Below are 72,089 nucleotides of genomic sequence, written 5' to 3'. Positions count from 1 at the left end.
TGTGTACCCTCGTCCTCCTCAGACCGTAGTCTGGATCTGACTGGAGATCACTCCAGCCAGCTCGACCTGGAGACCTTTCCTCGTTGGTCCCCAGCCAGGAACTCCCTAACTTCCTCCCCAACCCACCAGTTTTACCCTAATGTGAGGAGTGGCCTAGTAGATAGAACCTTTGCTCCCCCTGGTGGACTGGAGTGTGAAGTGTGTGTGTGTGGCTGTGATACCTGGACAGAAGATCTCCTTTATTGCCTTCAGACGTAACATCACTCCCCCTGGTGGAAGAATAACATTACTGCAACGAACCAGGACTCTGGGGCGCTGCACAAAAAGTTGGGCATTAGATTTGTATAAATCCGATTCACTTTGCTGGAACCGTATGGCGCTGTTTTTTGGGAGCGGCGAAAATCCGTAGCGTCAAAAATTCACCAAAAACTCACTGTAGGAACTTCTAGGTTTTGAAAAACACGTGGTAGAAAAAAATAAAGTGGTTAAAGACAATAACCAAAGACTGTGTCTGAAACCTATGGAGTTGGATGGATTTTTTTCTACATGAATGTTCTAATAAAAGAGAATTTTTAAAGATCCTTTTGATGGATTTTTGCTTCTCCTCTGATCTTGCGGTATTGTATGTCTCTGTAAAATTGGACTGCTTTATTGTTCAGGTGAGCTGACCATTCTCTTTTGTTTCTGGCTAACAAATAAAATAAGTGCACGTTGTTTCTTTGAAGTGGATCCTGATGGAATCTGCTTCACACAAGGCACTGACCAATCAAAACTCAGCAAAAAGTGATTCAGAATAAAAAGTTCCAAAATTCTTCATAAGTCAAATTCCCCAAAAAGGAGTATCTAATTTAGCCAACCATACCCTCCTTGAGTGTTGGACTGGGCTGCCAAGGGCCCTCCAGTAACTAACTCCAGGGCCCCATTTTTTAGTTCCAATCATAAATGTATTTAATAATGATCTCGGTAGATTGTTAAATAAATAAGATGTTGCCTTTGTCTTTACATAGTCATTCAAGACATTGTGCCAAGTACTGCTCATATAAGAGGGTTGTGGCACCCTATTGTACAGGGGCCCACCGGAGGATTCTCCTGTTCTCCTGACGGTCAGTCCAAGCCAGCCTTCCTCACGATTATACCTTCTACAGATGGTTCTCTACTTTCGCTGGTATGTGCTACTTTGAATATTTTTTTTTCCCATGGCGCTTTGTTCCGAAAATATATCAATCCCCCATATTTTGATTTTTAAGAGAAGTAAACATTTGCAGCAAATTAGAAAGCATTTTTCTTTTGCTTTTATCGAGCATTTTGCCCCTAATACCGTCTGAGCGTTCTTCCAGGAGATCTTCAACAGAAGGAACATCGGAGAGCAGACGGGCTGGCATTCTCCTAGATGAATGAATACAGGCACTTTATTGCAAAGCGCCGTCTAATAAGACTATTTTCGTAAATGACGGTTGTTTGAGGAGTATGCAGGGGAACGACGCTCAGAAAATTACCCTGGTGGTTGGATCCTGTTGACAATTGTGTTCCTAACAAATGTCAGGGTGATCAAAACAAAGGACAAGCGGCGGAGATATTGGAAATTAAAGAAAAATTATTGTAAACAAGTTGCTCCGACGTGAAAAGAACAGTCGGGAAAATAGATGCCGAGATACCGACAAACACTGGTAAAAGAAATCAGATTACTTACAGATATTTCTAAGTTCATGGTGGAAAAACTTTCCTTCTCTCTGCAGGTTTGTTATCAGCTTACGTAGATTATTTTTTAAAAAGACCAAATTTTTTTTTTAAAAATGGTTAGAAAAATTCTGCATGTTGGATTTTTTTGTAGTCCAGAAGAGTCTGGCAGGGGCTATCTCATGGAGAACGTGGGACCTCGGGATCGGTCACGTTGAATTTTTGATGACCGATCCTTTTGTTCTTAGGTCAGAGGAGTCTGGCAGCGGCTCTCTCATAGAGAACGTAGGACCTCGAGATCGGTCATGCTGGATTTTTGATGACCGCTCCTTGTATTCTTAGGTCAGAGGAGTCTGGCAGCGGCTCTTTCATAGAGAACGTAGGACCTCGGGATCGGTCATGTTGGATTTTGATGACCAATCCTTGCTTTCTTAGGTTAGAGGAGTCCGGCAGCTGCTCTCTCATAGAGAACGTAGGACCAGCACAGAACGTGGAAGTGGTGAAAATACCACGGACAAATCTTTCTCTAGTAATGTTGATTTGGCAGACTTGTAAGGAAGTCAGCAATATATTATGGCTTTTTTTTTTTTTTTTTTTTTTTATCCACAACATGCAGAATACATGTTTTGTAAGTTAAAAAAAATCCTTTGTTAATTTGTCATTTTGTTTTTTTATTGAAAAATGATAATTTTTTTAATTAAATATGTTGGATATATGTCAAATTCAACTATATACCATACCTGTCCGCTGTTATCTTCCTTGCAGGAATCCATATCTGGGGCATACACAGTTTACAACCTGGACGGTGCAAAGATGCGACTGTCCCAGCTGGTAAATACTGGGAAATGAGGAGATGCTACTGGCGCCTGCACATTCAGTTACTAGTGTTGACGTCATTGAAGCCTCAACTGCGTTGAAATATGGACCGTGGGAAAATCTCCCAAAATTTTGATGCTTCGAGGTCAGTATGTGTGACCGAGATGATCCAGAGGTGTCACACTCTCCTTAAAAAACACAATGATTAATGGTCTAAGTTATTTTATGATAGCCAAACATTGACGTAACAAATACATACTTGAACACGTAATATTTGGCATTCACAAAATAAAGACATTATAATGAGCTATTAGTTATTTGCCATGGGAAACAATTAGCCTTTGATAAGGGCATGTATCAGTTACCCACATCAAATATAAGCTCGCAACCCACATCAAGGGTCCTCATTGTCTTGCGAGTCCCTAACCAAATTATACAAAAAATTTCAAAAATAATAAATTAAAATATACCATAACCTTGGTTAATGAATATATATGTCATGGTAACATTAGTTGGGCACCTCCATTTGCCATGGCACACTACCCTCTGGTGTCAAAAAATAATCTGCAAAAATATTCCTGACTACAAGGCCAGACTGCGCAACTCGGGGAGCATGCTGCGGGTCCTCTGGTAATGGCACATTAAACACCCTCACATCCTCAACATCCTCCAAGTATGCTTCTTGTTTTCTGCAAAAATTATGCAAAATTACGGCAGCCTTTAGGACTGCTTGGGCATTGTTTGGATGCATCTGAATTTGTGTCTCAAAGATAAGCCATTTAGAAGTCAAGTTCCCAAAAGCACACTCAACCAATCTACGGGCTTTCATCAGACGAAGATTAAAAACGCGCCTACGGGTGTCCAAACCTCAACATGGAAGTGGTCGCAGAACATGCCTTGATACCGCAAAACCCTCATGAGCAACCATCATAAATGGTGTAGGTGGGCCCGAGGCTCCTGGAAGCACACATGGATGAGGAATATGTAAATTTGTCCCAGGAAGATCTCAAGATGCCAGCATTAGAGGCACTCCCATATGCCCCAATGTCAACAATTACAAAACAGTAATTGCTGTCAGCTACAGCCAGCAGCACTAGCGAAAAATATTTCTTGTAATTAAAGTACGGCGAGCCAGAGTTTGGCGGCTTCTTTACACAAATCTGTTTACCACTCAGGGCACCAATGCAATTTTGGAATTCTGTGGCTTCCTTGAAACCCTGGGCAATCCTCAGCCAGTCTTGAGTGGTTGGCTGAGGCATGAGGCGTCTCTTCAGCTTGTCCCAAATAAGATCACAGGTTGAGCGTACAATCCCGGATATAGTTGATGTTCCAAGGAGGAACTCAAAATGGAGTGAAGATTATATGAATTGCCCGTAGCCAGGAATCTGCTAACCAAACCATAGTTTAGGTGTAAAATCATCAACACAAAGTACATAATATGCTGGAAAATGAACAAATACAGCACCTAGGAAACTAATATATGTCTCCGAAAAGAACAACCACACCCATGAAGGAAGCACACAGGTGTAAAGGTACCTTCACACTAAACGACGCTGCAGCGATCCAGACAACGATCCGGATCGCTGCAGCGTCGCTGTTTGGTCGCTGGAGAGCTGTCACACAGACAGCTCTCCAGCGACCAACGATGCCGGTAACACGGGTAAACATCGGGTTACTAAGCGCAGGGCCGCGCTTAGTAACCCGATGTTTACCCTGGTTACCATCCTAAAAGTAAAAAAAACAAACGCTTCATACTTACCTTCCGCTGTCTGTCCTCGGCGCTCTGCTTCTCTGTACTGGCTGTGAACACAGCGGCCGGAAAGCAGAGCGGTGACGTCACCGCTCTGCTTTCCGGCCGCTGTGCTCACAGTGAGTGCAGGAAAGCAGAGCGCCGGGGACAGACAGCGGAAGGTAAGTATGAAGCGTTTGGTTTTTTTACTTTTAGGATGGTAACCAGGGTTAACATCGGGTTACTAAGCACGGCCCTGCGCTTAGTAACCTGATGTTTACCCTGGTTACCAGCAAAGACATCGCTGAATTGGTGTCACACACGCCGATTCAGCGATGTCAGCGGGAGAGCCAGCGACCAAATAAAGTTCTGGCCTTCTAGCCCCGACCAACGACATCACAGCAGGGGCCTGATCGCTGCTGCGTGTCAAACTGAACGATATCGCGAGCCAGGACGGTGCAACGTCACGGATCGCTAGCGATATCGTTTAGTGTGAAGGTACCTTTAGTTATAATCTACATCTCACAATTTGTGCAGGTTAGGAGTTTGTGTGAGGGGCCTACTGTTTTTGGGTATGTATTAGAAAACATAAAGTTTATGTAGGCCTTTGGTTAAAGGACTATGGTAATCAAAGACATGTATGGCATAAAAAAATAATGTTCTCAGCTTAGCGTAGTGAAATCAAACCTTACACTCTAAAAATTCTTATTGCACAATTTTTTTTTTGTTTTAAAAATTTACCTCATGGTTACTAGGAAACGCTCCTCAGGAGAAATGCTTAGTAGCATAGAGGTGTCTTCTCTGAGAAGATAAGGACGCAAATACTCAAGTGTGTTGTCAAATCCGCTAATGGAGGGACGACAAAAAGCTAAAAACTTCAACGGGTATTTGCGAAGTTCATGATACAATTTGTCAAAATGACCATAACTCCCACGTTGCAAAAGTATAGGGTGAACCCATAGCCTTTTTTTCCACCGTTGCTCCTCAACAAGCATATGTTTCCGAACCCCAAAGCGACGTGACACAAGCCATGCCAACCACAACAACGCCTCATTTGATATAGACATATTTGTGAGGGCAAAGGAGTCAGAAAACACAACCCTAAGATTATATGACATTGGACTACCCTTTTTTGGTCCGCCTATAATCCCTAATCAGTAATGGCTCACACATTTGAAATTTCTAAAGGTACCTTCACAATGAACAACTTAACAACGATATCGCTAGCGATCCGTGACGTTGCAGCGTCCTGGATAGCGATATCGTTGTGTTTGACACGCAGCAGCGATCAGGATCCTGCTGTGACATCGTTGGTCGGAGCAGAAAGGCCAGAACTTTATTTCGTCGCTGGATCTCCCGCAGACATCGCTGAATCGGCGTGTGTGACGCCCATTCAGCGATGTCTTCACTGGTAACCAGGGTACACATCGGGTTACTAAGCGCAGGGCCGCGCTTAGTAACCCGATATTTACCCTGGTTACCAGTGTAAATGTAAAAAAAACCAAACACTACATACTTACATTCCGATGTCTGTCGCGTCCCCCGGCGTTCTGCTTCCCTGCACTGTGTAAGCGCCGGCCAGCCGTAAAGCAGATTACAGCGGTGTCATCACCGCTGTGCTTTACGGCCGGCGCTTACACAGTGCAGGGAAGCAGAACGCCGGGGGACGCGACAGACACCGGAATGTAAGTATGTAGTGTTTGTTTTTTTTTTACATTTACACTGGTAACCAGGGTAAATATCGGGTTACTAAGCGCGGCCCTGCACTTAGTAACCCAATGTTTATCCTGGTTAGCCGGGGACTTCGGCATCGTTGGTCGCTGGAGAGCTGTCTGTGTGACAGCTCTCCAGCGACCACACAGCGACGCTGCAGCGATCGGCATCATTGTCTAGATCGCTGCAGCGTCGCTAAATGTGACGGTACCTTAACTCTTTAATTAACTCATTAACCCTTCTCTAGGACATATAAATCTTTGATTGTGCTACGTTTACACACGGACAGCACACGGATGCAAAACACGGACATCACATGGATCCCACACGGATGTACCACATGAGCACACGGACACACGGACATGGATAACTCCGGTAGTACCATGTTCTCTGCTACAGGAATTATCTGGACGTGTGAAACCACCCTAAGGTACATATATAACAGGATGGAGCACATACACCAGGATGGGGGACATATATACCAGGGTGGGACCCAAGAAAAGGGACAAAAATACCAGGATGGGGGAACATATATACCAGGATGGGAAGCAGGATAAGGGACAAATATACCAGGATGGAGGAACATATATACCAGGATGGGGGAACATGTATACCAGGATGGGGGACAAACATACCAGGATGGGGGACATATATGCCAGGATGGGAGCCAAGAAAAGGGACAAATATACCAGGATGGGGGACATATATACCAGGATGGGAACTAGGATAAGGGACAAATATACCAGGATGGGGGACATATATACCAGGATGGAGGACATATATACCAGGATGGGGGACATATATACCTGTATGGGACCCAAGAAAAGGGACAAATATACCAGGATGGAGGACATATATACCAGGATGGGGGACATGTATACCAGGATGGAAACCAGGATAAGGGACAAATATTTCGGGGATGGAGGACATATATACCAGGATGGGACCCAAGAAAAGGGACAAATAAACCAGGATGGGGGAACATATATACCAGGATGGGAACCAGGATAAGGGACAAATATACCAGGATGGGGGAACATATATACCAGGATGGGGGACATACAGTATATACCAGGTTGGGGGACACATATACCAGGATGGGGAAACATATATACCAGGATGGGGGACATATATACCAGGTTGGGGGACACATACCAGGATGGGGAAACATATATACCAGGATGAGGGACATATATACCAGGATGGGGGACATATATACCAGGATGGGGGAACATGTATACCAGGATGGGGGACAAACATACCAGGATTGGGGACATTTATGCCAGGATGGGAGCCAAGAAAGCGGGCCAAATATACCAGGATAAGGGACAAATGTACCAGGATGAGGGACATATATACCAGGATGGGGGACATATATACCAGGATGGGGGAACATATATACCAGGATGGGGGAACATATATACCAGGATGGGGGACAAATATACCAGGATGGGGAACAAATATGCCAGGATGGGACCAAAGAAAAGGGACAAATATACCAGGATGGGGGACAAATATACTAGGATGGGGGAACATATATACCAGGATGGGGGACATATATACCGGGATGGGGGACATATGTACCAGGATGGGGGACATATATACCAGGATGGGGGACATATATACCAGGATGGGGAACATATATGCCAGGGTGGGACCAAAGAAAAGGGACAAATATACCAGGATGGAGAACATATATACCAGGATGGGAACCAGGATGGGGGATAAATATACCAGGATGGAGAACATATATACCAGGATGGGAATCAGGTTAAAGGACAGATATACCAGGATGGGGCCCAGGATAAAGGACATATACACCAGGATTGAGGATATATATACCAGGATGCGACCCAAGATAATTGACATATATACCAGGATGGAGGGCATATATACTGTATATACTAGATGGTGGCTCAATTCTAACGTATCGGGTATTCTAGAATATGTAGGTAGTATATAGCACAGGCTACGTACTATATTGCATAGTGACGTAGTATATAACACAACCGACGTAGTATATAACAGAGCTATGTAGTTTGTAACACAGTGTACGTAGTATATAGCAGAGCTATGTAGTATATAACATAGCCACGTAGTGTATTGCACAGCTACGTAGTGTATTGCACAGGCACGTAGTATATTGGTCAGCTACGTAGAATATAGCAGAGCCACGTAGTATATAACATAGCCACGTCGTATATTGTAGTATATTGCACTGCCACGTAGTAAATAACAGAGCCACATAGTATATTGCACAGTTGACGTAGTATATAACAGAACCGACACAGCCACATAGTATATTGCACAGCCACGTTGTATATTGGACAGTCACGTTGTATATTGCACAGTCACGTTGTATATTGCCCAGCTACATAGTATATAGCACAGAGATGTAATATATAACAGAGCCCACGCAGTATGTAACACAGCCCACGTCGTATATAGCAATGTGGGCACTATATGCGTGGTTAAAAAAGCCTTAAAATAAAAAATAAACATATACTCACCTTCTGAAGGCCCCTTGAAGTCCTGGCGCCTGTGTGCGGTGCACGCGGCAGCTTCATGTCCCAGGGTTGGTATGAGCGCAGGACCCGTGATGACGTCGCGGTGACATGACCGTGACGTCATGGAAGGTCCTTCTCGCATAGCATCCTTGGCCCCGGAACCTGCCGCTTGCACTGCCGAGGAGAGGACGCGACGGCAGAGGGTGAGAATAACATTTTTTTGTACTTTTTTTAAAATTATTTTTAACATTAGATCTTTTTATTATTGATGCGGCATACGCAGCATCAATAGTAAAAAGTTGGTCACACAGGGTTAATAGCTGCGTTAATGGAGTCTGTTACCCGCGGTCACATAACTCTGGCATTAACCCTGTGTGAGTGCTCAGTGCTGACTGGAGAGCAGTAAAGCAGCGGCCATATTGCCGCCGGACTGTGGCCGTCGCTGATTGGTCGTGGCAAAGGTCGTGGGCGTTTTGCCACGACCAATCAGCGACTTGGATTTCCATGACAGACAGAGGCCGCGACCAATGAATATCCGTGACAGACCGAAAGACAGACAGACGGAAGTGACCCTTAGACAATTATATAGTAGATACCAGGATGGGGTGAGGGCCCGGTCCTAATCTTGCCCATTGGACTCTATTTACACTACTGGTTCCCCCCAACAAAAATCTGATGTATGAAGCCACAGTATAGCGTCCATTTTTCACGGATACATTACCATTCTGTAACATAGTAAACTGTAAATGGTCCTGTAAATGATTTATAGAACAGATTGCACACAGATGACAAGTGAGAAAAAATGTTTTCCGAGATTTTTGGATCAAACTCTAAACGACTTTTTAGACGCTCGCGCGAACCAACCCTTAGGTTGTTAATTCTCTGGCATTTATTTGCTTTCTTCTCAGAACATTTTTATAAAATCTACTTTTCCACTTATAATAACAGCGCTACCACTTTAATGACACTAGCACGTAACCTCAGATCAGGCGCTGGCGGCCATAAATCATCTGCCTAAAATATCTCGCTGTGAAGTTTGTAATAACTTTTACCCTAGTAGTCCCTTCTGCCAAGTAGGTGAAGGGTGGCGACCAGCAGCGACCTAGAAAAGAACACGAACACATTACAAAACATATTGAACATAGAAATCTTCATGCATCTTCATTAGTGAACTTTAAGAGGTTAAAATGTAAAGGCTTTATATGCAGAGCCTTTAACCCCTTCATAACCGAGTCATTTTTCATCTCTTTTCTTTTGTTTTCCCATTTTTTGTATGGGTTGAGTGGCAATTTTTTACGGCATTCATTATGCAGGAAAAATGACCTGGTGATATGATTCCTCAAATCGGTTACTCTCCATTAACTGGCGCGCTGCCATCTGTCATATAAAATTCCTTTAAAATGGTGGCACTGAATTTAAGACTATTGGGGGTTCCACCATTGGCCGTAAATAGTCCAGCGCAGACTGTTGGGGGTCCCATAGCTGGCCGTAAGTAGTCCAGCGCAGACTGTTGGGGGTCCCACTGCTGGCTGTAAGTAGTCCAGGAATGACTGTTGGGGGTCCCACTGCTGGCTGTAAGTAGTCCAGCGCCGACTGTTGGGGGCCCCATAGCTGGCCGTAAATAGACCAGCATGGACTGTTGGGGGTCCCACCGCTCACTGTAAATGGACCAGCGCTGACTGTTGGGGGCCCCACTGCTGGCTGTAAATAGACCAGCGCTGACTGTTGGGGGTCCCATCGCTGGCTGTAAATAGACCAGCGCTGACTGTTGGGGTTCCCTTTGCTGGCATTAAATAGACCAGAACTGACTGTTGGGGTCCCATCGCTGGCCGTAAATAGACAAGCGCTGACTGCTGGGGGCCCCACTGCTGGCTGTAAGTAGTCCAGCGCTGACTTTTGGGGGTCCCACAGCTGGCCATAAATAGACAAGCATGGACTGTTGGGGGTTCCATTGCTGGCCATAAATAGACCAACGCTGACTTCGGGGTCCCATCACTGGCTGTAAATAGACCAGCGATGACTGTTGGGGGTCCCATCGCTGGCTGTAAATAGACCAGCGCTGACCGTTGGGGGTCCAATCGCTGGCCGTAAATAGACCCGCACTGACTGTTGTGGGCCCCATAGCTGGCCGTAAATAGACCAGCACTGACTGTTGTGGGTCCCATAGCTGGCAGTAAATAGACCAGCGCTGACTGTTGGGGGTCCCACCTCTCACCGTAAATAGACCAGCGCTGGCTGTTGGGGGTCCCATTGCTCACCGTGAATAGACCAGCACTGACTGTTGGGGGTCCCACCTTTGGCTGTAAATAGACCAGCGCTGACTGTTGGGGGTCCCTCTGCTGGCTGTAAATAGACCAGTGCTGACTGTTGGGGGTCCCACCACTCACGGTAAATAGACCAGTGCTGACTGTTGGGGGTCCCACCGTTGGCTGTAAATAGACCAGCGCTGACTGTTGGGGGTCCCACCACTCACAGTAAATAGACCAGCGCTGACTGTTGGGGGTCCCACCGCACACCGTAAATTGACCAGTGCTGACTGTTGGGGGTCCCACCGCTCACCGTAAATTGACCAGTGCTGACTGTTGGGGATCCCACCGCTCACTGTAAATAGACCAGAACTGACTGTTGGGGGTCCCACTGCTGGCTGTAAGTAGTCCAGCGCTGACTTTTGGGGGTCCCACAGCTGGCCATAAATAGACAAGCATGGACTGTTGGGGGTTCCATTGCTGGCCATAAATAGACCAACGCTGACTTCGGGGTCCCATCACTGGCTGTAAATAGACCAGCGATGACTGTTGGGGGTCCCATCGCTGGCTGTAAATAGACCAGCGCTGACCGTTGGGGGTCCAATCGCTGGCCGTAAATAGACCCGCGCTGACTGTTGGGAGTTCCATCGCTGGCCGTAAATAGACCAGAACTGACTGTTGTGGGTCCCATAGCTGGCAGTAAATAGACCAGCGCTGACTGTTGGGGGTCCCACTGCTCACCGTAAATAGACCAGCGCTGACTGTTGGGGGTCCCACCTCTCACCGTAAATAGACCAGCGCTGGCTGTTGGGGGTCCCATTGCTCACCGTGAATAGACCAGCACTGACTGTTGGGGGTCCCACCGCTCACCGTAAATAGACCAGCGCTTACTGTTGGGGGTCCCACCTTTGGCTGTAAATAGACCAGCGCTGACTGTTGGGGGTCCCTCTGCTGGCTGTAAATAGACCAGCGCTGACTGTTGGGGGTCCCACCACTCACGGTAAATAGACCAGTGCTGACTGTTGGGGGTCCCACCGTTGGCTGTAAATAGACCAGCGCTGACTGTTGGGGGTCCCACCACTCACAGTAAATAGACCAGCGCTGACTGTTGGGGGTCCCACCGCACACCGTAAATTGACCAGTGCTGACTGTTGGGGGTCCCACCGCTCACCGTAAATTGACCAGTGCTGACTGTTGGGGATCCCACCGCTCACTGTAAATAGACCAGAACTGACTGTTGGGGGTCCCATCGCTGGCCGTAAATAGACAAGCGCTGACTGTTGGGGGTCCCACTGCTGGCTGTAAGTAGTCCAGCGCTGACTGTTGGGGGTCCCACCGTTGGCTATAAATAGTGCAGCCCTGTGTTGGGCCTTCTCTGGCAGTCCCATAGACAATGAATGGAGCAGAGATCGAGCATGTGCACCTCAGATCCATTCATCACGATCCATTCCCTGGTTCTTTTCCATCATTCGTATCCTGTGGCCCTCAGCGCTCAGATATTCATTACCCATCGTATGTCTATTAAAGTAAACAGGATCTGCTGCAGCCATATTTATTCTCCATTATTAATCACTGACAAGTATATGAAGCTTCTTTTAATATGCCTCTATGAGCGGGATTTTTCATCAGGACAGGATCACTTCTGCTTTTTTTATTTGCTTTTGCAAAATACTAGACTATAAAGAGATCTGTGCCGGATTATCAGAATGTCTGGATTACTAGAGGCGGTGAAGCATGGCTTTCAGAGGATTTGACATTGATGGCAGCCATTTTTCTTTCTGTGGCACTAAGACCAGTCTGGTACGGAGACCGGACGTCGCCGTGTCAGGTACTGAGGTTGGAGCGCGCCAGTGAGTGACGCTAGTTCTGCTTATTGGAGGCAGATTACTTTATTTATAATTATTTCTATTTTCACATGTAATTTAATGCCGGGGCCTAGTAATGACCAGCGAGCGGCAACCAATCAGAAGGCTGCTTTTATTTTGCAAGATGTCCTGCAACCAATCAGAACTCTGCTTTTATTTTCCAACCTGCCCTGGTTTTATGCAAGCTGAAATCTGATTGGTTGCTAAGGGTATCTCCTTTATAGTTCACGGCCACTATTCAAAACTAGATAAATAAAACCAAAACAACTTCTTCCTGTCATATCACAGACGCGCCCGACTCCAGGATATCGGACGGGGTTAGCAGTGTTTGTTATTTTGCAAACATACGCCTAAATATGTAATGCCACATTCAACATGGCTGACTTCTTCAGCCGCAGACTTACGCCACACCTCTTCTTTCATTGGCTGCCGCCGGTGGGTACACTGTGACGTCAGTACTGGAAGCCGGAAGGACCATAGTGCACGTTTACGGCTGCGGGGATGTTCCCCGGGGCTTGGCCTCACATCATGCGATTGGCACACGTCCTGAAGCCGGAGAGGTTGCAGCGTGTGGCGGGTGTTGCCAGCTGTCTGACTGCAGGAGGCTGCGGGAGAGGGAAGGTGCTGTGCCATCAGTTGCCCTTAGTTCCCGTACCTATCTCCTTTCAGCAGGTCAGCTCAATGCCTGCAAGCATGGAGGACGTCCTGAGCAAGTGTGTGCCCCCTCTGCCACCCTATGAGACCAAAGAGAAAAGCCCCCCACCGCCTGAGCTGCAGAGCTTGCACTTCATGCATTACTACAGTTCCCTGGAGAAGGGGCAGAGGGTGGCACTGCTGGGGCAACTGGCCGCAGACTATGGGGTGGACCATACCCAGGTGGCAGAACTCAGCAGCAAGCTGGTGCAAGCCCAGCAGAAGCGGGATCTGGGCACCGTCATGCAGGTGGAGGACCGGCTGCGCTACTACCTCACCCCCCAGTACAAGGTGCTGTTCAGCCACGTCAGCAAGATGGAGGGAGGCATGAAGTTTCTGGTGGACCTAAGATCGGACATAGTGGAGGGGGTCAGCGCCAAGGTGGCCGATGCCCCCCATCTTAGGGTGAGCTGTAATCTGTTTGCCCTGTGTGTTTTTATTTACAGATGGTGGCGTCAGGATGGGATGACATCACAGAGTGGCGTCGGGATTGGATGACATCTCAGAGTGGCGTCAGGATGGGATGACATCACACTGCGGCGTCAGGATGGGATGACATCACAGAGCAACGTTGGGATAGGATGACATCACGCTGCGGCGTCGGGATGGGATAACATTACAGAGCAACGTTGGGATGGGATGACATCACACTGCGACGTCAGGATGCGATGACATCACACTGCGATGTCAGGATGTGATGACATCACACTGCGATGTCAGGATGGGATGACATCACACTGCAGCGTCAGGATAGGATGACATCACACTGCAACGTCAGGATGGGATGACATCACACTGCGATGTCAGGATGCGATGACATCACACTGCGATGTCAGGATGGGATGACATCACACTGCGACGTCAGGATGCAATGACATCACACTACGACGTCAGGATGCGATGATATCACACTGCGACGTCAGGTTGGGATGACATCACACTGCAGCGTCAGGATGGGATGACATCACACTGCAGCGTCAGGATAGGATGACATCACACTGCAACGTCAGGATGGGATGACATCACACTGCGATGTCAGGATGCGATGACATCACACTGCGATGTCAGGATGGGATGACATCACACTGCGACGTCAGGATGCAATGACATCACACTGCGACGTCAGGATGCGATGATATCACACTGCGACGTCAGGTTGGGATGACATCACACTGCAGCGTCAGGATGGGATGACATCACAGAGCGGCGTCAGGATGGGATGACATCACACTGCGACGTCAGGATGGGATGACATCACACTGCGATGTCAGGATGCGATGACATCACACTGCGACGTCAGGATGGGATGATATCACACTGCGACGTCAGGATGGGATGACATCACACTGCAGCGTCAGGATGGGATGACATCACACTGCGGCGTCAGGACGGGATGACATCACAGCGGCATCATGATGGGATGACATCACACTGCGATGTCAGGATGCGATGACATCACACTGCGGCGTCAGGATGGGATGACATCACAGGGGCGTCAGGATGGGTTGACATCTCACTGCGACGTCAGGATGGGATGACGTCACACTGCGACGTCAGGATGGGATGACATCACACTGCGATGTCAGGATGCGATGACATCACACTGCGACGTCAGGATGGGATGATATCACACTGCGACGTCAGGATGGGATGACATCACACTGCAGCGTCAGGATGGGATGACATCACACTGCAGCGTCAGGATGGGATGACATCACACTGCGGCGTCAGGACGGGATGACATCACAGCGGCATCATGATGGGATGACATCACACTGCGGTGTCAGGATGGGATGACATCACACTGCGGCGTCAGGATGGGATGACATCACAGGGGCGTCAGGATGGGTTGACATCTCACTGCGACGTCAGGATGGGATGACATCACACTGCGACGTCAGGATGCGATGACCTCACACTGCGACGTCAGGATGGGATGACATCACACTGCGACGTCAGGATGGGATGACATCACACTGCGACTTCAGGATGGGATGACATCACACTGCGACGTCAGGATGCGATGATATCACACTGCGACGTCAGGTTGGGATGACATCACAGAGCGGCGTCAGGATGGGATGACATCACACTGCGACGTCAGGATGGGATGACATCACACTGCGACGTCAGGATGCGATGATATCACACTGCGACGTCAGGATGGGATGACATCACACTGCAGCGTCAGGATGGGATGACATCACACTGCAGCGTCAGGATGGGATGACATCACACTGCAGCGTCAGGATGGGATGACATCACACTGCGGCGTCAGGACGGGATGACATCACAGCGGCATCATGATGGGATGACATCACACTGCGGTGTCAGGATGGGATGACATCACACTGCGGCGTCAGGATGGGATGACATCACAGGGGCGTCAGGATGGGTTGACATCTCACTGCGACGTCAGGATGGGATGACATCACACTGCGACGTCAGGATGCGATGACCTCACACTGCGACGTCAGGATGGGATGACCTCACACTGCGACGTCAGGATGGGATGACATCACACTGCGACGTCAGGATGGGATGACATCACACTGCGACGTCAGGATGGGATGACATCACACTGTGACTTCAGGATGGGATGACATCACACTGCGACGTCAGGATGCGATGACATCACACTGCGACGTCAGGATGGGATGACATCACACTGCAGCGTCAGGATGGGATGACATCACACTGCAGCGTCAGGATGGGATGACATCACAGAGCGACGTCAGGATGGGATGACATCACACTGCGGCGTCAGGATGGGATGACATCACACTGCGATGTCAGGATGCGATGACATCACACTGCGATGTCAGGATGGGATGACATCACACTGCGACGTCAGGATGCAATGACATCACACTGCGACGTCAGGATGCGATGATATCACACTGCGACGTCAGGTTGGGATGACATCACACTGCAGCGTCAGGATGGGATGACATCACAGAGCGGCGTCAGGATGGGATGACATCACACTGCGACGTCAGGATGGGATGACATCACACTGCGATGTCAGGATGCGATGACATCACACTGCGACGTCAGGATGGGATGATATCACACTGCGACGTCAGGATGGGATGACATCACACTGCAGCGTCAGGATGGGATGACATCACACTGCGGCGTCAGGACGGGATGACATCACAGCGGCATCATGATGGGATGACATCACACTGCGGTGTCAGGATGGGATGACATCACACTGCGGCGTCAGGATGGGATGACATCACAGGGGCGTCAGGATGGGTTGACATCTCACTGCGACGTCAGGATGGGATGACATCACACTGCGACGTCAGGATGGGATGACATCACACTGCGATGTCAGGATGCGATGACATCACACTGCGACGTCAGGATGGGATGATATCACACTGCGACGTCAGGATGGGATGACATCACACTGCAGCGTCAGGATGGGATGACATCACACTGCAGCGTCAGGATGGGATGACATCACACTGCGGCGTCAGGACGGGATGACATCACAGCGGCATCATGATGGGATGACATCACACTGCGGTGTCAGGATGGGATGACATCACACTGCGGCGTCAGGATGGGATGACATCACAGGGGCGTCAGGATGGGTTGACATCTCACTGCGACGTCAGGATGGGATGACATCACACTGCGACGTCAGGATGCGATGACCTCACACTGCGACGTCAGGATGGGATGACATCACACTGCGACGTCAGGATGGGATGACATCACACTGCGACTTCAGGATGGGATGACATCACACTGCGACGTCAGGATGCGATGATATCACACTGCGACGTCAGGTTGGGATGACATCACAGAGCGGCGTCAGGATGGGATGACATCACACTGCGACGTCAGGATGGGATGACATCACACTGCGACGTCAGGATGCGATGATATCACACTGCGACGTCAGGATGGGATGACATCACACTGCAGCGTCAGGATGGGATGACATCACACTGCAGCGTCAGGATGGGATGACATCACACTGCAGCGTCAGGATGGGATGACATCACACTGCGGCGTCAGGACGGGATGACATCACAGCGGCATCATGATGGGATGACATCACACTGCGGTGTCAGGATGGGATGACATCACACTGCGGCGTCAGGATGGGATGACATCACAGGGGCGTCAGGATGGGTTGACATCTCACTGCGACGTCAGGATGGGATGACATCACACTGCGACGTCAGGATGCGATGACCTCACACTGCGACGTCAGGATGGGATGACCTCACACTGCGACGTCAGGATGGGATGACATCACACTGCGACGTCAGGATGGGATGACATCACACTGCGATGTCAGGATGCGATGACATCACACTGCGACGTCAGGATGGGATGATATCACACTGCGACGTCAGGATGGGATGACATCACACTGCAGCGTCAGGATGGGATGACATCACACTGCAGCGTCAGGATGGGATGACATCACACTGCGGCGTCAGGACGGGATGACATCACAGCGGCATCATGATGGGATGACATCACACTGCGGTGTCAGGATGGGATGACATCACACTGCGGCGTCAGGATGGGATGACATCACAGCGGCATCATGATGGGATGACATCACAGAGCGGCGTCAGGATGGGATGACATCACATAGCGACGTTGGGATGGGGTGACATCACACTGCGACGTTGGGCTGTGATGACGTCAGAGCAGAGAGCGGCGTCTGGATAGGATGACATCACAGAGCGACATCATACCCTGCAATGTGGCCGCACCAGGGGGCATTGTCCTTGTCATATATAGGACTAGTGAATAGTGGCGCAATGTGCCATGCAGTAAGGAAGCCACGGGGCCGTACTTCACAGTGTCACCATACAGTCCTCACCCCTATACAGGGAGCGAGCTGCAAGGCCACGTTCAGACAGCAGATTTGTTTTATCAATATGCTGAATCTTATTTATTTTTTTTAAATCTTTTAATATTTATTTTATTGTATTTTTTTTGGTCCATGTCTTTTTTTTTTTACCATCAGAGCAGTCTCCATTTTTATTGTATGCAAAAAAACAAACAGATGACGGTGGAAAGCATCTGTGCGCTGTTTTCTTTCACAGACCCACTTTATTTGGGGAGTTTATTTTTATTTCGAATTTTCTTATACAGAAGAAGCAGAATTAATGACATGAATAAATACAGTGAAAAGGTGTTTTTCACATTAAGAAATTAAATAGGGGTCTTAAAGGGAACCGGTCACTTTGAAAAAAAACAAAGAAACGCTTTTTACCTGCAGATATGGAGTTAATCTCTGAGCTAGTGGGTGCACACTAGCTGCTATAATGTCTCACATACACAGACATGAGTAATTCCTGCAACACATATTCAGAAGATGCAACAGCAGCATGAAGGAAATTATACAGCAGTACTGAGCCGTGTAGATGTGAATCCAGCTCAAACATTTTTCTTGAAAACAGCAGTGTGGTTCTTTAAACAAATTGTTCCCTACTTGGACAACTTGTCATGCCCAACGCTTGACCTCGATAAAATAAAAAAGCGTGACTCTCCTCCCGTTCTGGCGCTGTTCCCGCAATGATGGCACTCGCTCTCCCCAGAGCTCCCTTTGCTTTTCGTTTTTGTCTCCATAGACTTTGTTTTTTTTTTTTTTTTTTCTGGGAGCACTAATTTCTCTGTAGCTGGAAAGCCCCAGTTTGTAGGTTATTGACGTAATATGTGGTCATGGCTCTCAGCTCTGCATTTTACAGGGGTTTCTCTCCCGGTTGGTTAATGTCCCATAATCCGTAATATTGGGGCACCCCGTTATTTGTGCATTGCATCGGATGGCTCCCCTGTAGGCTGGGGGCGCTGGCACTTGAGTGCTGTGCATTAGGTTTATTAGCAGGTTTCAGTATATATAGAGATCTTATTATTTCACTTCTTATTTGTGTTTTGCGCTTTCCAGCTGCATCATATTTCGTGACCACTTTTACCAGTTTTTTACATGCGTGGATATTTTAGCAAATGGGCCATTAAGGGGCATTTTAACCTGTTGGTCACAGTATGGCGCAGCCTCTAATAGTCGCCGTTGCACTTTATAGCACAGCGGGCTCCTTCTAAATAGGCATTTTATCTGGAAAATAGCAAAAGATTCTGAGAAATTAGTACACAGCGTTCATAAGCACGGGAAGTTATGAAGTGAGGATAGAAAGAAAGGTGGTGTAAAACTGAGGATCGTTCTGCGTGTACACGAGCCCTCAGGACGTCTCCAGTTAGCCACTTGGAGGGGAAAAGTTCTGACGTTTTCAATTCGGCAAGTATGCTGTCATTGAATTGAAGCCGCCGCTCACATCTGAAGATTTGCTACAATTGTATCAGAGCAAAACTGTCAGAACTTTTAGCACAGAAGAGAGAATTGTCCTGACGCTGTATACAAAGACCAAAACATTTATACGTTTCCCCTTAAACCAGATCACTGACAGATCACTGACAAACAGGTTTTGCTCAAGAATATCCCTGTATTTTGAACCATCCATCTTCCCCTTGACTCAGACCATTTTCCCTGTCTCTGCTGCTGAAAAACATTCCCACAACATGATGTTGCCACCACTATGTTTCACTGTGGGCATGGTGTTCTTGGGTGATGAGCTGTGTTGGTTTGGTGCCAGACATAGCATTTACCTTGGTGGTCAAAAAGTTCAATTTTGTTCTCCTCTGACCACAGCACCTTCATCCATATATTTGGGGCATTTCCCACATTTTTTTTGTAAGAAAAGGGTTTTTTTCTGCCAACTTTTCCATAAAGGCCATCTCTATGGAGTGTACAGCTTATTGTGGTCGTTTAAACAGATGCTCCAGTCTTTTGCTTGGTAACTCTTATGCTCCTTCAGAGTTATTTTTTTGTCTCTGTGCTGCCTCTCACATTAATGCCTTCCTGGCCCAAGCTGATAGTGTTGGTGGGCGCTCTCTCTTGGCAGGTTTGTTGTGGTACCATGCTCTTTCCATTCGACGAAAATGGATTTGATGGTGCTGCGGGGATCATCAGAGATTGGGATATTTTTATTTTTAGTAACCCAACCCTGACTTGTATTTTTCAACAACTTTGTCCCTGATTTGTTTGGAGATCTCCTTGGTCTTCGTGGTGTTGTTGGTAGATCCCCTAGGTCTTCATGGCGGTGTTTTTCGATCCCTTTGGTCTTCATGGTGGTGTTTGGAGATCTCCTTGGTCTTCATGGTGGTGTTTGGAGATCTCCTTGGTCTTCATAGTGTTGATTGGATATCTCTTTGGTCTTCATGGTGGTGTTTGGAGATCTCTTTAGTCTTCATGGTGGTGTTTGGAGATCTCCTTGGTCTTCATGATGGTGTTTGGAGATCTCCTTGGTCTTCATGATGGTGCTTGGAGATCTCCTTGGTCTTCATGGTGTTTGGGTAGTGATGTTAATTGTGTTGCAGCATCCATGGCCTTTCAGAAAAGGTAAAGTGTATATACTTACTGACATGTGACACTTAGATTGCACAGAGGTGTACGTCCTGTCGCTAATCATGTGATTTATGAAGGTAATTGCCCGCACCAGAAATTTTTAGGGGGCTTTATAGCATAAAGGGTGAATACATATGCACATGCCAATTTTTAGTTACCCTATATACTCGAGTATAAGCCGAGAATTTCAGCCCATTTTTTTAGGCTGAAATTGCCCCTCTCGGTTTATACTCGAGTCATTGTCCCAGGGGTCGGCAGCTGTCTAATTATACTCACCTGCTCCTGGTGCAGTCCCTGGACGTTCCTCCTTCTCCGGGCGCTGACAGCTTTTTCCTGTATTGAGCGGTCACATGGTACCGCTCATTACATTAATGAATATGGACTCCACCTCCATAGGGGTGGAGCCGCATATTCATTACTGTAATGAGTGGTACCATGTGACTGCTCAATACAGGAAGAAGGTGCCGGGAGCAGGTGAGTATGGCGGGGGCAGTGCGCTATATTCACCTGTTCCTCGTTTCAGCGTCGACACCGCTCCGTCTTCTGCGACCTCTGCAGTGACGCTCAGGTCAGAGGGCGCAATGACGCGATTAGTGTGTGCGCCGTCCTCTGCCTGAGCGTCAGTGCAGAGGACGCAGAATACACAGCGACGCTTGGCGGTGAATCGGGGGACAGATGAATATAGCAAGTGTCGCGGGCCTGAGCGACGAGAGGTATGTGATTTTTTGTTTTTTTGCAACAGCATATGGGGGCAAATATCTCTATGGAGCATCTTATGGGGCCCTAATCAGCATTTGTGCAGCATTATATGGGGCATATTTTAATATGGAGCATCTTATGGGGCCCATCATAAACTGGAGCATTATATGGGGCGTATTTTGTATGCAGCATTATATGGGGCGTATTTTAATATGGAGCATCTTATGGGGCCCATCGTGAACTGTATGGAGCATTATATGGGGCTCCTGATTCAATATGGATATTCAAAAACACTTAACCTACTGATGCCTCTATTAATTTTACTTTTATTGGTATCTATTTTTAATTTTGACATTTACCGGTAGCTGCTGCTTTTTCCACCCTAGGCTTATACTCGAGTCATTAAGTTTTCCCAGTTTTTTGTGGCAAAATTAGAGGGGTCGGCTTATACTCGAGTATATACGGTATTTGATCTCATACATTTAATGTATGCCTCTATTTTTCTCACTTCACTACCTTAGACTACTTGGTGCTGATGCGTCACACACAAATCGGATTGCAGGTTGTAATGTAACAAAATTGGTAAAAAGCCGAGTGGGTGAAGACCTTCGAAAGCCACTGTAGATGGAAGCAGCGGGTCCTCCTGCCATACCCCATAACAATGAGTGATCATTCTGTGCACCTGGAAGTGTAACATAAGTGACTGCTGATCGTCTTGCGTATAGCTGATAGTTTACCGACCACGGTTTACTAATTTAAATGGGCCCTTAAGGGTAGGTCATCGATAGTCCGACACCCGAGACCCCCACCGATAAGCTGTTTTCTTTTTTGGCGGCTGGATCTACACTGTACGGAGCGCCTGTAGAGCTGTTTTTTTCCAGTACTGTATGATCATCTGGAATCTCTAATATCTGGAACATATGAGAAGGGGCCCTTTCTGGAGATCCCGTAATCTTGGGTCATGACTAGTGATAAGCGAGGGTGCGCGGATGAGGAGTTACACTTCTCTCCCAGCTTTTCTACAATACACTGTAGATTAACTTCTAACCACGAGGAGGTCGATTGAAGAACTTTTTTTTTTTTCATTGAAATAATTTTTATAATTACTAATTTTACATAAATTTATGCCAAAAAAAATGAATGAATGATTGATCACTGCGATTTCCAGAACCACAGACCCCGGTGTCGGAGGATTGTATGATCGCGGTTGCTCTTGTTACCGACATCATTTCCAGCAATTAACTTGACGGCAATTAGAAAAATTCTGTCTCGTGTAACTGAACATTTAAGAAAATAACACACCAGGGATTATAATTAAAATTTTTGTTTAAAAGTTTTTTTTTGCGAATTCCTATATCTTCAGCTTCATAGGCACAATACAATTTAGAGGGTACATCTACAGACAGAGGCTGATGGCGGCCTGAGACCTGCGGTTGGGCGGACACGGCGGCCGTAGCTCAGATTGTAAAATACAGCTGCCGTACGGACATGTAAATAAACCTTAAAGGTGCCCATACATATTAGACGCTTGTTCGGCCGACTTGTGTCTCTCCAGACTCGCCCACCTATACGTGTATCCCCAATATGGCCAAGCGTGCATCCATTCTGTATGGGGAGAGCAGAGTAAGCCTCTGCCGTCTTTGTGTTACACTGTCCATTGCTGGCTGCAGAAGGAAGTAACTGAGTGTCTGTCAGTGAGCTTCTTCTGAGTTTGTAAAACTTTTTATCTGTTTTCTTTTTTTTTTTCTCCTGAGCTCCTATGTACTGATATCATCAATGTTAAGCTGAACTTTGATGTGGTCTGTGGTCATAAATCCGAACAATTCCAAAAGTGTCACAAAGAGACAGATAAAAGCAGTGGTGTAACTAGAGTCTAATGGGCCCCGATGTAAGATTTGGACCGGGTTCCCCCCCATCATTGGATAAATGTTTCCCTTCTTGGCCCCATCCTGGTATATTTGTTATTTGTCTCCCATCCTGGTGTATACAATGGCATGTAAAAGTTAGGGCACCCATGGCTCTAATTTCTGTTATTGTGAACAGTTAAGTAAGTTGTAAATGAAATGATCTCTAAAAGGGCCAAAGTTAAAGATGACACATTTCCCTTGTATTTTTCAGCAAATATCAAAAGTGTGTGTCTGTATGTGTGTGTGTGTGTGTGTATATATATATATATATATATATATATATATATATGTGTGTGTGTGTGTGCGTATATAAGAAAATATATATATATATATATATATATATATATATATATACTGCTCAAAAAAATAAAGGGAACACTTAAGCAGCATAATATAACTCCAAGTAAATCAAACTTCTGTGAAATCAAACTCCACTCGGGAAGCAACAATGATTGACAATTAATTTCACATGCTGCTGTGCAAATGGAATAGACAACAGATGGAAATTATTGGCAATTATCAAGACACCCTCAATAAAGGAGTGGTTCTGCAGGTGGGGACCACAGACCACATCTCAGTACCAATGCTTTCTGGCTGATGTTTTGATCACTTTTGAATGTTGGTTGTGCTTTCACACTCGTGGTAGCATGAGACGGACTCTACAACCCACACAAGTGGCTCAGGTAGTGCAGCTCATCCAGGATGGCACATCAATGCGATATGTGGCAAGAAGGTTTGCTGTGTCTGTCAGCATAGTGTCCAGAGGCTGGAGGCTCCACCAGGAGACAGGCCAGTACACCAGGAGACATGGAGGGGGCAGTAGGAGGGCAACAACCCAGCAGCAGGACCGCTACCTCCGCCTTTGTGCAAGGAGGAACAGGAGGATCACTGCCAGAGCCCTGCAAAATGACCTCCAGCAGGCCACAAATGTGCATGTGTCCGCACAAACGGTTAGAAACCGACTCCATGAGGATGGTCTGAATGCCCGACGACCACAGATGGGGGTTGTGCTCACAGCCCAACATCGTGCAGGACGATTGGCCTTTGCCACATAGCACCGGGATTGGAAAATTCGCCACTGGCGCCCTGTGTTCTTCACAGATGAAAGCAGGCTCACACTGAGCACATGTGACAGACGTGACAGAGTCTGGAGACGCCATGGAGAGCGATCTGCTGCCTGCAACATCCTTCAGCATGATCGGTTTGGCAGTGGGTCAGTAATGGTGTGGGGTGGCATTTCTTTGGAGGGCCGCTGTTGTGAATTCTGCTCTTGGGTTCCCTCCAGTGGTTGTTGGTGGGAATGCAGTTGTCTCTGACTCGCAGTCCTGGCCAGGTGTATCGGATAATTACAATTCTGACTGGGATATTTAGGTGTGCAGGATCCTTTAGCCCCTGCCAGTTGACAATGTTTCTCTGGAAGTGTTGGATCTCTGCCTGGCCTCTCCTGCTTATCTGCCAGTTCAGCAAAGATAAGTGTCTGTTTCTTTTCCTGTGGCATACATGCAGTGTGCTTATTTTCAGTACTGTTCGTTTGTTTTTCTTTTCTCCAGATTAGACTGTGTCTGTGTTTTCTCAGTCTGGTTGGTTTCACTGGAGTTGCAGATATGCGCTCCTGCATCTTTAGTTAGATGTAGGAAGTTTTTTGTATATTCTGCTGTGGATTTTTGAAGGGTTTTAATACTGACCGCACAGAACTCTGTCCTATCCGGTCCTATCTAGCTAGAGTGGCCTCCTGTGCTAAATCCTGTTTTTCTGCCTGTGTATGTTTTTTCCTCTCCGACTCACCGCCAATATTTGTGGGGGGCTGTCTATCTTTTGGGGATTTTCTCTGAGGCAAGATAGTATTCCAATTTCCATCTTTAGGGGTATTTAGTCCTCCGGCTGTGTCGAGGTGTCTAAGTGTGTTAGGTACACTCCACGGCTACTTCTAGTTGCGGTGTTAAGTTCAGGGTTGCGGTCAGTACAGTGGCCACATTCTCCAGTGAAAGTTCTCATGCCGCTCCAAGGTCACCGGATCATAACAGGCCGCACAGCCCCCTCCATGTGCTCGCCAGAGCTAGCCTGACTGCCATTAGGTACCGAGATGAGATCCTCAGACCCCTTGTGAGACCATATGCTGGTGCGGTTGGCCCTGGGTTCCTCCTGATGCAGGACATCATGTGGATGGAGTGGTTCAGCAGTTCCTGCAAGATGAAGGCATGGAAGCTATGGACTGGCCCGCCCGTTCCCCAGACCTGAATCCGACTGAGCACATCTGTGACATCATGTCTCGCACCACAGGAGTTGTCGGATGCTTTAGTCCAGGTCTGGGAGGAGATCCCTCAGGAGACCATTAGCCGCCTCATCAGGAGCATGCCCAGGCGTTGTATAGAGGTTATACAGGCATTTGGAGGCCACACACACTACTGAGCATCATATCCTTGTTTTGAGGCATTTCCACTGAAGTTGGATCAGCCTGTAATTTGATTTTCCACTTTGATTTTGAGCATCATTTCAACTCCAGACCTCCATGGGATATTAGTTGTGATTTACATTGATCATGTTTAGGTTTTACTGTTCTAAACGCATTCCACTATGTAATGAATAAAGATTTACAACTAGAACATCTCACTCAGTGATATCTAGGATGTGGGATTTTAGTGTTCCCTTTATTTTTTTGAGAGATATATATATATATTTATATACACAGCTCTGGCAAAAATTAAGAGCCACCACATCAAATCCCTGTCATGGGCAGCCCAATCTCCATACCTGAACCCCATTGAAAACCTCTGGAATGTAATCAAGAGGAAGATGGATAGTCACAAGCCATCAAACAAAGAAGAACTTTTTTTTGCCCCAGAAGCAGTGCGAAAGACTGGTGGAAAGCATGCCAAGACGCATGAAAGCTGTGATTAAAAACCATGGTTATTCCACAAAATATTGATTTCTGGAGTTAAAACATTAGTATCGTTGTTTCTAACTGATTATGAACTTTTTTTTGCATTATTTGAGGTCTGCAAGCAATGCATTTTTTTTTGTTATTTTGACCATTTCTCATTTTCAGAAAATAAATACAAAATTTATTGCTTGTAACTTCAAAGACTTGTTGTCAGTAGTTTATAGAATAAAAGAACAATTTAGTTTTCACTCAAAAATATACGGTACCTAGAAAGAGAAATATATATATATGTGTATATATATATAAGGTGTGTGTGTGGTGGTCTGATTCGGGTCAGGAGACCCCCAGCCAGTCCGTAGATCCTGGTCTGTTCTCTTACCGCAAAACACAATTTTTTATATATATATATATATATATATATTTATATTATATATATTTTAACCCCCCCTCTTCCCAAAAGTGAATTTTCATTCTGCAAGAGAAGAAAATGAAATCAACACCCTCCTAAATTATTTTCTAACGTCTCCCAAATATTTAATAACAAAGTTTCCAGTTTTCAGATGTTTATTCCCCGCCAGATCCAGTATTGCAGAGGTCAATGTGGTGCGTGTAAAGCTAATAGGAAGTGTGCGGCATTGAATGGCAGCGCCGGCTCGTATCTACAGTTGATTCAGAATCAATTCTTCGCACAATGGAAAAGCGTATTTGGCATACTGGGGAATTTTTCCTTTTTTTTTTCTATTTACGCTACGCTAATCTCCTTCCGATATTGTTCCCTGTCCATTTGCATTCTGTAAAATGTCTTTTTACATTCCCTTATCTCTTTGCAGAATGCAGCCTCTTGATTTTATAGCACCCCTAGGTACACACAATTAAATCTTTTCAGATTTAATTGAGGCCGGGCACACATGAAATGGAAAACATTTTTTTTTTTTTTTTTTAGTCTCGGCTCCTTGTTCAGATCTTAATTCCTCCGACTTCGAGGGTTTGTGTTATTTTTAAAGGGTTTAAAAAAAAAAAAAAAGATAAAAATTAGGATTATTTAAATGTATTTTTTTTTTGCGGAAATAACGCTCTTGTTTGTGTCTCTGGTCCTTATAGAACTAACGAGTTGCCTCATTTAATATTCATGAGGTATAATTAATATTTGTACATGTCTGGGTGGTACGTGCTGAGTTGTGCAATCTTGTATAACATGGGGGTTCTCCTTACAAGTGGCACAATTGGGGTGATTCTTGGTGGTTATGCGGACGACTTTCCGCATTCCATTTCCGCCCTCCCTTTCCGCTCTCCCTTTCCGCCCTTTCTTTTCGCCCTTTCTTTTCGCCCTCCCTTTCCGCCCTCCCTTTCCGCCCTCCCTTTCCGCCCCCTCCCTTTCCGCCCTCCCTTTCCACCCTCCCTTTCCGCCCTCACTTTCCGCCCTCCCTTTCCCGTAAGGTTCAGTTCACATGTACACATATTTGAGTTGCAGGGAGATCTATTGTGGATTTTGCTGAAGATTTCCAGTGGATTTCCTTCTGTGCTCTGCAAATTGTGGAATCTGCTGTGGATCTAACAATCGGCACAAAAGGTCAAATCAAATTCACATCTGTACATCTCCTCGCTCTCCCCCCTAGCTCTCTCCCCACGCTCTCCACCCACGCTCTCCGCCCACGCTCTCCGCCCACGCTCTCCCAAATTTCATCCATGTGCTGCTGAGGAAATGTGCAGATTCCGCAATTTGCAGAGCACAGAGGGAAATCCATTGCAAATCTGCTTCAAAATCCACAGCAGATCTGCCTGCAACTCAAAAATGTGTACATGTGAACTGGACCTTACGGTAATGTAATATTGCTAGGACATGCGGCCGGATCTCTGGGACTCCCACCCATCCTGTGAATGAAGGGGCCACAATGCAGCACTCAAATGTGACCATGTCGCCATTCCTTGCTAGTGGATGATGGAACTGCCCACTTTGTTGGTTAATTGTGGTGGCCCTTTTCAATTTTTTTTTTTACACAACATAGCAGTACCTCCCACTTGTTTCCAGATCAGTGTGGTTCCCAGAGCCGGGAATAAAAAGGGGCTGTGAGGAGGAGGCAATAAGATCAGTCGCAGACCTCTTTTATACACAAAGTAAACTTGGGTGTTTTATCTGAAGTTGAGGCTATCTTTCTAGTAAATGTCAGTAAGCTCTTGGAAAGTTGGCTGCCCGCTAGTGATCTCTTTCAAAAACATAGATTTGTCTTGTTCCCGAACTTTAATCCTGTTTTTTTTCCCCCTCTCTTCCTCCAGGAGATGAATGGGATCGTGAAGAGTATGCTGTCCGAGTGGTTCTCTGTTGGATTCCTGAACCTGGAGAGGATAACCTGGCAGTCGCCCTGTGAGGTCTTGCAGAAGATCAGTGAGTAAGTGCCCCGGATGGAGATTTTTCATTTCGCCCTCCTTGCCCGTACAATGGACACACCCATGCAGAACCCTTCTTCCTCGGGGTTTGCACCATCCAGCAGTCCGGCCTACGCGGAGAAGTCCTGAGTCGTCGTCTTCTGTCGTTCTTTGCAGATGGTTTATAGCTATGTAGCTTTCTGTCTAGAGGTTTACTGTACACCCCTCGGAATGAATAGGAGTTAAGAAAATATTTGGCCATGTTTCTTAAATTTATTTTAAGACGACAAAGGTCCATTCAAATACATTTTGAATCTACGTTTATCATTTTTATATATTGGACATTTTTGTAAATTTATATTTATTTCACATTTTTTTTGGAGGCATTTAAATATTAAAATATTTTTTTCCCGTCTGTAATTGTACATGTAGGTTTTTTTTTGTTAATCTGCTGCATTATAATAACTTCCTGTACCTTCTTTTTGGTGAGTCTAGTGTCTGCGATCTGTCACATATCTGACAATCAACCATCACCCTTAGATTTTCAAGTTAGAAAATAATTTTTGTACATCGTGGACACCTCTATATATCTGCCATGAATTGTAGAATTGCCTGATGTGGGAGATGCCTCGCTAAGATAATAGACATCATGTTTTTTTTTTTATACAAGACCATGCAGTTAATTTACTGCCATACATGCGGCTCGTCATCCAGCTTTAGCTGAATCAGTTACAAATATGACCATTTGTTAGACTATACCATTGGCTGCTATGATGTCTCCCATACACATCACACATAGACATGAGTGATTCCTGCTCTTCTGTCTCTAACACATATTCAAATGCAGTATCTGTATGGAGGATATTATACTGCAGTACTGAGCAGTGTAGCTGTGAATCCAGCACTAGGGTGAGAGAAAACACTAGAAAGCTGCAGCACGGAGGTCATTATACAGCAGTCCTGAGAAGTGTAGCTGTGAATCCAGCACTAGGGGCAGATAAAAATACTTTATAGAAAGCTGCAGCATGGAGGACACTATACAGCCCTACTGATCTGTGTAACTGTGAATCCAGTACCATACTAGGGAGAGATAAATCCCAAGTAGCGAACAAACCCACACTGGTCTCCTTATTGAGGTGATCGGCCTCATTATTGTAAACTCAGAACTTGTTAGTCATCCTCCTCCTGTTTTGCTATGATGGAGGAAGGACTGGACATTTGCTAATGTTGGCTTTCTGTGCAGGTGCGAGGCTGTGCATCCCGTCAGGAACTGGACGGACATGAAGCGCAGAGTCGGCCCTTACAGGAGATGCTTCACCTTCACTCATAACGCAATGCCCGGGGAGCCCCTCATCGTGCTACATGTGGCCCTGGTGCAGCACATTTTGGGTAATATTCAGGTGAGATTTTGCATGTTGCTTGGTGATTTTGTGAATATGCTTGGGTTTACCAAGTCACAAGGTTTGGATCTCTTCCCTTTTAATTAAAGGCCCTCATACAGAAGCTAAAGTCAGACGAAAATCTAGTGTTTGTGTTGGCCTTCTGACCTTCTCGACAGATTATCTTGGTAGAGAGAAGTATCCGTCCAGTTGGATTTCCAATGGCTGATCCTTTTATTTTCTGGGAGATAAGCCAACTCGAGAGGAGGTTGCCAGCGGCTGTCTCCTAGGGGTGTATAAAGAACACAGGCGCACTCTGCCAATCGTCTCCACGTGTGGGGGAGTCAGGAGAGATAGGGGTTGGCCAAACAATCACATATCTACACCCCATTGAAACAAGATCTCCAGTGCACAAACCATGATCTTATGTGGGCTCAAGAATAATTAGTTGTTCTTTATAAAGAAAATGTCCTGATTCTTTGATTTGTCACATGTTTTTGAATTTTTTTCCGCTCTGTTGCCCCATGTCGCCTCGAGGCTTCTCTGTGGGGTCTCTGCATCTCTACTGGTACTGCAGACTGGATATGAGCTCTGTGTGTCTGTCCCAGTAATATTGGCTGAATGTGAGCTCTGTATGTCTCTCTCAGTAATTTAGGCTGGGTGTGAGCTCTGTGTGTCTCTCCCAGTAATATAGGCTGGAAGTGAGCTCTGTATGTCTCTCTCAGTAATATAGGCTGAATGTGAGCTCTGTATGTCTCTCTCAGTAATATAGGCTGGAAGTGAGCTCTGTATGTCTCTCTCAGTAATATAGGCTGGGTGTGAGCTGTGTGTCTCTCCCAGTAATATAGGCTGGAAGTGAGCTCTATGTGTCTCCCAGTAATATTGGCTGGATGTGAGTTCTGTGTGTCTCTCCCAGTAATATAGTAGTAAAAAAAACCAGCACTCTAACTTAGCTTTTAGTCAGTGGTTTAATTGTGTCCACGTTAAACAACAGAAACGTTTCGGTCCTAATATTCGGACCTTCCTCAGTCACAGTAATAAGATATGGTTGACACCAGGCAGACCCCAGGATTGTGAGATCTCAGTAGATTCATGGGGGATGGTGGACACAGACAGTGTCTCAGGGCTTGTATAAGTATCCGGCAGGTGCCCTTAGGGAGAATCTGGAGCCTGTCTGTGTGGTCTGAAGGGCCGCGGCCTCCACCGTAAGTCCATGCGACCATGGACTTACGGTGGAGGCCGCGGCCCTTCAGACCACACAGACAGGCTCCAGATTCTCCCTAATGGACTTACGGTGGAGGCCGCGGCCCTTCAGACCACACAGACAGGCTCCAGATTCTCCCTAAGGGCACCTGCCGGATACTTATACAAGCCCTGAGACACTGTCTGTGTCCACCATCCCCCATGAATCTACTGAGATCTCACAATCCTGGGGTCTGCCTGGTGTCAACCATATCTTATTACTGTGACTGAGGAAGGTCCGAATATTAGGACCGAAACGTTTCTGTTGTTTAACGTGGACACAATTAAACCACTGACTAAAAGCTAAGTTAGAGTGCTGTTTTTTTTTTACTACCATTTATGATATTGGAATCTACCCAGGCACCTCACTATCAGGCTGTGCACGCGTTCACCTTTCTAATCTATCTCCCAGTAATATAGGCTGGATGTGAGGTCTGTGTGTCTCTCCAGTAATATAGGCTGGATGTGAGGTCTGTGTGTCTCTCCAGTAATATAGGCTGGATGTGAGCTCTGTGTGTCTCGTATTCTTGTGGGGTATACATGGACACAAAAGACATCAACTGGTCCCGAATCTGCCAGATTAGAGGAAATAAATCCCCTTCCAAGTGTATCAGGAATTATTGAAGCATTTATTTATTCCAAAAAAGAAGAGACTGTCCAGCTTCACCAAATCCGTATAAAAAGTTTTCTTTATTCACAAACTTTAAACATGGAAGATACAGACTTAAGCACGAACCATAGGGGTAAGAATCTCAACTCATTTCTGGAAACTAAGCTCCCTTAATCATGAACCATGGAGCTTAGTCTCCAGAAACGCGTTGAGATTCTTACCCCTATGGTTCGTGCTGAAGTCTTTATCTTCCATGTTTAAAGTTTGCGAATAAAGAAAACTCTTTTTTTATGGATTCGGTGAAGCTGGACATTCTCTTCTTTTTAGGACTTTATACCCCTGGACACAGTGGGTCCGTGCTCCTGAGGTTTGATTTATGCATCACGGGTGAGCTGGTTTATCTTCCTTCTTTCTAAGCATTTATTTATGGCAAGGACTTCAATGTGGCAAGGAAGGGGTTTAATAGCCTAAAATAAGGCGGCAGCACGCACCTCAATTACCCCAGCAGGACGCCCACGGTTAGCGAATGCCACTCAAATCTCTGATTTAATAAGAAGCCTTTGAAAATAATGAAATATGAAAGTGTCGCTAATTCGCCCGGGCGTTGACTTCTTCCCCTGGAAGTTGGACTGAGTGAGGTGCGAGCCGACTGTGCGTTCCCTGCTGCGACGACAGGCCCCGGGGATTGCTGCCGAGTGCAAGCGTTTTATGATAATAGAGGTCACGAGTTTTCACAGGAGGAGAGATCACAGGAGGGAAAACTTCAAGGTGGTGACTTGTACCTGCAATGCCTGCAATTGCACAAAAATAGCCATAGTAAAGGTGTACGTCGCCGCGATGAGCAATCGGGAAGCTATAAATTGCACGTACGCCTGGGCACTTATCAACGAAGGATAAGTGGCACAAATAATGAAGTGTTTTTGGGGTTGTGAACGTAGTGGTTGCCGTGAATGATGGTTAATCAGCTTATTTGCATTACTTGTATATACATAGATTGTCCTGATTTAAAGGGATTGCCAGCGCCCACGAACGGTATACGCACACAGCCTTGAAGGGCACATAGCCCTATAAATATTTCAGATTTTCTTGGTTTTATCGCAGCCTCCATTCTACAGAAATCAAAATATAATCAGATATGCTAATTAGGATGCATGGTGCATTCTGGGTGTGGCCAAGAGACTTGGGGAACTGTTCCGCTATTTGGATTTGCATGTCTCCTCCTCCTTCACTGGTGATTGACAGCTCTAAATCAAGCATAGGCTCCAGAAAAAGCTTCGGCAAGCCAGCGCTGGCAATTACCAGCGAGGAAGGCAGGAACGTGGAGAAGGAGAGGGCGGAACAGAGCCCTCAGTCTCTTGGACACGCCCATGGAGCACTAAGCAGCCTAATTAGCATATTTAATCAAACGTCAGGTGTAGTGAAATATGTATAGGTTTACACGTGTAGCCAGCAGTAGCTTAGCATCTGTCCTGAAGCTGCAGGTCTCACGAAGGTCACAACACATGTGTCTTGAGAAGGCAGTCTGCTGTCTCCGATCTCGCCAGGGGGTCGTGCTGGGAACCAGGAAGAAAAGGAAACATTTTTACACCTTCTAGCTCTTTTGAAGAGAGATGTCAATTACAGCCTGACACTATCTGTGGGAAAGTTTTACACAGGGAATCTCAGAGGAAAATAATTTATTCATTGGGGGAGTGGCCGTGGCCAATCAAAAACAAGCAATTATAATATCAACCCGAGAGGCTGTTCTAGAAACCTGACCTCCAGGGTGACTCTATAAATTAGGCCTGTATACATAGAATCGGTTCACAGATTGAGGAGCAGCCTGGGAAGCTGATGTGATCTAGTTCATACTCACCACCCCTAAGGGAGCAGAAGCAGACTACAATTTAGCTATTTCTGTAAGTTTTCTCCTGTTTATTTTATACTGTTTTGCATAGTTGTATGTCTTTTTATTACCATATTTTTATACCTTTTTCTTTACTGTAAGCACTGCACCTTTTTTTATTAAAGCATAAAACTTTAACAAGTTGAACCTTGTATGTTCTAAAGAATCCATAGCCTTAAACTGTTTGATGCTTATGAGTGGTAGACAGTAGTATTAATATTTCCAGGACTTATCGCCCGTGTAATCGATGAGTGGTGGCAGCGTGTATGAGCGGGTGTGTGGCCTGGGTCGGTGTGTGATGTATGCTCCTGTTACAGCATAGGGCAGAGGTTGAATGCTGGATTGATAGAGGGGAGATAGATTAACCCTTGGAGGTGCAATCCCAAGTCGCGTGCTGAGAGCGGGTATGTGACAAAATAGTTGCAGCATGGAGGGATTCTTGACAATTGGTGGCAGCACGGTGGGATCTGTGACATCAGTTTTCTGCAAAATGGAGACTGCGATTATGACCCTGAAGGTGTTTTTTTTATAGTGGCGATGTCCCCTACAAGGTTACATGCAGTTAGTTAGGGTTTACCACTCCCTTTTAAAGGGTACTATTTTGAGGTTGATTGATACAATCGACCTTCATTATTTGATCAAAAAAAGAAAAATCACTCAAATTATTTTGCCCATGAGCTATTTTTCTGGTGTGAAAATCCTACCCAGCAGGCCTCAGGAGAGCCGGGATTTTGCCATATTGTGGGTGGAGCTTTGTCCTCTGCTCTTTATCGCCACCTAATGGAAATGGGGTAAAGCATTTTCACCAGTGTGGACATAGGTTTTTATTGTGGAACTGTTAACATGTTCATTGTTTTTTTTTTTTCTTTGCATAGACAATTGTGAAAGAGATTCTTCCGTCCGAGGTAGAGGAGGAAAAGAAGATCAAGTCGGCCATTTTTTACTCCATTAGTCTGACGCAACAAGGTCTGCAAGGCGTGGAGCTGGGCAATTATCTCATCAAGAGGGTAGTGAAGGAACTACAGGTTGGTAAAGCGTCCCTCTTGCTTATTACCTAGCTCCATAGCATGTGCTGCCGAATCTACAGTGCAGCGGTACCAATCGTCCTCCTATTATCCTTGCAACAGTGCATTGTAACAAACCCTCTGCTCTTCTCAGAACTCATGCTGGACTGTTCTCAGCCTCTGATTGGATCCTGAGAATAATTTTGAGAGTAGAAAACCTCAGTACTCTCTATTTAAAAAAAAAAAAAACAACCATGGGGTGAGGCTGTTGAAGACCACTTTGATCTGCTAAAGCTATGCATTATTATCATCGTCCAGTTTAGGCGACCTCCCAGTGATTGCAGATAACCGCACTGGGTTTGTTTGTTTTTTTCGCCAAAACAATTTTGGCCACTAGGTATGTGTTAAGGTACCTTCACACTGAACGATATCGCTAGCGATCCGTGACGTTGCAGCGTCCTGGCTAGCGATATCGTTCAGTGTGACAAGCAGCAGCGATCAGGATCCTGCTGTGATGTCGTTGGTCACTGCAGAAAGTCCAGCACTTTTTGTCGCTGGACTCCCTGCAGACATCGCTGAAGCGGTGTGTGTGACGCCGATTCAGCGATGTCTTCACTGGTAACCAGGGTAAACATCGGGTTACTAAGCGCAGGGCCGCGATTAGTAACCTGATGGTTATCAGCATAAAAGTTAAAAAAAAAAAAAAAACACTACATACTTACATTCCGGTGTCTGTCCCCCGCTGTGCTTCTCTGCACTGGCTGTGAGCGCCGGCCAGCCGGAAAGCACAGCGGTGACGTCACCGCTCTGCTTTCCGGCCGCTGTCCTCACAGTCAGTGCAGGAAAGCACAGCGGGGGACAGACACCGGAATGTAAGTATGTAGTGTTTGTTTTTTTTACTTTTACGCTGGTAACCAGGGTAAACATCGGGTTACTAAGCGCGGCCCTGCGCTTAGTAACCCGATGTTTACCCTGGTTACCGGCATCGTTGGTTGTGTGACAGCTCTCCAGCGACCAAACAGCGACGCTGCAGCGATCGACATCGTTGTCGGTATCGCTGCAGCATCGCTGAGTGTGAAGGTACCTTAACCTGTTTTCCACTGCCTTGTTATCAAGAGTAATCCATTATTGGCATCAGGCACTCCGAGAAAGATTACAGAAAGTGGGGACCGATTTTTACTGATTTACAGTAAGTGGGGGCGGGTCTTAGCCACTTTACAGTAAGTGGGGGTGGGCCTTCGCTACTTTACAGTAAGTGGGGGTGGGTCTTTGCCATTTTACAGTTAGTGGGGGCGGGTCTTTACCACTTTACCATAAGTGGGGGCGGGCCTCCGCTACTTTACAGTTAGTGGTGGCTGGTCTTTGCCACTTTTCAGTTAGCGGGGGTGGGTCTTTACCACTTTATAGTAAGTGGGGGCGGGTCTTTACCACTTTACAGTAAGTGGGGGCGGATCTTTATCACTTTATAGTAAGTGGGGGCAGGTCTTTACCATTTTACAGTTAGTGGGGGTGGGTCTTTTCTACTTTACAGTTAGTGGGGGTGGGTCTTTACCACTTTACAGTAAATAGGGGGCAGGGCTTTGCCACTTTACAGTAAGAAAAACACAAGATAGAAACAAAGTAAGCAAATACTCTGCAGTAAATAAACAGCAATAGTGTATGAAAATGATATAGGGTGCTTAGTTAATACTTTTTTTTAATCATAATTATGTTTACTAAGTACCCTATATTATTTTCATGTGCCAATGCTATTTATTTACTGCATTGCCCCATGGCTGGATGTCCATTAGGCGTTTCTCAGTCCTTCTCAGCCCTTATTTACATTTTACGTCACTTGGCAAAAGGTAAGTGTGAAGAATATTGGAAATATAATTTAATGTCAATCCTTTGTATCCTATTTGGCAGGGCATTATAAAGCTCCTTTCCCATGTGTAGCTTTAGCAGGACATGTAGCACAGCAGTGGGGTGGGGGGTCAAGCCTCAAAAGGCTGTGAATTACAGATCTCAAACCTTGAGCCAGCTAAGCTTAGAGCAAAAGGCTTGCTTGCAAAATGGATACCATGTGGTCTATCTGCTTTGTTGAGACAGCTATTATTTGATAAGGAGAATATGTACTTATCGTACGTCCTGGTCACACTCCGGTTACAGTTTTGAGATCTTTGGACCGGTCCGAACACCTTCCAGAGTCTTGATCTGTACAAGCACCACCGGGTGGGGTGATACATAGAATGTCTAGTAGGAGTCAGGTAGCAAAGCTGTGTTTAGTTTCAACACGTAACAGGGGCCCGTCCGGATCTGATGGCTCCAACACCGCCTCCCTAGAACCATCCATTTAAGAGTTATGACTCATCTTAGGTTTTGGAATTTTTAGTTGCTAGAGGCAAGGGGAGGGGATTTAGATTGAGCCCAGAGGGCAGGAAGATAGTGAGGGGTTAAAGGCTAGTCATGGAGGCTCTCTGTTTTGCTTGCGGTTCACTTTGAAGGTGGGGACCACGTTGAGTAACGTGCTGTGAAGGACCTAGGAACCAGCTGGCAGCCCATGCCCCCTGCGTCCCAGCACACACATGGTCGAACATTAACCCGGTAATTGACATGATTCAGCTACTGTATTAGCATATCTGACCATTGTATATCTATAACTATAGTGTATTGTCTAGTGTGCCCTTAAGGTGATTAAATATATAACTTAACCTTGGTGTGGTCTTTTATCTCCATTCATGATTCCTCATGTCCGTTTCTCGGTTTAATTTCCTGTGCCGAGGCTGGTTTCCGGCCCGATATAATCCTGATAATGGACCGGGCTTATATCTAATGAGGAACTTGTGGCAGTCCTGCCGGTCTGACCAGGCGCTGTTTCACTGGTGCTAATGAAAGGGCTCTCTCAGCCTGTCAGGGTTATGAGCAAGTGTGGTGTAACATCCTCTAACTCCCCATGCCTCCCTGGGCCCTTGTGGACTGGTGGTGTCTGTGTAAAACTGTACCAAGCCGACCTTGTATGTCCTGAGGGGGTGCGTTGGTGAAAGTGGGGAGACCGCATTACGTGATTCTTCTGACGTAATATTGACGCCAGGTGGGGTGGCGAGGTTCGGGTTCATGACAGTTAGGTTTTAATATTAGAATTTAGGACTGTCCAGGGTCACTGTGGCATGGTGCGATGGCTTGTAGGTTTTTTTTTTTTTTCAAAATGATGCTAATTAAGTACCCTATATTATTTTCATGCACTCCTGCTATTTATTTACTGCAGGGTTTTTATTTATTTTCCTTTTGTCTTGGGTTTTGTCTATTTAGTGGCCAGTGTGAACATGCGCCTACATGCACAGCAACTTATATTTCAGTTCATCTCTTTAGGTTTTTTTTTTTTTTATAGGAATCCGTGGTCGGGTCTTTGAGGCATTGTACAGGAAGCTAGGGTTGATTTCGCTGCCACTGCAGCAGGAGGGCGGGTCGTTGCTGCTGTACAGGAAGCAGGAGGGCGGGTTGTTGCCGCTGTACAGGAAGCAGGAGGGCGGGTCGTTGCCGCTGTACAGGAAGCAGGAGGGCGGGTTGTTGCCGCTGTACAGGAAGCAGGAGGGCGGGTTGTTGCCGCTGTACAGGAAGCAGGAGGGCGGGTCGTTGCCACTGTACAGGAAGCAGGAGGGCGGGTTGTTGCCGCTGTACAGGAAGCAGGAGGGCGGGTTGTTGCCGCTGTACAGGAAGCAGGAGGGCGGGTCGTTGCCGCTGTACAGGAAGCAGGAGGGCGGGTTGTTGCCGCTGTACAGGAAGCAGGAGGGCGGGTTGTTGCCGCTGTACAGGAAGCAGGAGGGCGGGTCGTTGCCACTGTACAGGAAGCAGGAGGGCGGGTTGTTGCCGCTGTACAGGAAGCAGGAGGGCGGGTTGTTGCCGCTGTACAGGAAGCAGGAGGGCGGGTCGTTGCTGCTGTACAGGAAGCAGGAGGGCGGGTTGTTGCCGCTGTACAGGAAGCAGGAGGGCGGGTTGTTGCCGCTGTACAGGAAGCAGGAGGGCGGGTTGTTGCCACTGTACAGGAAGCAGGAGGGCGGGTCGTTGCCGCTGTACAGGAAGCAGGAGGGCAGATCCTTACTGTTTGTCGCAGTCTATACAGCGATAGCAGAGAGGCAGGATTTTAGTTCTTGGCATGTAAACCATTGGATGACAGCCGGAGAGAGAGAGAAAGGTAGTTCCAGCACCTTTAGTGCTAGCAGAACATTGAGTGGATGGCATGTTACAGAGAATTTGGCCAGTCCCTGGACATATCTGACTGGTATGTGCACCAGAAGCCGTTCGACTTTGTTATGGGAACATAGTGCATGCAGCAAGATCGTTGTTTCCTACAGGTTTTGTGTAAAAGTACATAGTCAGTAATCCTCCTGCCTGTAAATAAGCTCCTATTTATTTGCAGTGACATTATCTCACATTCAGCCACTTGGGTTATTTTGCAGCTCGTATGGCTGATGAGGGTGAAAAGCGCCGTGTGGTGTAAATGGCACAACACCCATTTAGTAAAATTACCTGTGTTCCGGCTCTGGGGCTCGTTCACTTGCCTTAGTTTGTTCCGGCAATCTTCACAGCCCCGTTCTCTGATTACGGGGAGCTGATCCCGTTAACTTTCTGCACCCGCCTGCGCTCTATCAGCGCTTTTCTATAGACACACAATGCCGCGCACCTGGACGGGGCCGCCGCCATTACCCGACTACTGCCGGAATTCGCAGAGACTAATAGTAATTCTTTCCTTGGCCATTTCTGCCCAATTACAGCACTCGGTAAATGCAGGCGTAATCTTCCCCCATTATCCTGCAAACAAAATGCCTTTATTTGTTTCTCTCCAGTACATTCGTGGGTTGCAGATAATAATTTTTTTTTGCGGGCAGCTTGTATTTGTGATGCTTAATGTTACCCCGATGGACTGCGGAGTATAAGCGGCTCATAGGATATTACAATGCTATCTGGCTGGGGCATCGCCGTCTGCGGCTGAAACCTTCCCGTTGAGGACGCTTTTCTCGCTCATTTCATATCCGCGGCTTAGTATAGATTTTTGGAGACTTCTGCAAACACATCTCATCTTTTATGGGATTTTTCATATGGAGAAATTGAGAGAATAACCCAGTTATACCGAGGAGCGGACATGAAATGTAAAAAGAGGCAAAAAAAAATTCTGTTTCCAGTAAAACCAATATGGCTCTACTGAACTCATCACTATATTTGCATGATTTTTATACTGGGAGAGGGGAGTAAGCCGCTACCAAATAACCAACCACGCTGTCAGGTTATCTTCCCTGAAAACAAAGGATTAGGCATGTTAAAACCCAACAGCCCTATCCCTTCGTTTCCCACTTCCTCTGCTCTTTTGATGGTATCTGGATACCCGTGTGTTCCCTTCCTTTTAAAGGGATTATCCTATGAGCAGCATATACAGGGACCCCTACAGATTCTGAGATCGAGGACCCTAACAGATTCCTTTCAAGAGGCTGTCCTTTTTCAATGAATGCTGCCCGTGAGCAATTTGTAATAGAAAAGCAAACCTTGTGCCACTGCTGCTCCCTGAGCTTTCTCTCCACACGAGCATATCCGCTAAGGTCACTGATCGTCTGCAGCGCTGACGTGAGCTCTGACTCGGAAAGAAACTTTCCATCCACGTGGGCAGAGCCGCTAAGGTTACTGATCGTCTGCAGCGCTGATGTGTGCTCCGACTCAGCAAAGGGCTTTCCATCCACACAGAGGCGCTGATCAGCTGCAGCGCTGGCAAAGTGATGTCAGCACTGCAGACGATAAGAAACATCAGCGTCTGGGGCATTGGTAAGTGTCTCGCTGGTAGACCTAATTTTTTTTTTTTTGTGCAGATAATTCCTAGAAAAAGTTAAATATATTCTGCTCCGTGTATCGCTACTTGGTTGCTCTGTAGTGGCAGAATAGAATGGCAACTTTCCCTTTTGATCCATGTGACGTCTCGCGGTCTCGGCACACGCCGGCCATATTCTTCTTTTATTCTTCACAGCCGGCTAAATTTAAAGCAGGTTGAAGATAACAAGAGCGAGGTCAAGAGACGATCTGAGGAAGGAAATAATAATTTTTTGAAACTTTTTAACCTTTCATGTAAGAGGATTTCACTTCTCGGCTCGCACACGGCGTCGCTTTCGGTCAACGTTATTGGATGAATGATCCCGTCCCCCTGAATACGAATGCCATAGTTGATAAGAGACTTTCAGACGGACATTCTGCCTTCATTCCTCCCAGCGCTTATCTTCTCGGCGCAGGACGCAAGGGTCTCCAGATCAAGATGCTTTATCAAAGCTTTCTGTGTCTGCACAATCACCAGTTATTATTTCCTTCTTTTCCTTTTAATCCATTTTTATTAGATTTTTTTAATGTGGTCTTATTGAGATTCCACCTTGTTTGGGATCATTGCCTCCCAAACCTACTCTTCCCGCCTCCACCCAGTAATTTCTTTCATCCAACCATTTATGAATTTTAGGATCGATGCCGTTTTCTTCTCCTTAGTTTGGTGACCAAACTCCTACTTAGGTTTTCATGTCTGCAGCCAAGTGTGACCACCTGGATAAGCTATAGAAGTTGCCAGATTTTGCTTAGATTTCCTTTAAATGGGGTAATGCGGTACTGTGCAAAAGTTTTAGGCAGGTGTGGGAAAAATGCCGCAGAGTAAGAAGCTTCCAACCAAAAAAGTGTCAAGTGTTTTTTTTTTTATTAATTAACAAAATCCAAAGTGAATGAACCAAAGAAAAAAGTAAATCGGGTGAATATTTCGTGACCGCTCGCCTCCTTCATCACTTTGTCTCGGTTACTTGTACACTGTTTTAGAAGGAGCTTGGTAGGAGGTTGTTCCAAACATCTTGGATAACTGACCCCAGGTTAATATTTGGTGGCCACCCATCGCGTTCATCACTTTGTCTTGGTTACTTGTACACTGTGTTAGTAGGAGCTTGGCAGGAGGTTGTTCCAAACATCTTGGATAACTGACCCCAGGTCAAATATTTGGTGACCACCCATCGCGTTCATCACTTTGTCTTGGTTACTTGTACACTGTGTTAGTAGGAGCATGGCAGGAGGTTGTTCCAAACATCTTGGAGAACTGACCCTAGGTCAAATATTTGGTGACCACCCGTCGCCTTCATCACTTCGTCTCGGTTTCTTGTTCTCTGTCTTAGAAGGATCTTAGCAGGAGGTTGTTCCAAACATCTTGGAGAACTGACCCCAGATCTTCTGTCTGAGGCTTATGCTGACCCTTTTCTCTTTATGTGATCCCAGCCAGACTGGATGATGTGAGGTCAGGTCTCCGTGGAGGACACATCTAGGTGGTGGGCAATGTTTTGCTGGGAAACTTTGTGTCCTGGCATCATGTGAATGTGACACGTTCCTCCTACCTAACCACTGTACAGAACAATTACCAATCATGGCAGTTCATAATTCAGCAAGTTATTGCCCCTTTCACATTGCCAAACTGCTCAGAAATGGTGGAGGAACAAGACCGAGATGAAGGTGATGACTTGACTCCAAATTCCCCAGATCCTCATCCAATCAATCATCTGTGGGATGTGCTGGAGAAATGAGTCGTATCCACAGAGGCCGCAACACTTGATGCTAAATACCACAGGACGCCATCTGATGTGTGGTGGAGTCCATGGTTCAGAATGAGGGACCTACACAAGATTAGGCAGGTTGTCTAATTCTATGGGGGATGTGCTGCTTTGGTTGAAATTTTTGGTGCAAGGGTGGCCATCGAATCTCTCTCCTTTATTAAAGTGCAAAATGTATGTCCTTTACAGACGCCATATTATTTTTGTAATCCATCAAGGTTGCAGTGAAACGAGTTATGCGAATTACGACTCGATGCCACCAAGGCAAGGGTCAATATTTTGGAAGTTAATCCAGGCTCTTGGATAAAAATGACTTGTATCCGAAATAAAGTACGATCGGTCACTCTTGTCCAGCTGTGTCGCGTCTCGGATCACTTTGCACGCATTTGTTTTGAGTGGAGATAACGTCTGGCCACCGCTTCTCTTAGATTCCATATTGAAATCCAGCATGCCCTATACTTCTTTTCCCCCAACTTGTAACATCTGGTGAAAGTCAGAACGCCTCTCCATATCTTCTTAGATGGTGGTTGGGTTTGGCTGTTACTCATCTCAAGTGTAAGCCAGTCTTAAAGGGCTTTGCCTCATTTTCTTTGCTCTCCTCGTCTTCCTGGCTTCATCCTTACCAGGAGGTGGTGTGCTCCTGAAGACTCACCATTGGCCCAAAATATGCGCAAGCTGAGGAGCCCAGGGGCACTAAAAGTAGTGGATCCAGTCAGCTCTTGCAAGGCAAGCTTACCTAGGAAACCGGCCACCACTGAGACTGTAGAGGGGGCCGGTAATCTAGGCAACATAAAGTATGGAATTAAATATCCCTGCATTCTTGAGATTTTTAATCATGGTTAAATGAGCAAAGTTGCTTATTTGTAGCTATTGAAGAAGATGGGACTACACGGATGACTCCTTTAGAGCTTCGGGCTTGGACCTCAACCTAAACACTTTTGCTGTTGGTGCACTGAACCAGTAAAACCATTATTACATATAGGACCTCGCACCACGACGGTCAGTTCTTTATCCATTTGTTAGGGTATTGCCTTCACCCCACTAATTGATTCCAAACCATCGAATATTTGCTAGTGAAACGGTTAATGCATTTTTTATTTTTCCCATTGGTGAAAAGTAATCTAGCGCTGACATTTGCGGTTGTCAGTACCACTTGAACATCAAAGGCCGGCTGCTGCTGTCATTTCTTTGTGGGCTCGGTAAGTTCTTTAGCGCCTGTGATGTGCCTTTCTGTCTTGCTTAGTCACTGCCTCGGATCTGCAAAAAGGCTTTTGTGCCCAGCGCTGGCTGACTGAAAGGCTTTTTAGCAGGGAGGATGGAGGGGTGTCACGCGGAGGCCCACGCCGTGCCATGTTCCTCCGCATTTAAAGGGACTGTCTTCTATCTCCAGCTAACAGCTGTGTAACATTAGCAGATGTGACAGGCGCCACACGACCCTTTTGAAGCTGATGAGTTTCCAGGTGAGATAAATGCATCAGATTTTTGTTTTCTTTTTATTTATATAGATTTTTTTTTTTTTTTCATGATTGATGTTTCACGCCGGAGACTGCAATAAAAGATTTGTTTTTACACGGTGTTGTCAGGGCGAGCAATTATGCAAATTGGGCTGTGGAACAGATCCTAATGGGCTTACAGTCAAGGTGAATGAATGGCGATAGCGCGTCTTCATACCAAGGCCGCCTTCAGGTAATAGGATCTTTTTTTTTTTTGTTCTTTTTTTTAGGGCATTAGATGCCCAGAGACACTAGATTAGTGGCCCATTGACTGTAATGTCTATTGCAATCTTCAGTTTAGAGCTTGTAGGCAGATCCAGGACCCTAATCGATTAATCCTATAGGTCTGCTGAGCGACTCTTTTTTTTGGACAGCCCCTGGGATAATGAATGGAGCGACTGTCTGGCATCCAACCTGTCTTTTTGAAAGTTCCTGTAATGACGATCAGTGCTGGTCCCTGAAGTTGGACCTCCACAATCAAAAAGTTATCCCCTCTCCTGCGCATACATGATTGCTTTCACCAGACAACCCCTTTAATTTTTTTTTTTATACTGCTTCTTTCTGGGTTTATGGATGGTCTGTATCATCTTGAGAATTCACTGATCGACTTGTGTTATGCATTTTTCATCAGTTTTTCTCTCTGTAGGCTCTCTCTAATTTTCAGTTGTCTCTGAGCTGGTGGGTGTAGACTATCTGCTGTGCTGAAAAAGCCTCATCATGGACAACATCATACAACAGTACTGAGAAGTGTACTTCTGAATCCAGCTCTGGGTGAGGTTACATTTAGTAGAAAGTAGCAGCACATTCTGTGTAAACTTTCTCTCTCTTTCCCCTGTATTTTTTGCCCCAGTGTTCTCGGCCCCTCAGTTCTCCAGTGTTTTTGGCTCCTCAGTTCTCCAGTGTTTTTGGCTCCTCATTTCTCCAGTGTTCTTGGCCTTTCAGTTATCCAGTGTTATCTGCCTCTTGGTTCTCCAGTGTTTTTGGCCCCTTGGTTCTCCAGTGTTTTTGACCCCTCAGTTCCCCAATGTTTTCGGCCTCTCTGTTCTCGGCCCATCGGTTCTCCAGTGTTCTTGGCCCCTCGGTTCTCCAGTGTTCTCGGCCTCTCGGTTCTCCATTGTTCTTGGCCCCTCGGTTCTCCAGTGTTCTCGGCCCCTCGGTTCTCCAGTGTTCTCGGCCCCTCGGTTCTCCAGTGTTCTCGTCCCCTCGGTTCTCCAGTGTTCTCGGCCCCTCGGTTCTCCAATGTTCTTGGCCCCTCTGTTCTCCAGTGTTCTTGGCCCCTGTGTTCTCGGCCCCTCGGTTATTCAGTGTTCTAGGCCTCTTGCTTCTCTGTTTTTCCTCAGTTCTCTCTTTTTCCTCGACCTCTTGGTTCACTATTTCGCTGTTTTTCAGAGTGGAGTGCATGTTTAAGAGGCAGGAAAGTGGCTCATCAGTGTAGAGAGAAGCAGATTTCTCTCCTACAAAGCTTCATATATTCGCTTGTACTATTGGTCCACACTTGCATCTTTTGTATAGGAACAGCATATTCTTCCGGCTTATGTTTATTTTTCTTTGTGTCTTGCACATAAGTTTTCTATCTCTACAGCGGAGGGCACTCTAACTCTCTTAGTAGCGCACAAGATGTCTCGTTTGTTATCCACTTCTGTTGGACAATTCCTTATTGTTTTGTACAAACACCTTTTTATCATTTGTGACAAATTCCGCCCCTGTGCTTTTTTGTTTTTTTGCATGCTCAGCTAATACAAGACGTGGCATATATTTTGTGAGGGTTAAAGAAGCGCCTGTGGTCAGGCCTCGGTGGGAGCAGTATGCTGTTTGTTTTTTTACGACAGGCGGCTCAATTTTTCTGGAATCCACCGGAAGCCTTGTCAAACACTTGAGTTTTGCTGGCCGGAGAGTCGCGTTTACCCTAGCGTGTCTGTTCCTCTTGCCAAGGAAAGAACTGTAACACCGAGGCGTATATCAAACGTGTGACACAGTTGTTGGTTTTAAAACCCGCTGAGCGCGTCCTCTTCATTATCCCCAGCCGCAGTGTTTTCACGGAGGGAGACTATTTACTGAAAGGAATTCGGACACATTTTTTAACGAATCATTTTTCAGTTGTTAAAAAAAAATGTTCTACATGCTTGGTTGCTCAGTATTAAAATTATATTATTGCTCTGGATACACAAATCCCCTCCAGAGCTGCATTCTGAATTCTGATATTCTCCAGTTCTCTAGGACTAAACATCTCACTGACACCCTCTTCTGGGTCAGTATTTCTACAGTATCCATTATGTTTTAGGTTTAAATTCACCGTCCAACCTCCAAACCGAAATACCCCATTCCTGGTCTGGTGGTCTCCGTTCTTTCTCCCGAGAAAGGGGCTCTGCAGGGCCTAGTCTAGACGGGCCATGCTCGATCTCCATTCATTATCTGAGAAAGAAATAGTTTGTACAGTGTCCATTATGTTTTAGGTCAAAAGCCACCATCCAACCCCAAACCTAAATACACCATTCTAGGCCTAGTGTCTTCCTCCCCGAGAAAGGGGCTCTGCAGGGCCTAGTCTAGACAGGGCAGGAGGTGCGGATGCTCGATCTCCGCTCCATTTTGGATCAGAGACAGAAATTGTTTCTACAGTATTCATTATGTTTTAGGTCTGAAGCCATCACCCAACCCCCAAACCTAAACACACCATTCCTGATCTGGTGCCCTCTATTCTTCCACCCTAAGAAATGTGCTCATGAGGTTCTAGTCTAGACAGGACAGGGGGTTATGCAAGCATGATCTCCACTCCATTCATGGTGGGAGAAAAATATTGTTTCTACAGTGTCCGTTATGTTTTAGGTATAAATTCAACCCCCAAACCTAAATACACCAATCCTGGTTTGGTGCACTCTGTTCTCCCCACTTTCCACTCCCCTAGGAAAGGGGTTCTGCAGGGCCTAGTGTAGACAGGGCAGGAGGTGCGCATGCTCGATCTCCGCTCCATTCATTGTTGGAGAAAGAAATTGTTTCTTCAGTGTCCCATTATGTTTCAGGCTTAAAACCACCATCCAACCCCAATATCTAAATACACCATTCCTGGTCTGGTGCACTCTGTTCTCCCCACTTTCCACTCCCCTAGGAAAGGGGCTCTGCAGGGCCTAGTCTAGACAGGGCAGGAGGTGCGCATGCGCGATCTCTGCTCCATCCATTGTCAGAGAAAGAGGAGCTGAGCGCTGCGCAATACATAAATAATAAGTGCCCCGTAACTTTTGGGTCTGATACTCCAGCCCCATCAAGAGCTGCATTCACAACTCTTCTCTATAGTAATCAATGCTGTGCTGCATTGTAGGAGATGTAGTGTGATTTTTGGGGGGACACAATGCTGCTTATAATAGTCTTCCTGCTTTGCGCATTTCTAACTTTGCAGTGAATCATGATGTCTTCTGTGCTATTAGGATCTTCAGCATAATCGAAAAGCCTAATAATAATGTGCTCCGTAAGGAGTAATGGCTGTCCGCTTACCGGTTGACGAGAATATGTAGCTGAAGTGTACAGGAGGAGTGGGGGCTGCGCACGTCGGAGGAGGACATTGCTCTCTTGAAGATGCCAGGTTTAAATTATTCCGTCATCTGCCGCTCTATTACTAAAATAACAGAACACTTGTCTGGTTACAGGTTTATCAAAGTTTCTAGTGTTTACTGAAAAGTACAGGAAGTCCCAAAGTACTAAATTATAAATGATTCTGACTCACATGGCAACAGCGAAACATGTACATAGGGGCAGTATTATAGTAGTATTATTCTTGTACATAGGGGCAGTATTATAGTAGTTATATTCTTGTACATAGGGGCAGTATTATAGTAGTTATATTCTTGTACATAGGGAGCAGTATTATAGTAGTTATATTCTTGTACATAGGGGCAGTATTATATTAGTTATATTCTTGTACATAGGGAGCAGTATTATAGTAGTTATATTCTTGTACATAGGGATAGTATCATAGTAGTTATATTCTTATACATAGGGAGCAGTATTATAGTAGTTACATTCTTGTACATAGGGGCAGTATTATATTATTTATATTCTTGTACATAGGGAGCAGTATTATAGTAGTATTATTCTTGTACATAGGAGCAGTATTATAGTAGTTATAGTCTTGTACATAGGAGCAGTATTATAGTAGTTATATTCTTGTACATAGGAGCAGTATTATAGTAGTTATAGTCTTGTACATAGGAGCAGTATTATAGTAGTTATAGTCTTGTATATAGGAGCAGTATTATAGTAGTATTATTCTTGTACATAGTGGCAGTATTATAGTAGTTATATTCTTGTGCATAGGGGGCAGTATTATAGTAGTTATATTCTTGTACATAGGGGCAGTATTATAGTAGTTATATTCTTGTACATAGGGAGCAGTATTATAGTAGTTATATTCTTGTACATAGGAGCAGTATTATAGTAGCTATATTCTTGTACATAGGAGCAGTACTATAGTAGTTATATTCTTATACATAGGGGGCAGTATTATAGTAGTTATATTCTTGTACATAGGGATAGTATCATAGTAGTTATATTCTTATACATAGGGGGCAGTATTATAGTAGTCCATCAGTTGATGGGAGAGCTGTGAAGTTTGTAAGGAAGGTTGCACTACAAGTTCAGGAGAACCTGTCCTAAATATACACACAATCATGTTCCCAACATATCTGTTTTAGTCAAAGTAGTGCTCCCAACCCTTCTGCAGGCGGCCATAGACAGCATAATATAGAGTCTATAGGAGTCAAATTATTCAATTTTTTTTAATGAAACCCAATAGAATCAAAAATTATTTGTAATCCCAATTCCAGTATATGCATGTAGGTAAGAAAATTAAAACATCCATCAATGATGGTAAACTTTATTTAATCCAGTCAGGTCAAGATAATTTCATGCAATAACGCAAAAATATTTGAGCATGGAACATTTTCTTTACGTGATTCGGGATAATATCAGAATACCATAGAATACAGATTTTTTTGTTTTTCCCAACCAGTTCTTTGGCAGTTGTTCTCACTTAATATAAGCAGATGCACAAACACATTGAACCCAGGAACGTTTCCATCTCATATGTTTTCCCACAAACATTTATGTGTCCTGTGATGTAGGATGTGAAATTTAATGGCAGCACCTGCGCGGCCTCGGCAGTGATTTGGCGCAGTTTTCTGTTGTGTGCGGATTATCAGCGGAAGCAGCTGCACCTAAAAGCGAAAAAATCAAGAACGCCGGTTCATTATAAAGCTGTATGGATCGGATAAACATTAACACAGTGTGAAGTCTCCTCCATCGATTCATCCCTGCACTCTCCCTTTGATTCGGTGCTGGTTTCCTAATTCCTGCACTTCCCCTTCCCTCCTGGGTCCTCACATTTAATTAATGGCATGTTTGGGCTTTCCAAGTTATTATGGGGTATGTGCACATTTATCAACTTGAGGTTGCAGCAGTAGCATGGTCCTGGAAGACCCTTTTAATAAAGCACTGGCCAATCAGAATCACAACCCATATGCGCTATTCTTCTAGACTTTCCTGGTTGGAGATCGGCCATGAAAATAAACCAAAAAATAATATATTAGCAAAATGGTCTCTGACATTTTCATAGTTTATTTAATTGAAAACTCCATGGTGATCTGGTTGGAATTGTTTTAAAAGGTAAGTAGTATCCATGGTGACCGGTGGCCTGAAATAATAAGTTAAGTGTAATGCGCCATTGCTATTAGTTTCTGCCTCGGGAATGATTAATGACGGCTCTAATGAAAGCATGTTTTCTTCTCCCTGACGGATATTAGGGATTTAATGAAAACAAGTTAGACGGCTGACCGGAGGCCGGCCACTGGCAGAACGTCGTCCTCTAGATGGATCAGGACCTTGAATTAATCCCCCAAATCAGCAGAAATGCAGCATTTTTTGTGCGTCTTTCGAAAAGACAGATGAAATGAAACCATTATTGGCTCAGTTGGTGACTCGTGACCATAAATGTAAAGGTTGGTCACAATGTTGGAAGTTTGTATTTTTAATTTAAGAGTTGTTAAAAAATATAGATTTGTTGGACTCCAGTGCGGTGGTTGCATCAGTAGTTCATGGCTGGCGGACCAGAGGCCTGTGTACCGCCTTTGACCCGGTGGGTCTTCCGATTTGTCCAGCCTGTGTGATGTTGCACCAGACCTATGAATTTAGATGAAGCGCCTGGAATGTGGGCAGGTTGGATAAAGTTAGCGAATGTTGTTGTTCCCTCAAAGATTATAGTTGATTTCAGTACTTAAAGGAAATATCTCACCCCATTTTTGCCTATAAGCTAAGGCCACTGCCATCAGCTTATCTACAACATCATTCTGTAATGCTGTAGATAAGCCCCTGATGTAACCTGAAAATTAAGAAAAACTAGTTAGATTATATTTCCCTGGGGGCAGTCCTGGTTCAGTTTGGGTCTGATGGGTGTCGCGGTTCGGTCTGGTTTTGGGCTTTCTATCTTCATACGATGACGTCCTCTTCTTTGCTCCCTGTTGCGGCTCCTGCCCTCTCTGGTATTATTTATGGGGTATTTAGAAATCAATTTTCCAAAGGTTCCACTCACTCGAGAAATGTTAAATGAATCATTAGTAGTTCATAGTGGAGATGTTTTGAAAAGTTCATACTTCCACCAAGAATGGTCCGCTGTGTGCGTAGAGGCTGCAGGTCTTTTCGCCCAAACTCCTGGCCTGTAAGACTAGGCCTATTTGTAGCAAATCCATACTCAGACTGGGATTATCTTACACGGTTTTAATTTTTTATTTTTTATTACTAGGATGTGCCATTAGTTCATCATCATTAGCGGGTCTGACTTCTGAAATTCCATTAATCCTGCTAATTTTTTTTTTTCTTGAATAGTATTGTTCTTGCTCACCTAGCTCTGCACAGAACTTACTGTTCTAATATTCTGTCTTTAGGAGTGCACCGCTTCCTGTTTTTCTGATAGACAGTGCGCTCCTGATGACTGACAGTGCACTTTTGAAGATCGACATCCCGAACCAGTAGTATGGTCATGCTGTTGGTCCAAATTACCGTATAAGATGCACTTTTTTCCCTCCAAAAATGTTGATGAAAATGTGGGGTGCATCTTATAGTTTGGATGTACTGGCTCTGGCTGAGGTGGGGGAGCGATATTGGCAGAGAAGTGGGTCACAGGAGGCTGGAGCTGGTAGTTGAAGCTAACTCCTGTGCCCGCTGTGAAAGAGAAATGAATATTCACTGCATTCCACGCCCATGGCTGTGGAGGGCAATGAATATTAATTTATCTTTAGCATCCTGGTGTGATTGGCCCCATCCTTAATCTTGTATGATTGGCCCCATTAGAAAACATAAAGAAACAAACCATTATGTTTACCTTTCCGTTGCTCCCTTGCAGCGTTCTGGTCTGTTGCCAGCAGCTGCTTTATGCTTGTAAGCATAGCATGGCAGGGATATCATGTGCTGCTCGCAAGCCGAAGGGCAGCTGCCAGAATACTCACTGCCCTACACACCAGGACTGTGTGTGCAGAGAGCAGTGATGATTTATTGATCTTCAGTAGTGGGCACAGTGTCAGTCACTGGCTTCCTGCAGTTGCCCGGTGGTAAGTGGTGCCGCTACTTAAGATAAATAAATATTTACCTCTCTTGGTGTTGAGAGGTGAATAATAAATTTTTTTTTTTAATTAGTGGCATACATGACTGCTGGCGGCTGACACTGTGCATGCTGCTGAAGAGCAATGAATACGCACAGTCCTTGCGTGGGGAGCAGTGAGTATTCTGGCAGTTGTGCACTGTTTACAAGCATAAAGCAGCTGCTGGCACTGGAAGAGGATGCTGTGAGGGAGCGCCGGGAAGGTAAGTGGAATATATATATATATTTTTTTTCTTCTTGGGGTGGAGTCCAATTATAAGGATTGGGCCATGCATACCAGGATTGGGATGGGGACCAATCATATTAGAATTCTGATGGGGCCATGCATACTGGGATGGGGGGATCATTTCTACCTGGATGGGATGAGGGGACCATATAAACCAGGATAGGAGATATTATGTACAGAACTGAACCCATTTTTTTGCTTAATTTTTTTTTTTTTATATATATACAGTCTTTATTTTTTAAATTTATATAATATAACAGGAAAGGAAAAAGGGTAAATATTGCTTACATGTTTTACTTTGTAATTTCTTCCTCTAAAACCTAGGTGCGTCTTATAGTGGGAAAAATATGCTTACTTTGATTACTTTAAATACCTGATCTAAGACTAAGAATGGATCTATAGATGTCAAATAATGTCTACTTTCTTTCCCATTTTTTTTTGCAGGGAGAGTTTTCCCAATTATCCGAGTTTAGCAGTTTATCCCCAATCCCTGGATTTACCAAATGGCTCCTCGGTGCTTTCAACTCACAAACCAAAGAATTGGGACGGACCGAGCTGTTTTTGGAATCTGAGTGTAAGGAGATATCGGACATCACAGGGTTACCGGCTGTGGAAACCCTGAAACGCCTCTTTACCAGCAATGAGTGGATGAAGTCGGAGAGACTGGTGAAGGTGCTGGAGGCCCCTCTGATGAGGCTCTGCGCTTGGTACTTGTACGGAGAGAAGCATCGTGGTTTTGCCTTAAACCCTGTTGCAAATTTCCATTTACAAAACGGGGCCGTCCTATGGCGACTGAACTGGATGGCCGATACAAGTCCGCGGGGCGCTGTGGCCTCCTGTGGCATGATGGTCAACTACCGCTACTTCTTAGAGGACACGTCGGTGAATAGTGCCAGATACCTCTGCGTGAAGCACATCGAGGCCTCCGAACAAGTGCTCAACTTGGTTTCTCAATTCAGAAAGGACAGCAAGCTGTAGATGGGAACGGTCTGCAGCGAAAGTCAGGAGCCGGGAATGGTTGAGCTCAGTACCAAGTACTGTCCGCTTGGCGGTTGGTTGTGCTTTTGCCATATGATGCCTTGTCTTGTGATTGATTGAACAAGAGACATTTTAAAGATATGATTTCATGTTCATATTGGGTTTTTTGTTGTTTTTTTTTTTGTAATGTAAATTATTGCAATCTTTAAAGTTGTGCTTGATTTGCAAAACATGGCCGCTTTTTTCCATAAAAAGACCACTGCACATGTCGACAGGTTGTGTGCAGGATTGCAGGTTTCCTCGTTTGTGGCTCCCGGGTGCATTTTTTTTTTAACCCTTGTCAGGCTGCATAATTTTACAACCTTAACAGGCTGCATAGGTACAATTGTACCTTCACATATACCTCCACTGTGGGAAGACTTTACTTGGTTTCAGAAACTAAAGTTCATTCAGCTACAAATGTTATGCTGATATCTATTGTTCAGTGTTGTTACTGGTCACTTATGTTGCTGTCAATTAAGTTAATTCAAACTGGGAGTGGCTTCTACTTGTCTTCCTGCCTCCCTCCTCTCATTAGCCATTTTGCTGTTCATCTCATTGCTGTGAGCACACATTTCTAGGCTTGTGAAGTCTTCAATTTCTTGGAAACGAAGGTAGGAAAGTCTCACAGCATCTAACAGCCAGTTATACCTTTATTCTCATTATGTGGGGACAGAACAGTCAAATTGTCTTTCAGCCTGGACTTGGCTTACATATATTTTGTATGAAACTTATCACTATAGGTATAATTTTTATACGAAAAATGGATAATAATTAGTATCTACATATTGTTTTACGATGTTTTATTTATATTCAGCACAAAATACGAAGCCAAAATTCATCTAGCAAGTCATCATGAGTGATAGTAATGCTGGATCTAGTTTCCGCCATAATCCAAGAAAACGTGTTTGCAGGTTAGTATAATTTTGTGAAAAGCCAATAATGTAGTATTTCGGAAAATTATTTATTTGACATTTTTTCATATTTACAGATTTACGTCTGACGAAATAATGCGAATGCTAGAAGAATCTGATTCTGAGCATGAGGATGAATCATATGTTCCATCTGATGATGAAAACTATGTACCACAAGTGGATGTTACTGAAGAAGATTCAGACATTGAACAAGAAATGGTCATAGAGCATGAAAATGAATACGAATCAGACGAAAGTGTTGAGGATGATTCTGTGCCTCAAAGTGCAGGCGACATTTGGACTGCTAAGGATGAAACTCAATGGTGCAGTAATCCACTGCCAAATGCACAAACAAAATCTCGTAATGTCCTACGACAAAGAGGTGGCCCTGCAGCAATCAGCAACCTATATACAGCAAAAGAGCTATTCAAGTCCATCATGACTCCCGAGATGTGTGACATCATATTACGGGAAACGAATCGAAAGGCCAAGAGAGTTTGTGATGCTTACAACAACGAACTGGTACAACGTTTTCCTGATTCTTCCAAACGGCCACCACAAAAAACATTCAAGCAACAAGTAAACATTGGAGAACGAACAGTATTGGACCTAGTGAGCTCGTATAAAGGCTCTGGAAGAAATGTCACCACCGATAACTTCTTTACAACCATGGAACTAGCTAAGGTATTGAACTCCTGGAACATGACACTAGTTGGTACAGTGAGAAAAAACAAAAGGTTCCTACCTAACAACATGCAGCCTGCCAAAGAAAGGCCTGTATACTCGACAAATTTTGCCTACAATCATGATGCAACAGTCTGTTCATATGTACCAAAGAAGAACAAATCAGTCGTGCTTCTATCATCTATGCACATGACGGGAGAAGTTGAAGAGACACAAGCAGCCAAGCCAGAGATAATAAAATACTACAACATAACAAAAGGTGGCGTTGATGTTATGGATAAAATGTTGGGAGAGTACACTGTGAAACGACGAACATCACGTTGGACTTTGGCATTTTTCTACAATATGATTGATGTCAGTGGGTTAGCATCCTACATCATCTACAGAGAACACAATCCAAGCTTCAGGGCAAAGGATCAACGAAGAAAGTTCCTGAAAGATCTCGCAAATCAGCTGTGTATGATTGCAATTGAAGATCGTAGTACAAACAAAATGATAATGAGAAACCATTTGCTTCGAGGTGCAGTAGAAATGGTGCTTGGACGATGCATTGTGGTAGCATCGCAGCCAGCAGCTGGCCCCAAAATACCTCATGGTAGTCGTGGACCCTCCCCTGTTGTTGGTAGTTGCTATGTCTGCAGAGACCTGAGGCGAAAACAACGCAAGACTAGAAAGTCTTGTGTGGTTTGTGTGAAACCCATTTGCGATGAACACTCTGTAGCAAAGCCAACATGCATTACTTGCAAAGAAAATCAATAAAAAAAAGTTTCTTACATTTTCTTTTATAATGTAAATGAACAGTTTTTTACTTGTTTATAATAGTTAAATAGCATTATCATTAAAAAAAAATTTATGCTTTTTCCCTTGCATTATCTTCATTCAAAATATATGAGGTACATTTGTACCTATGCAGCTTGTTATGGATGCAAAAAGATCTCGACCCCTTATCTCGGAAGCGGGTGGAGATATTTTATTGAAATTTGGCCAATATATTCTGCACCAAAAATGTAGAGATGTCACGAAATTTCAGCCCTCTACGTCTTTTCAAAAAAAAGTTATTGCAATTTTAAAACGGAATAGTTACAATTGTACCTATTCAGCCGGATAAGGGTTAATGTCCTTTGCTCATTCTCCCTATATCCTCTATGTCTTATCAGCGCCCGCTGCTCTCAGCCACTGCACCAACAGACATTGGTGCTGGACTTGGGGAGGGTGAGTGAAGCACAGTATGGTTTGATAGACAGTGGTTCAGGCAAACTGTCAAAATGGTGCTGCCTACAATTTTGGGAATGGAGTGATTGTTTCTGGAAGAAAGTGGCCATGTTTTTTTTTTTTGTTCCCTAGACAACCCTTCAATTTATTAGTTGATATTAAAGTGGTATAAGTGAGTTTATTTGCAGTTTATGTCTTAACAGTTGTGTTGTATGGCAGACCATGATGATTTTCTCTGCAGATTTGCATATGGCAAGTTTGCAGGGGATTACATTGTGGTTTTTGTGAACAGATCTCCCCTTCCCCAGAGAAGGGACTTGCATCTATCAGGCCTTTATGGTACACCCTATGGATATGCCGTGCATTATTACATGAGTGCATTTTTTTTTGCCTGTCTTTTCAACTTTTGCTTTATTTGTCTCTTAATTTGCACTTATTTTAAAGTCACTTTTTTATGTCCTCTAGTCTATGTAATGATTTAATGCACTTTATTTTGTTTTTTGTTGTGTGTGAAGTTGGTCACAGTTAGCAATACATGTTAGATATATATTTTTTGGAAATAAAGTGTAGATCCCTTTTTTTTTTAAAGGAATTGGTCAGGTCCACAGGAAGCCTTTTTCCTACCAAGTTGATATTTTGCAGCTAGGATCTCTTATTCTTGCAAATGTTTGAGTGTTTCAGAGATTACCTACTTTAAAGGGAACCTGTCACCTGAATTTGGCTTGACCTTGTGCAGGCGTGTACTATGGAGGACAGAGAATGAACTTCAATCCAATATTGCAGCCAGTGGGTAAGGAAAGGGTGAATCAAACACCTGAAAACCCTGCTCCTATGGTTGAAGATTGTTCCCTCCAAATTCAGGTGACAGAGTCCCTTTAATGGGGTGGCTCACTTTTGAGTGGTCTTCTGTTCAGCAGATGCTTAGCTCCTTGAATGGCTGATCTTGGTGAAGTGTTTATTTTCCCTACAGAAAAATAATCGAATTACATGCTGTCCAATTAAATAGTGAGTGGAAGGTGAGTGCTAAATGGGAGATTCCCCCCGGCCCCCTCCACACACACATACACTCACTCTCTCCTACTGTGACATCAATTTACCTAATAAGACATAAAAATGGGGTCATTAAGTGCCAAAATTTAAGAAAGCAGTTTGTCAAAGTTTTTCTTTGCTGTTTTAAACTTCCTATTGATTTGTTTTTTCTCTCTCTCCTTTTTGTGTCGATAACTGATTGGGTTTTAAATGCTTCCTGCTTACGCTGTGCATATCTAACGCTCAATTACTAAGGAGTGCCAGGAGCGGACTTATAAAAAGCTGACGGCAGTGGGGAAATAAAGAACCGTCAATCTCTTCTCCTGCATTATCCGGCAATCAATAAGGCTTGTCTTGAGCGGTGGATCAAAATGACATCCACAAACAGTGACCACACAGATGAAGTTCTCGGAGATGAAAGATGTCTGCTAATCCGCTGGTGTCTGACGGGTGACTTTGCATCGTCTGTCAAACTCTTTTGTGTTGCATCAACTTTGTATTTGAATGTTTTAGCCTAAAAATAAAAACTAAATTTGATGCCAACATTGACATTGACAATATATTGATTTTTTGAGGGTTGATGTAAGGGATTTTCTAGAAATGGCTCTACCCTTGTGTCTGGTATTGAGTAGGCAATGGTAGACCCAACCTATGGTGTAGTGAAACAAAACAAACTATTCTTTTAACACCCAACATCTCATTTAATTGCTTTGTAGGTCTTGTACTTAAAGGGGTTTTTTTCTTGATGGCCCATGAATATCAGCTATTGTCGGTAATAGTTGTTTAGAGCGGCATCCCTACCGATCAGCCGTTAGTGGAAGGAGCAGTAGGGACTTCTTGACTATTCCAATAGGAGGTTGCGCTGTAGCACCTGGCTGTATCTGAGAACTTTCTGCTGAAGCCAATTGGTGGGGTGTTGTACCCCCTAATCGATCAGATCTTGATGGGCTATCTTTATGGATACTGTTGATTATTGTGTTGGCACCAGTGACCTGATCATTTGATGAATATGAATTTTGCTTGATTGTCAGATTTTCATGGCCTAATAATTGGGAATGAAGGTTTTTTACAAAGTTTGTTCCATCTAGACAAGCCACAATGTGGTTTTATTTTTTTCTATTTCCTATATTCTTCTATGTCCTTTTTCTGGGGATTTCATTGCTCAATCTTTTTTCGAAATCTTTATTGTGCACGTCGGAGCATCAAATTGCTATGTCTACTAAATATTTTAAATTAAGTTTTAATTTTTAAAAATGAAAAGGGCTTGTGAAAACAATCAATTTTTCAAAAGATCTTTTTTTAAATGTCTTCTCCATTTTCAAGCAGCTGACTATGGTGCTGTGAGGTTTGCTGGCTTTAAAGTTAGTTAGGCAAGAACTTTACATAAGTGGTTATGTGTTTCTGTATTGTTCAGCTATTTTTTTGTTGTAAGGGGGACTTGGGTCATTATTATTGTATGTTTGGGTGAGTTTGGTGTTTTTTTTTTTTTTTTTATATAGCACCATTTATTCCATGGTGCTGTACATGAGATGAGGTTATGTCAAAATACAAATATCACTTACAGTAAATAAACTAACAATGACAGACTGGTATAGAGGTTAGAGGACCCGGCCCTTGCGGGCTTACATTTTACAGGATGGTGGGGATGGAGACAGTAGGTTTGTAGTTTCAGTAGCTCTGATGGTGTTGAGGTGGCTGTGTGGTCATTGCAGGCTGTAGGTTTTCTTGAAGAGATGGGTTTTTAGGTTCAGGATCCAAATGTGGATAACTGGATATGTTGGGGGATACTTGGGAGAAGTCTTTGAGGCGATTGGTGAGGATAGAATAAGCTTGGAGGTGAGGAGTTCTTTGGAGGACTGGAGCTTACCTGAGGAAAGATATTGAGAGATTAGTTTAGAAGTATATGGAGGAGAAAGGTTATGGATGGTTTTGTAGGTCAGTATTAGTAGTTTAAACTGGATACACTGGAATATTGTGAGCCAGTGAAGGGATTTGCAAAGAGGGTAAGCAGGAGTGTAGCGAGGAGAGAGATATATTAGTTATCCATCAGGTTTAAGTATGGATTGGGGGGGGTGTTAGAAGGTAGTTCACAGAGGAGGATGTTGCAGTAGTTGAGGTGGGAGATGATTATGGCATAGCCAAGCATTTTGTTAGCGATGGATTATGAAAGGATGGATTGTGTAAGTATGTTGGATCTGGAGGTGGTGAGAGCTTAGATGTTTGGTTTCAAGGACAGGGCAGAGTTAAGGGTTAGTTTGCTAAGGTTTTTTGCTAGCGTAAAGTGTGATTTAATTTATTGTGAAAGATAGATCAGGTAGGGAAGATATGTGAGATGGAGGAAAGAAAAGTAGTTCAGATTTGTTGACATTGAGTTTGAGGAAGCGAGAGGAGAAGAAAGAGGATATGGCTGATAGACACTCTGGGATTCTGGACAGTAGAGAGGTGACATCTGGGCCAGAGAGGTAGATCTGAGTGCTATTGGCATATAGATGGTACTGGAAGCCATAGTATTTTATGAGTTGTTCAAGGTTAAGGGTATGGATGGAGATGAGTAAAGGTTTTAGAACAGAGCTTTGAGGGGTATTACCAGAGAGGGTGAGCTGATGGGGTAGTGTGGTAGAAGGAAATGCTAAATGTGTGTTTAAGGTATGAGGAGATCTAGGATAGGGCAAGGTATTTGACTTGAAAGGATAAGAGGATCTGTAGTACAAGGCAGTGGTCAACTGTGTTAAGGCATAGGAGAGGTCTAGGAGGAGTATGGAGAATTGTCTGTTATCTTTTGCTGTAAGTAGGTACAGTAGTTTGTAGTCTTGTTGATGGCAGTATTAGTGTAATGTTGTTGAGGGAAGTAAGATTGTAGGGTGTAAAAGAGAGAGTTAGATGTAAAGTGAGAGTAAAGTTTAGTATGGGTGTTTTGCTCCTGGAGTTTAGAAGCAAATGTTAGCAAAGATATGTGGTGATTGTTGGACATAGCGGTCTGGTCAAGGGATGGCTTTTTGAGGATAGGTGTGATTATGGCATGTTTGAAAGTAGAGGGGAAGGTACCAGAAGTTAGTGATAGATTGAGGAGATATGGTAGGGATGGGATAGGTGTAGTTGTGAGTATGTGGAGGAGGTGGGATAGGGTTATGTGTATAAGTGATTATTTGTGATTTTGTGAGAAGATGGGCAAGCTGTTGTTAATTGATTTTGGAGAGGGAGGTTATGGGGTTAGTGTAATGGTGTGGTATACTAAAGCGGTTTTTGTGGTGGGCTAAGAAAGAATTGCCTTGTTTGTTCTATTTTGTTTTTGAAGTGTGTGGCAACTTTCTTGCCAGAGATTAGGTAAGTTTGAAGGGGTAGATGAGGGAGTTTAAAGTGTTTTCCAAGTGTTTAGGGTTGTGGGTTAAGGAAGATACAAGGGATGTGAAGGAGGCCTGTTAAGTGGAGTTAAGAGCTGATTTGAATGGGGGTGTTTTTTGTTTGATTGAGGTGAAGTTGTTTAGTGAGTTTGTTTTGTTCTAATGTGTTTGTGTAATTGTGTTTTTGTTGTTGGTTTGTTTTTTGTTTATTGTGTAGGCTTGTCTATTGATTGTTTGCTCTCTGCTGAGTGTGACAGGGGCTACTGAGTAGATGGCTGATGCCAGACTGGCATTGTCTAAACTAGTGGATTGTCTGTTGTGGAGTGAAGCTATGGAGGATATTGGTCTACTCGAATATGTGAGTGTCTAGATGTGTGATCTTTTTGTTGGGGGGTGTATGTTGCTGGATATTGGTGATAGGGGAGGAAAATGATGAGAATGTAAGTAGATGGTGGTTAGATAGAGTGAGCGGGAGGTTGTGAAGTTAGATAGGGAGTAGAGACTGGTAAAGTGTATGTCTAATGTATGTCCGTTTGTGGTTGATTAGGAGGACTGGATAAAGTCCATAAGATGATGTAAGTGACATGAGTTTGTGAGACTGTTGTTACATAGGTCAGTAGGGGAGTTAGTGTTTGTGAGTGTAAGCTCTGTATTTGTGATTGCCTTTACAGTTAATTTTGAGATGTAAAGAGGTTGTTGTTCCCATTGAGTTGTTTTTTGAAGGAGTTGGCATTCTGGCTAGATTCATAGTGTGCAGGGTGGTGGGTGTTAAGAGCATGGATGTAATGTAGTTTAGTGTTTGTTGTTTATATAGCTTTTTGAGTGCCATGAGGGTGTATTAATTAGAGTTATTAGCTGTGTGAGTTTTTGATAGTGAGATATGTAGTCAGCAGTAAGGCTAGGGCAAGGAGGTGACGTAATTAAGGCTAAATTTTTGTTGTGGTTGTGTTTAAAGAGATTATGTTTAGCTGTAGTAATTGAGTTAAATGTAGTCAAGAGTTTAGTCTTACCTTCTGCTCCTTCTGTCTCCTATTTCTGTAACTATTTCTGCTGCATCCTTATCGAGACATCCTTAGGAGACAGACCACGGTCACACAGACCTAGGCCACTACATTTATAGTCAACTAAGGGCACACCAACGAGGCCAGGTGTGTGAGAAGAAGGAGGAGGCTCAGCAGGAAGTCCAATTACACACAGGTGAAGACAATTAGGAGTCAGAAGACAAATGCAAACAGAAAATGATCACATCCAAATGGACACATTAAGCCACCTGTGTGTTAAAATCAGCAAAACAAGAAGAAAAACAGGCAGGCAACCAAGAAAACAAAAAAAAAAAAAAAATCGGGATAAGCAACAGCACATGTAAAAAACACTTGAAGATACTAATAAATCAAAAACAGAACAGGAATAAACAGTATAATACAACAACAACTAAAAATACAAATAACATTCTGAGATGTATTAACAGAAGCATATAGTCTAGATCACACAAAATCATTACTGCCCTCTGTCCCTCTTTGCACACACCTCATCTGCAATACTGTGTATAGTTTTGAGCACCACATTTAAAAAAAAAAAAAAACAAACTAAAGCAAATTCAGAGAAGAACAACCAGAATGGTGACCCATCTACAAACCATGTCCTGTAAGAAACGATTACAGGATTTGGAAATGTTTAACTTGCAAAAAAGAAGACTGAGAGGAGACTTAATAACTATCTACAAATATCCCAAGGGCTGTCACATCATAGAATAATCATCTTGATTCTCATTTGCACAACAAAAGACTTAAGGGGATTAAACTGAATGGGAGGAGATACAAATTAACAAAAAAAAAAAAAAGATCAATAAGTGGAACAAGCTGCCACAAGAGGTGGTGAGGTCTCCTTCCATAATGGTGAGATGATTTAGTGACTCCTACTCAGAACATAGAATTAGACAACATGACCCAGGAGGTTCCTTCAAACTCTATCATTCTAAGATTCAAAGTTGTCCAAGACAAACACCTCCATGGACCAAAGCCATTTTCTTGGCAAAAAAACCGAATAAACCAAACCACTACAACAATATCAAAGATTTCAATATATTTCTGTCCTCAAGTTTCTTGATTGATAATATGATTACACTATCTTCCCTTCCTCTATCTAGAGTAGAGGTATCACATTCATCTCTAACTTACTTAAACACAGAGGGGAATGGAGACTGTTCAATATTACTGGATCTGAGGACACTCACAAATATTAATAGTACACAATATATATACACACACACATATACAGTACAAAGTTTGGACAGACCTTCTCATTTAAAGAATTTTCACTGTTTTCATGACTATGAAAATTGCACATTCACACTGAAGGCATCAAAACTATGAATTAACACATGTGGAATAATATACTTAACAAAAAAGTGTGAAACAACTGAAAATATGTCTTATATTCTAGGTTCATCAAAGTAGCCACCTTTTGCTTTGATGACTGCTTTGCACACTCTTGGCATTCTCTTGATGACCTTCAAGAGGTAGTCACCGGGAATGGTTTTCACTTCACAGATGTGCCCTGTCAGGTTTAATAACTGGGATTTCGTGCCTTAAAAATGGGGTTCAGACCAGCAGCAGTTGTGTTGTGCAAAAGCCTGGAAAAAACACACCTGATAGTCCTACTGAATAGACTATTAGAATTTGGCTTATGGCAAGAAAAAAAACAGCTAAGTCAAGAAAAACCAGTGGCCATCATTACTTTAAGAAATAAAGGTCATTCAGTCCAAAAAATTGGGAAGACGTTAAAAGTGTCCCCAAGTGCAGTGGCAAAAACCATCAAGCGCTACAAAGAAACTGGCTCACATGAGGACCGCCCCAGGAAAGGAAGACCAAGAGTCACCTCTGCTTCTGAGGATAAGTTTATCCGAGTCACCAGCCTCAGAAATCGCAGGTTAACAGCAGCTCAGATTGGAGACCAGGTCAATGCCACACAGAGTTCTAGCAGCAGACACATCTCTACAACAACTGTTAAGAGGAGACTTTGTGCAGCAGGCCTTCATGGTAAAATAGCTGCTAGGAAACCACTGCTAAGGACAGGCAACAAGCAGAAGAGACTTGTTTGGGCTAAAGAACGCAAGTAATGTACATTAGACCAGTGGAAATCTGTGCTTTGGTCTGATGGGTCCAAATTTGAGATCTTTGGTTCCAACCACCGTGTCTTTGTGCGACGCAGAAAAGGTGAACGGATGGACTCTACATGCCTGGTTCCCACCGTGAAGCATGGAGAAGATGGTGTGGGGGTGCTTTGCTGGTGACACTGAAGAGAATATATTCAAAATTGAAGGCACACTGAACCAGCATGGCTACCACAGCATCTTGCAGCGGCATGCTATTCCATCCGGTTTGCGTTTAGTTGGACCATCATTTATTTTTCAACAGGACAGAGACCCCAAACACACCTCCAAGCTGTGTAAGAGCTATTTGACCAAGAAGAAGAGTGATGGGGTACTTCGCCAGATGACCTGGCCTCCACACTCACCAGACCTGAACCCAACCGAGATGCCTTGGGGTGACCTGGACCGCAGAGTGAAGGCAAAAGGGCCAACAAGTGCTAAGCATCTCTGGGAACTCCTTCAAGATTGTTGGAAGACCATTCCCGGTGACTACCTCTTGAACATCATCAAGAGAATGCCAAAAGTGGGCAAAGCAATCATCAAATCAAAAAGTGGCTACTTTGAAAAACATAGAATATAAGACATATTTTCAGTTGTTTCACACTTTTTTGTTAAGTATATAATTCCACATGTGTTAATTCATAAATTTGATGCCTTCAGTGTGAATGTACAATTTTCAGTCATGAAAATACAGAAAAAACTTCAAATGAGAAAATGTGTCCAAAATGTTAGTCTGTACTATATATATAGAGAGAGAGAGAGAGAGAGAGAGAGAGAGAGAGAGAGATATAATCACATACCATACTCATGAGTGGGTTGCAAATATTACATAAAGTACACAAACACTGCTGTAGATCACATACAGAAACAAACATCTATTAGATCACTGTGCAGTTGCGTCCACCTCTGTTCAAAAGGTAGACTGGACCATATATATTACATAGTATGGGCAATAGATAACAGTAGTATTACAGTATCCTGATACTGCCATACATACAACACATAGAGGAAAAAAAAACAAAATTTACCCAGATCAGTGGACAACAAGAAGTACCAGACAAATAAATATTCAAACAAAAAAGCCTTTACTTAATTAAAAAAAATCACAAACAATAGTTCGATACCAAAATGAGCACATAGTAAGAAACTTGCAAAAATTAATATACCGGATATTCTCAAGTATAAGCCAACCCCCTAATTTTGCAAAAAAAAAAAACGGGAAAACTTAATGACTCGAGTATAAGCCTAGGGTGGGAAATGCAGCAGATACCGGTAAATTTCAAAAGTAAAAAAATATAACAATAAAAGTAAAAATAATTGACACATCAGTAGGTTAAGTGTTTTGGAATATCCATATTGAATCAGGAGCTCCATATAATACTCCATAAAGTTTGATGGCCCCATTAGATGCTCCATATTAAAATATGCCTCATATAATCCTGCATAAACGTTAATAAGGGCCTCATAAGATGCTCCATAGAGATATTTGCCCTATATAGTGCTGCACAAGTGATAGGACCCCATAACATCATCCATACAGTCACTTGCCCCTTATGCTTTTGCTGCCATACCAAAAAAAAAAACATACTCACCTCTCTTCACTCAGGACACCCAGAACTTTCAATAATTACCTGCTCCTCGTTCCGGTTCGGCTCCATCTTTAGCACTGACATTCAGCAGAGGACGCGCACTGACTACATCACGGCACCCTCTGACCTGAGCATCACTGCCAGAGGACACTGAAGACAAAGCCGCACCAGAACAAGGAGCGGAAAATATCGCGCAGCACTCCCCTCCCCATATACTCACCTACTGCTGATGCAGTCCCTGAACGTCCCTGCTTCCTCCACCGCTGCATCTTCCTGTAGTGAGCAGTAATTGTTACCGCTCATTACAATAATGAATATGCGCCTCCACCTCTATGGGAGGTGTAGACGCATATTCATTACTGTATTGAGCAGTACCATGGGACCGCTCAGTACACAAAGAATCTGCAGTGCTGGAAGAAGCAGGGACATCCAGGAACCGCACCAGCAGTAGGTGAGTAGAATTACACAGCCCCTGCTCACCCTCCCCTGCCAACCCCTGGGTATGACTCAAGTATAAGCCGAGAGGGGAACTTTCAGTCAAAAAAAAATGGGCTGAAAAATCTCGACTTATACTCGAGTATATAAAGTACTTGGATATATATACACACGAGTATAAGCCAAAATTTTCACCCCAAAAAAATAGGCTGAAAGTGCCCCTCTCGGCTTAGACCCAAGTCATGGTCGGCGGGTGAGGGGGAGCAACAACGGTCACATACTCACCAGCTCCCCGTGCTCCTGACGCAGTCCGTGCATGTCCCACGGTCTCCGGCGCCAACAGCTTCTTCCTCGGTTCAGCAGTGACATGGTACCGCTCATTAAAGTAATGAATATGAACTCCACTCCCATAGGGGTGGAGCCACATACTCATTACTGTAATGAGCACTACCAGTGACCGCTGAACAGAGGAGACCATCTGTCCAGGAGAAGCTACCAGGGACCGCACCAGGAGCAGGTGAGTATTTCATAGTCACCTTTCCTCATTCCACCGCTGCCCCATCTTACATGTCCTCTTGCTGCGACTGTTCAGGTCAGAGGGCGCAATGAAGTACTAGTGTGCGCACCACCTTCTGCCTGAACAGTCAGTGCGGAGAGACGGGACGCTGAGGAGCAGCGACAAAAGGTGAATATGTCATTTTTTTGAAATTGCAGCAGAAGCATTATATATGGCACATTACTATGTGGAGCATCTTATGGGGCCATAATGAGCTGTATGGAGCATTATATGGGGCATCTTATGGGGCCATAATCCGCATTTGTGCAGCATTATATGAGGCGTATTTTGTATGGAGCATCTTATGGGGCCCATCATGAACCGTATGGAGCATTATATGGGGCTCCTGATTCAAGATGGATATTCAAAAACACTTAACCTTCTGATGTCTCAATTTATTTTACTGTTATCGATATCTATTTTTATTTTTAACATTTACCGGTAGCTGCTGCATTTCCCACCCTAGGCTTATACTCGAGTCAATAAGTTTTCCAAGTTTTTTTATGCAAAATTAGGGGCGGTCGGCTTAGACTCAGATCGGCTTATACTAAAGTATATACGGTGTGTATATATTATATATATATATTACCAACAGCAGACGAATTTAGGGGAAAGGTAAATAAAGCTGGTAATAATCACATAAGAAAGATCAAATAGAGTCATAATTATAGAAAAAGAGCCCTCCTTCAAAAATAAATCATTCAAAGACATTTGATATTTTGTTTTACATAGACAAAAATATTCGATATTCTGGAACAAAACCAGAAGAATATGCACATGAACATGTAATGTATATAGAAAAAAAGAGAGGGAAGGGTTATGTCCTAACACCTTACCATACAACATTAAAAATGGAAAAGACACAAATATGAAACAATAAAACTGCTTAAGTGCAAAATATAAACAAGAAAAATGCACCACATACGATGCATGAAATACAAAAGAAAATGACAATATAACAAATTTATAGATTAAATGTAATGCAGCACATGAAGTACAGTGTAGCACATAAGGTGCAAAATAAAAAATAACAATCAATGAAGGAAAAGGGGCCTGTACCTTTAAGGTCCACCAATCCTAAAGTAGCGCACACACCCCCGACGCACTTTTCGGAAGTAAACTCCTTCGTCAAAAATAAACAGACTGCTATAGCAGTCTCATTGCATCCTAATAAAGAAAAAACAGACTGCTGAATAGACATCACGTAGGGTACACTGACAGTTCTGTATATACATCACATAAGATACATGATGCTGTATATACCACAGAGTACAGTGACAGTTCCCACACAGCAATCGGTTCTGATGAAGATCTCAACAGAACAAAATGTAAATTTGACAATTGCCAAATAAATCTGTTACACATTCAAACTATCCTGAGTGACAAGTTTATTGCTAACATTAGGACTTATGTATATATTAGAAAAACATAAACACTGTTGTACATACATAAAAGACTAAGGTCATACAGTACACATCACTGTGCTTTATATATTACATAGAATTACTTGAGACTTTGTAAACATATCAGAGGATACACTGAGATTGTTGAATAAATATCAAATAAAATACACAGACAGCAGTATACATCACAAAAAGACTGCAGTATATACATCACATAGGATACAGTAAGACTGCTTTACATTAGAGGATATACTATGCTGTATATACATCTCATAGGAGATATTAAAACTGCTCTTTATAAATCACATAAGAAATATGTGAAGTGCTGCATAAACATCACATAGCATACACAAACTGCTGTATATACATCACATAAGATACAAAGAGACTGCTGGATATACATCATATAAGATACAATGACACTGCTGTATATGCATGATATAGATTACACAGACTTGAGACTCCTGTATACATCCCATAGCATACACTAGTTACTATGTGATGTATATACAGCAGTCAGTGTCTGCTATGTGATATATACAGCAGTCTGTCTCAAATGTGTTACATGCAATAATCTCAGTATCTTATGTGATGTATAAACAGCAGTCTTGGTCTCCTAAATTATATATATTCAGCAGTGTCAGTTTGTATGTGATGTATACAGCAGTCTCAAATCTGTATAACCTATATGATGTATATACAGCACTGCCATTGTATCCTATGTGGTGTATAAATATTTTCAGCGATGTATATACAGCAGTGTCAGTGTATGCATTAATATGTATATACAGCAATCTCAGTGTATCCTATGATGTACATGCAGCACCCCAGGTATCAAACTGCTGCAGTGATGTTGCTTTTGCTTCGGAGAAGGTAGTGTCATGCTCAGAGGCAATGGAGTTCTCTTCCCCAGGTGAGGTACACATATGCAACACATTCCAAGTCCAGGCCAGGAAGGGCAGCTCAGGACCCAGATTCAGGGGCACTTCCCTAAGCTATATGTATCCTGACCTGTAGGAGGAGTTAGACAGTCTGGGAGAGACAGTGGACAAAGACAGTTAATCCAGGGAGATAGTCTGGAAGAGTGACTAAAGTGGAAGCATGTCTGGAGCAGACGTGAGAGGCCTGGCAGCCACTGAGGAGCTGCAACCTCTAGGAAAGGAGGAACAACTTACAGGATTATATGTGGAGTACCTGAGGAGGAAAGGAGCAAGGAGAAGAATAGGGCTCAGAGAAGAACTGTGACCGGGCACCCTCAGAGCCAAAGCGCAGCACCGGGTACAGGGATCCCGAGGCTTTTGTGGGACTCTAGGACACAGAGCAGAACCGGAGGGCACGACACTACACGTTAACTGCCTGAACCACGCCTGAGATGCAGCAGCAACTAAGGAGCCCAGGGCATGTTACAATCGCTGTAAAACGGCTCAAGCTGCCCGTCATGCAGGTACCTGTCCCAGGACAGAGGGAAAACAGGAAGAACCTGTAGGAAGCTTCAGACACCAGGGACCTCACCTTTAACGGCGCTAGAGTTAAGGCTCACGGACCTCTGCTGGCACAAAGGAACCCTCCATTACCTCAGGCCCGGCCGGGCATTACCCCCATCAGTGCCTGGTACCCTGGACTGTGGCCAGCGAACTACAGTAAACCAGGTAAAGACTTACAACTTGTGTCCTCCACTTATTCGCAGCATTCACCACCTTGCCACACACCTTAGGACCCTGGGGACCACGCTTCACCTGTGGGAAGTGTATCATCAGTGCTACAATAACATCCCCCAGAGGACCCCTTCAATGCAGCGTCGGTCCCACAACTGACCAAACACCACAGGTGGCGTCACGACAGACTCATAAACATTTTCCCCTTTAAAGACTGTTCCCCTTTAACGTTGAGCCCCAGGGCCACGGACCGGGTCGCAGCCACCGTGACATCCCCTTTGAGACCAGACCCGTTACCGAGTACCCTACTGCCCTGGCAGGGCAACTCATACACATAGCAGTCTGTGTGTCCTATATGATGTACATACAGGACTCACTGTCTCCTATGTGTTGTTCATACAACAGACTCGGTATATCCTATGTGAAGTATATACAGCAGTCTCTATGTGTTGACATAAAACAGTCTTAGTGGATTTTGTTATGTATACACAGCAGTGGGTGTATCCTATATGATGTATATACAGTAATGTCAGTGTATCTTACGTCATATGTACAGTGTTAGTAGTCTCAGTTTCCTATGTGATGTATATACGGCAGTGTCAGAGACTATGGTATATAGATCAAATATAATACACTGACACTGCTGTATATATATATATGACATAAGATACTGTATATACATTATAGAGGAGACACTGACACTGCCGAATATACATCACATAGGAAACACTGAGAATGGCTGTATATACATCACTTAGGAGATACTGACACTGCTAACAAAAACCCAATTGCTGCATGTGGCTGCATGTGTCAACCAGCTGTGAGACATGCAGCCACGGCGACTGCAACATAGTATTCGAGCACCCCAAAGATACTTTACTAGCACACAAGCGTGCTCAGCTGTCACTTTATCAAAGCACTTTCACTCATCACTAGGTAAAATATATTTATTTTTCCATAAGTGCCGCCACAATATAGCGCCGCCATAGGCACTTGACTTCTTCTGCACTTGTAAAATATGTCTCTGCATGAGTGCATTTGTCCTCATACAGGCAACTGATTACAATAGTAGAGCTGCATCATTGCCTTAAATGCCCAAACCAACATGTTAATTAACTCTTTGCAGCCCTGCTTGATATCTGATTATCATTTTGGGTAGCAGAGATTTTTTTTTTTTCACATCGGCACAAACTCTAGATTTTCTAATTCTCTGCCGCATTTGGAACGTAAAGACAATACCCTAACAATAGGTTCCCGATCACCGCACATCTAAAGCGTTAGATTAGCCAGTGTTGTCTGCAAATTTCATTTGGGTCACTGACCAAGAGTTTTAAATCACAAAATATTTTACCTCCATCTGCCTCGAAAAACAATAGCGGGATACAAAGTAGGAACAGTGGGGACCCCACTGAGAATTGCTCTGGATTTTTGCAGCTTTACTTTGTATCCTAAGTTTCTCATTTCTTTATACTGGTCTCTGCTGTAAAGGATGATATAACGTCGTGCAGCAGGAAAAGTGTGAACATACCCTAGAAAATACCTCACCAAATGGTGAGAGGTTAGTTGAGGGGGCAGCCGTAAACCAATTTAACCATTTATAGCATGCAAATATATTGATTACCTTTCCGCAACGTGGTTGATAAATGTATGATTGCTGGGGGGTCTAATTACTAAACAATGGATCCGGAGGTTACAGCATTGGGACCCTATTTTTGAAGGTTCACTTTAAACAAATATTTAAAGAATACAATCCCTTTAACTACTGCTGCCTCCATGACACTTTGAGCCTATTCACCCAGGTCTGCAGTGATCAAAGTCCGCAGCCATCACAGACCGCATCATCAGTGACTTTCAAGAGGTTAAAAGAGAAATCACTGACACCAGCATGTCATTTGTGCCATCCTAGTTTGGGCGCCAATTACAGGGCGTTCATAGGTACCGTATGAATGGCTGCCAGTGGAATGATAAACGATCACGTCATTGCCATCTTGGTACTCCTGCAAGATCCTGCCACAGGCAGGACGTCAAAGAAGAAAGTGGTATCACAGTAGGTTACATAAGTGATCAAAAAATTTATTCTTAAAGTCCCCTTTGGGGACTAACACAAAAAAAAAGGTTGAATGAGAATCCATCATTTTATTTTTATTTTATAAAAAAATCAGTGACTAATTGCAACCAATAGATGCCACCAGTGGAAAAACTTGTATCATAATGGAAAACTTTGGTGTAAATCAAGTTTATTAAATGATATCACTTATACAGATACCGTCAGGGTGAAATAATAGCAAATTGGTACAATTTAGGAAGAGATATGAATTATTAACATTGTAATCAAAAGAAATGCAATAAACATTACAATCACATACAAAGACTCCATTGCCCCTCTTTGGAAGAAAAAAAAAGGGGGCTGTTTTAGTAACATTTGAAAGAGGAATCTTATTCATATCCATAACACATTTATAACTAATACAACAATTAATGGACAAAGAGAGGAAAGTAAGAGGAGACAGAGAAAAAAGAAGAGACAAGAGGGGGAAGAGTGAGGGGGGGGGGATCCAACCTCCGCAATCCCATCCAACTCAACCTGGAATTAATATTAATGCGTATTAATTCACAGCCCAAGAGACCATATCCGAAGAAATTAATGGTTTGAGTCAGACACTCCACTGAGCCACGTGGTCAGTCCTGCGGACTCCCTAAACATTATCCAGGGGGCCCATATGTTCAGGACCTTATCCAAAGTCCCGGTGTCCTGACCAACCAGTTGCTCCATTCTAAAGAGGTGGTTCAACTCTGCCACAAGCTCGGATCTTGAAGAGAAATTCGTCTGCTTCCAGTAGCGGGGTATTAAATTGCGTGCCGCTGTCAGGAAATGTCTGAGGAGGCCTTTCTTAAATTTGGCTAGGGAAAGATCACAGATAGATAGCAGGGCCACCTCTATTTTGGGTCGAGCTTTGTGCATAGATAACTTATTATGAAGGTCAAAAACATCCTCCCGGAAACCTTTAATGCTTGGGCAAAACCACCAAATGTGTATGTACAAACCCCTCACCTTCCAACACCTCCGACACGTGTCAGGGGTATTTGGGAACATAGTATGAATGTTATCTGGGCATCTGTACCACCGAGCCAATAGTCTATAACCTCTCTCTTGATAGTCCGCGCATAATGAGGATCTGAGTGTATAGAGAAGACTCTTATCCCTGTCATCTGACAATAATGATTTATTTAAATCAATTTCCCATTTCTGAAAGAAAGCCAGAGGATCCAATTTGGATGTCTGGTATCCCTGGAACATTTTATATAAGAGCAATACTGTGTGTGATGGAGGGTCTCCACCCAGGCAAGCCGACTCGAAAGAAGTAAGCGGTCGGAATAAATCAACCTGTTTGAATACCCTGAGAACATAGCTTTTGATTTGTTCATAAAGTAGCCATACCCCAGGCGGGGTTTCTGATCCCTCAAAAAGGGACTGCAGAGGTTTTACTGATGAAGGGGTGA

General features: G+C 44.2%; 1 protein-coding gene across 1 annotated transcript; it reads left to right on the top strand.

Annotated features, from left to right (window-relative positions):
• Positions 1-13,001: 13,001 nt before the first annotated feature.
• MLYCD (malonyl-CoA decarboxylase) lies at positions 13,002-57,001 on the top strand. Its single transcript, XM_069739201.1, has 6 exons — positions 13,002-13,651; positions 28,449-28,561; positions 29,782-29,938; positions 34,530-34,679; positions 52,047-52,919; positions 55,327-57,001. Exons 1-5 carry the CDS (start codon positions 13,055-13,057, stop codon positions 52,578-52,580), a joined length of 1,551 nt encoding a protein of 516 aa, XP_069595302.1. The 5' UTR covers positions 13,002-13,054; the 3' UTR covers positions 52,581-52,919; positions 55,327-57,001.
• Positions 57,002-72,089: the final 15,088 nt, after the last annotated feature.

The sequence above is a fragment of the Ranitomeya imitator genome, chromosome 9 (genome assembly GCF_032444005.1).
Source record: "Ranitomeya imitator isolate aRanImi1 chromosome 9, aRanImi1.pri, whole genome shotgun sequence".
NCBI classification, from domain to species: Eukaryota; Metazoa; Chordata; class Amphibia; order Anura; family Dendrobatidae; genus Ranitomeya; species Ranitomeya imitator.
Note: the sequence above shows the minus strand (reverse complement) of the source record. Positions and strands in the feature narration are given on the sequence as shown.

Bases quoted from the DNA above. Each gene is read 5' to 3' on its own strand.
- MLYCD (XM_069739201.1), top strand. From the start codon at position 13,055: ATGTTCCCCGGGGCTTGGCCTCACATCATGCGATTGGCACACGTCCTG. The intron at 13,652-28,448 runs GTGAGCTGTAAT...CTCTTCCTCCAG, and splicing joins CCGATGCCCCCCATCTTAGG to GAGATGAATGGGATCGTGAA. The intron at 28,562-29,781 runs GTAAGTGCCCCG...CTTTCTGTGCAG, and splicing joins GTCTTGCAGAAGATCAGTGA to GTGCGAGGCTGTGCATCCCG.